Genomic DNA, 70,639 nt, shown 5'->3' on the forward strand with positions numbered 1-70,639 from the left:
TCTAACAGATTATTTATTTTTTGATCTTTCAAAAATGTCTCCATTATCTACCGTTTCCATTACACACGTCACAAATATTTTTTTTTAGATGTTGCTTTTGTCGAATAAACCTGGGTCAATGGAAACCTTCCTACTGTTACTCTTTAGAAAGTATTGATTGTGTGATTCACTTGTCTAATTTGAACCTCAGAAGTGTCACTGTGTTGTCTTTTCATGTCAATGTGTTAAGTAATCTACAGGTAACTGTCAAAATAATGTAAACACTTGAATAAATTAGGGATACAAAGTATATTGAAAGCAGGTGCTTCCACACAGGTGTGGTTCCTGAGTTAATTAAGCAATTAACATCCCATCATGCTTAGGGTTATCAAAGATGGTCTATTATATTGACAAGATAGTCGATTGACCGCTTTAACAATGTTAATGCATGTCCTCGAAGATGGAAGGAAGTCTGGTGAGAGGCGAGATCAGTTGGGAGACCATTCTAGCCAGTGTGAGGGCAGATTGCTTGTGAACACCAGCCCATAGAGCTCAATAGAGGACTAATCTTTATCTTTGCCATTAGAGCGTCTGTGACAGCATGGACAGCACCTTCATTTTAAAGTATTCAATTTTCTTCTTCATTGGCTCATTACTCCCAACTCCTAGGAATCCCCACCCAGTTGACTACTTTAAAATGGTGGAAGCCCTCAATGGGAAATGTCCATGTTAAAACTGGTAATATCTATGATTAGTCCTATATCTATCACAGCAGGCACCATTACGATATGAAGTAGTTTTTTTAAAAGTTGCCGAAATGCATTTGAAACAACCTAACCATTACAAAACATTTATCCGATCAAATAAGCCTTATGTAACAAATTAGCAATTACATTTTTTTGTGGATCAAATTCAACACTCTCATTGAGCTACATAAAAAAAATATATATATATATTTCGTGGACAGATTTTGGGTAGAGTAAAACCTCTTGCTTCGCCTCTTCTTCTCTGGGGTCACGTTTAAAAATACTGGGCAGGCCATTGTTTTGAATACCATGGCTATGCCCCGATCTACAGGGCACGAGTGGTCACTAAATAGTTTGATGGGAATGAAAACGATGTAAACAATATGCCATTGCCATCTCAGTCACCAGATCTCAACCCAATTTAACACTTATGGGAAATTCTGTAGCGGCGCCTGAGACAGCATTTTCCACCAACACCATAAATAAAAAAAACTAATGATGGAATTTCTTGTGGAAGAATGGTGTCACATCCCTCCAATAGAGGTAGACACTTGTAGTATCTATACCAAGGCGCATTGAAGCTGTTCTGGCTTGTGGTGGCCCAACGCCCTATTAACTTAAGACACTTTATGTTGGTGTTTCCTTTATTTTGGCAGTTACTTGTATTTATCATATTATTATACATATACTAAACAAAAATATAAATGCAACATGTAACAATTTCAAAGATTTTACTGAGTACAGTTCATATAAGGAAATCAGTCAATTGTAATAAATTCATTAGACCCTAATCTATGGATTTCACAGGACTGGGCAGGGGCACAGCCCTGGGAGGGCATAGGCCCACCCACTTGGGAGCCAGGCCCAGCCAATTCCCCACAAAAGGGCTTTATTACAGAATAAATACTCAGTGACATCAGCTGTTCAGGTGGCTGGTCTCAGACAATCGCGCAGGTGAAGAAGCCGGATGTGGAGGTACTGGGCTGGCGTGGTTAGGGTTGCAAAGGGTCGGAAACTTTCTGGTAAATTTCCAGCATTTCTCTGACATTTTTCCATGGGAAGTTAAGCCCAGGAATTTGGGGAATTATGCTTAAATTCATCAAAAAAGTTAGCTTTTAACAGTGAACCTTTTTTATGGGATACACATAAGGCAATTCTAGGTCTTGTGGCATATTTTGGTTAAACTATCTCCAATTCAATGGAATTGCAACCCTCTGCATGCACAGTGCATTATTCCATCACATGTGCAGTGCACTCTTCCATCACATGTACAGCTGATTCTCAAGATCTTGCACACTAATGAGATGCTATTGAGCCCACACTACTACACTGTCTGAGCCAAGGACTACATGCTTTCTGGTAAGTTTTGATTACAATACTGGGTGGGGTGAATATATTTTATATGACATACATGATTTTTTGTTAACTAGTAAATAGTAGCCTACAGCAAAGTGTGTAGGTGTGTACCTATTTTTTTCCTCATCTTTACAGGAAATGCCACGGGCACTATCTGATGTGTGGAGACACTTAACTAAAGCTAATGTAGAAGGAAAAGCTGTGTACATTTGCAAATACTGTGCCAAATCACATGTGAAAACTGCAACAAAGATGCAGAATCATCTGGCCAAGTGCATAATGTTCCCTCAGCGGTCACAACAAGCAACCTCTGACGAAAGTCCCTCTACTTCTATTCGAGGTGAAAATGATGAATCAGATACCTTATCGATAGCAACAGCTCATGGTCCTCCTGGAATCAGAAGTTTTTTTGACTCAATGGAGGAACGTAGTCAGAGAAATGCTGATAAAAGTCTTGCTCGAGCTGTGTATGTAACTGGTTCCCTCTGATGCTCACAGGCAATGTGTATTTGAAGAGATTTCTGAATGTTCTTTGCCCAGCATACACCCTTCCAACCAGACATGCTTTATCTACTCATTTGATGGATGCAGAGTTCAAGTGAAGGTCAAGCAAATCATAGAGAAAGCTGACTGTATTGCAATCATCTCTGATGGGTTGTTGAATGTTCGTGGGCAAGGAATAATTAACTACATCATCTCCACCCCTCAACCAGTATTCTACAAGAGCACAGACACAAGGGACAACAGACACACCGGTCTCTACATTACAGATGAGCTGAAGGCAGTGATCAATGACCTTGGACCACAGAAGGTATTTGCACTGGTGACAGACAATGCTGCGAACATGAAGGCTGCTTGGTCTAAAGTGGAGTCCTACCCTCACATCACACCCATTGGCTGTGCTGCTCATGCATTGAATCTGCTCCTCAAGGACATCATGGCACTGAAAACAATGGATACACTCTACAAGAGAGCCAAGGAAATGGTTAGGTATGTGAAGGGTCATCAAGTTACAGCAGCAATCTACCTCACCAAGCAAAGTGAGAAGAATAACCTGTCTAGGATCAGCGTGGCGCTAGCGGCACACCCCCCCCCCCCCACTGAAAAACCAGTGCCGCGAAATTCAAAAAAAATATTTTTTTTAAATATTTAACTTTCACACATTAAAGTCCAATACAGCTAATGAAAGACACAGATCTTGTGAATCCAGTCAACATGTCCGATTTTTAAAATGTTTTACAGGGAAGACACAATATGTAAAGATGTACATCTATTACCTAAAAACACATTAGCATAATCCACCATCTTTTATTTGTCCACCAACACCAGTAGCCATCACCAATTCGGCTAAACTAAGATATTTATAGCCCCTAACCAACAAAAAAACTCATTAGATGACAGTCTGATAACATATTTATGGTATGGGATAGGTTTTGTTAGAAAAAAGTGCATATTTCAGGTAGATGGCATAGGTTACAATTGCACCCACCGTCACAAATGGAATAGAAAAACTACTTAGAGCAACGTGTTTACCTACTTACTAATCATCAAACATTTCGTAAAAATACACAGCATACACGAATCGAAAGACACAGATCCTGTGAATACAGACAATATTTCAGATTTTCTAAGTGTCTTACAGCGAAAACACAATAAATCGTTATATTAGCATAGCACATACCACATAGCAGCCCAGCATTGATTCTAGCCAAAGTGAGCGATAAAAGTCAACATCGCCAAAAGATATTAATTTTTTCACTAACCTTCTCAGAATTCTTCCGATGACACTCCTGTAACATCACATTACAACATGCATATACAGTTTGATCGAAAATGTTTATATTTAGCCACCAAAATCATGGTTAGACAATGTGAAATGTAGCTCAGTTGGTCAGAAAATTTCCTTGCGCCACTTAGACAGTGATCTACTCTTATACATAAATACTCATAAACGTGACTAAAAAATATAGGGTGGACAGGGATTGATAGACAATTTAATTCTTAATACAATTGCGTTATTACATTTTTTAATTTATCCTTACTTTTCAATACAGTTTGCGCCAAGCGAAGCTACGTCAAAAAACATGGCGTCCTAAGCCACTAAAATGTTTCGACAGAAACACGATTTATCATAATAAAAATGTCCTACCTTGAGCTGTTCTTCCATCAGTATCTTGGGCAAAGGATCCTTTCTTGGGAGGAATCGTCTTTTGGTGGAAAGCTGTCCTCTTGCCATGTGGAAATGCCAACTGCGTTCGGGATGAACTGAAAGCGTGCCCACCTATTCACAGCGTTAAAGAAATAAATGTCCCAAAATCGCACTAAACGGATATAAATTGCTATAAAACGCTTTAAATTAACTACCTTATGATGTTTTTAACTCCTATAACGAGTGAAAAGATGACCGGAGAAATATAACAGGCTAAACTAACGCTTGGAACAGGAGAGGGTCGGTGTCCTCCACGCGCGTGACGCACCAACAAAAGACTTGCTAGCTACAGGGTTTTTTGATTTATAGGGCCTGTGAACGCGCAATCGACCCCATTGGAATCGTCATCACGTAAAGGCATCCAGGGGAAGACGTAAGAAGTGTCCGTACAGTCATAGCAATGACAGTGCCCTTTTAGCTGACTTCAGAACAGTGGCCAACATTTCTGAAATCTGAATCCATGTCAGGGAAATTGCTGTAGAATGGGCTCTGTTCCACTTAGAGACAAAATTTCAACTCCTATAGAAACTATAGACTGTTTTCTATCCAATAATAATAATAATATGCATATTGTACGATCAAGGATTTTGTGGGAAGCCGTTTCAAAAATTACCCAATTAGCATAAATAGTCTAAACAGCGCCCCCATCCCCAACAGGATAACAGCACCACATTGAAGCTGCCCAGCAACACCCATTGAAGGGATGTTGTCATCATGTTTGACAGTCTCCTGGAGGGGAAGGAGTCTGGAGTGTGGAGAAATGGTCATATCACAGTATGCCGATATGGACAGCCCCATCAAGAGGATCCTCCTGGATGATGTATTTTGGGAGAGAGTGGTAAGCAGCCTGAAAACAAAAGCTGTAGCCATTGCACGGATTGAGGGAGACAATGCCATCCTGTCTGGTGTTCAGACTCTGCTTGCAGATGTAAGAGAAGATATCTGTACTGCCCTGCCCATTTCACTGTTGCTCCAAGCCGAGGAAACTGCAGTTCTGAAATATTTCAAAAAGCGTTTAGACTTCTGCCTGAAGTCCATACACGCCGCAGCGTACATGTTGGACCCCAAGTCTATGGTGTCATCACTGCCGTGTCTTGCCACCTTGGCCTGGATGAGGGTAAGGTTATTGCCAGTCTGACGAAGTACACTTCCAATCAAGGGCTTTGGGATGGAGATGCAATATGGCAGTCGTGCCAACATATCTCATAAGCCACCTGGTGGAAGGGACTGTGGATCTGAGGCTCATTCTCCTGTTGCCTCCATCATCCTCCAAATCCCACCAACATCAGCTGCCTCAGAGTGCAACTGGCCCTTGTTTGGGAACACACACACCAAAGCACGCAACAGGCTGATCAATACAAGGGTTGAAAAATTGGTGGCCATCCGGGCAAATTTGAGGCTTTTTGAGCCTGACAAGGTTGGAAAGTGATAGTGAAGATGAGGCCTCAGAGTCTGAAGTTCAAGAGGTGGACATTGACGAGGTCCAGGGAGAAGACCTGGAAGCCTGAGATTAAGACAACCAACGCTTTAGTTTCTAGACTATCATTTTACAGATGTATGTTAAATGTTTTTGGGAGATGCGATGGATCATTGGGGATCATTTAATATTCCCTGTCTTTTGTTCAGTGAAATCGTCCCATGAAGTCAACTAATTTAAAGTTCAATTCGTAACTAAAATTATTTCCATTGGAAGGATTTAATAATTTGCAATTATGTCTACTTAAGGTAAAAGGTTTGTTTCTGTCTCCATCTGATATAGTAAATATATCCAATGCAAAAAACATTACATTTAAATGGTATTATTAATTTGCATATATTTCCATTAATTCCCACTGAAAGTTTCCACCTCTGAATATTTCCCAAAATGGGCCACCCTAGGCGTGGTTACACATGGTTTGCGGTTATGAGGTCGCTTGGACGTACTGTCAAATTCTCTAAAACAACATTGGCGGCAGCTTATGGTAGAGAAATTGACATGGATGCCATCAGCATGCTAATTGCACGTTCCCTGAAAAACTTGAGACATCTGTGGCATTGTGTTACGTGACAAAACTGCACATTTTAGAGTGGCCTTTTATTGTCCCTAGCACAATGTGCACCTGTGTAATGATCATGCTGTTTAATCAGCTTGTTTATAAGCCACACCTTTCAGGTGGGTGGATTATCTTGGCAAAGGAGAAATGCTCACTAAACAATGATATAAACAAATTTGAGCACAAGATGAGAGAATTAAGCTTTTTGTGAGTATGGAACATTTCTGGGATCTTATTTCAGCTCATGAAACCAATACTTTACATGTTCCATTTATATTTGGTTCAGTATATTTCTATTGTTTGGCTACACAACCAGCAGGTGCAGATATGTGGGCAAATCCAATTGTTGGTGCTTATGTAGGCTACTATTGGATCCAAATGTTTGCTCATTGTTTTCAAAATGTCAAGAATCCTCCTCTTACAGCTTCAATAAAGATGTTGTGGTATTTTTATACAGATGCCTCAGATTCATAGAGGACATCTATTACAATTGACCTCAGTTAACATTTATTTTTCTGGAAATGTGGATTTCTCAATCACCCAAGCACATAATTGCATACAACTTACCAAAGATCACTAGTGTTGAATGAATATGCTGGAACAAAGTGTTATGAAAATAAACTTAAGAAAATAATTGGCTATAATGCAATACACGTTTGCAGTTTTAGGCTTACGAAAGAAGGGAAATCACCTTCAACATAAATAATCCAACCACAGTCTGAGCTAGAGGCCCACTCGACCAGGAAGCATGCAAGATCTGACTCACTCATATTAGGTCCAGCAAACACATTCACTTCCCCTTTCTCACAACTGAAATAATACAGAGACCTTTACTAACAGAAACAGCTGATCTTAGCAGAGACTAGAGTCTCAACCAACACAGCTAGTGCCATAGAAATAGAAATAGATAAAGTGCATATCAAATGGTATGCACACTCAACCTCATGACTGAGGATGTGGACAAAAAGGAGAGAATTTATGGGACACACACAAGCACTATTACTCAAAAGTACAAACAAGCCGTCATGAGTTTTATTTGAATAGGTCATTCATTATTATAATTTCGTATCTTATGACAGCTTAATAAATCTGTGATGCGTCTTGTACTAAAATGTAAACATAGATCTTGTTTTTCCTCTCTCCATGATGAGCGTACTGAACAGGTTAATATTTTGTAACAAAAAGGAGAATGAAAAAAAATATTTAAAAAATGAACAAACGAGTACATAAAGGATGTATAAAAACAATACAGGCTGTTTCAGTTGCAACACATTCTCATTGTCCCCGTCATGAATATCAACCTGGTTAATACTTTTAAGGACCCGCCTTGGTTTTGAGATTTGCTCTAAGAGGCAGAAAATGAAACATTTAATTATATACAGTCATCAATATTTATGAGTACGGTACATACTTGGGAGACGCAGTTGGGTGCCACACCCACACTGGAATGGTCACTTTTCTATAGTCTTCGCCACGGATTGGTTGTTCACTCACAGTACGCGTCGCCACTCTCTTCCTGCTATCGGGCCCTTGAGCCTGCCCTTTCACAGATCCATGGTCATGGCCAAGTCATGTGATCAGTGAGAGGGATGCGATGACGCCGCCTCAGAACTGCAACAGAAGCCATTGACAAACATAATTGTTTCATTATTCCCATTGATTTGACCACGTTTCTATAAATGTATTATAATCTAGACTTTCTTCTAAAAACATAGCAGTCTTACATTCTTGAGGAACTCCTCCGCAACGATACGGGCACGGGCATTGACAGACAGCTTCATCTCGCTGATCTCCTTGTCAATCTCCTCCATGAAGGTGATGACGAAGTCCACTAGCTTGTGCTTGTACATCTGCTCTGTGTGGAAGTTGGTGATGAGGAAACTAATGTCATAGCCCTAGATGACAGGATGGAGGAAGAGAGAGGTCTTAGAACATCCGAAGCAATACTAACACCAACTGAATCGTATCCTGTTTTCTTGACTCCTCGCTCACCTCAACGGATTTCCTCCTGAGAATGAAGAAGTTCTCTGCTCTCATCATCATGAAGCGCATGAACTTGTGGCACAGGATCTTCTCAATCTCATCAGCCTGATGGAGCCAATAAGAGCACCAGTAAGCACTTCCCTTGAACACACTTTTTTTTTTTTTTTTTTATTGGCAGACGAAGGCATTTAAAATCGACACTTAGTGTACAAAACATTCCTAATATTGAGTCCCCCTCAGAACAGCCTCAATTTGTTGGGGCATGGACTCCACAAGGTGTCGAAAGTGTTCCACAGGGATGCTGGCCCATGTTGACTCCAATGTTTCCCACAGTTGTGTCAAGTCTTGATTAACACAGGAAACTGCTGAGTGTGAAAAACACAGCAGTGTTGCAGTTCTTTACAGAAACTGGTGCGCCTGGCACCTACTACCATACCCCGTTCAAGGGCATTTAAATCTTTCGTCTTGCCCCTTCATCCTCTGAATGGCACAGATACACAATCCATGTCTCAATTGTCTTAAAGCTACAATATATATATATATAACCCATCTCCTCCCCTTCATCTACACTGATTGAAGTGGATTTAACAAGTAACATCAATAAGGGATCACAGCTTTCACCTAGATTCACCTGGTCAGTCTGTCATAGAAAGAGCAGGTGCTCTTAAAGTTGTTTGTTTGTTTTTACACTCAGTGTATGAGAGACTTTACTTACAACAAACACACAACATCAAGATAATGGAAGGGTGACATTGAAAGGGTGACATTGAAAGGGTGACATTGAAAGGGTGACAACCCCTGACCTGCTTCACAGCAATGCTGACTCGCACAGAGTTGATGGAGCCCTCAATTAGGACCTTCTCCTTGTCATTGCGGCTGATTACCACAGGCTGTAGTAAGAGCTCTTTACTACTCCTGTAATGACAAAAGACAATGTGTCACAAATAACACTAATGATATCATTATGAGAAGAGAGCACGAGAGAGCTCACTCACCTGACCTCCACCTCTGGCTTGTTGTGGCGTTCCACCACCTGAGAGGAGAAGTTCTCCAGGCAGAGGGCGGCCTGCAGTGTGGCACGCACAGCATTCAGGTATGGGCGTAGTGTCGCTGTCTGAGGGAGGGGTTGACGACATTAACTTTGAAACACTACTATTACAGATCAATGATCACGACAATCTTCCAGAAACCTTTTTCCACCCCCATTCTCAGGACACACAACTGAGGCTTTACGTCTCAGACAGACTGCTGTCCAGACCTCCAGAGAGGAAGTACCATGTTACTACAAGCATATTTAGCCTCCTTGGTCATTTGCATAGTATTGAACAATCAATGAATGTTGTGGTGGTGTCAGCGCGTTCTAGATGTCTGATCCGATCCCTTGGATTATATTACAAGTATACAAATCCAACTGGCTTGATAACAAGCTTTGATACAGATTTTTTTTTTTAGAGCGCACCGTCCCGCCCACATTAATCTGTGCAACTATCAAGCCACCAGAATAAAGATGGTTTAACCTAGGAATTTGAAAACAGAGAATTGCATCGGTATTTATGATTAAAGTCACTCACCATTCTCTGTTGTTCTGGGTTTGAAGGCGGAAGTTATAGTGCCACGCCTGCATTCAACATCTCTTCCGCAAATGTTACACTCCTTATATCACAGCGAACAGGGCCAGAGAAGAAGAGGCAAAGCGAGAGGGTCGACTCCGCCCAAAATCTGTCTGCGCACATTAAGCAGACGAAGTGAGTATTTTTTTTTTTTTTTTGTAAGGTGAGACATATTTGATCGAATAGAACTTTCATAATGCTTAGGTTGTTACGAGTTTATTGATATGTTTTCTACAAAAGATCATTGGCTAGCTAGAATGTTCCAACCTGATCTGGCCTCTTCCCACCTTCCTAGCCAGCAGATCCGACCCGCATACTTACAGCTGCACTAGGATCAGACAGCATTTCCGTGTATATTAAGACAAAGGAGCAGGCACGAGATACGCAGTGGTGGAAAAAGTACCCAATTGTTATACTTGAGTAAAAGTAAAGATACCTTCATAGAAAATGACTCAAGTAAAAGTGAAAGTCCCCCAGAAAAATACTACTTGAGTAAAAGTCTAAAAGTAGAATATCAAAAGTATCAAAAGTAAAAGTATAAATAATTTCAAATTGCTTATAATAATAAGATCAGATGGCACAATTTTATATATTTGTATAACTTCCGCCTATTTTTTTAATTTAAAACTTTCCTGTCCTGCTAAGCATTGAAAATGTAACAAATACTTTTGGGTGTCAGGAAAAATGTATGGAGTAAAAAGTACATTATTTCTTTAGGAATGCAGTGAAGTAAAAGTAAAAGTAGTCAAAAATATAAATATTAAAGTACAGATACCTAAAAAAACTACTTAAGTAGTACTTAAGTATTTTTATTTAAATACTTTACACCACTGGAGATATGGCTCGGAAAACATACTTCAAATCAAATTGTATTTATCACATGCGCAGAATTCAACAAGTGTAGACTTTTCCGTGAAATGCTTACTTACGGGCCCTTTCGCAACAATTCAGAGTTAAAAAGTAAGAAAATAGTAACGCAATAGATAACAGTAAGGGATGGATTGAAATTTACAGAATGGTTACCTGGAGGAAAATGGGGCAATTTCAGTCAAGGGGGGGGGTTTAGTACTTTTAAATCTAGTCATGTAATTGATGACATTTCAACATTTCTTACTGTTTTATAATTAGTTGCTTATTAAGCTATAAAACGATGTGTACCCGATGCCACCCCTCATCTTTGATTCTCTGCTGGGCGTGCAATATCAAGTGCTGGGCAACATAGGCTCACTACTGCGTGTTTCCCCCAGACTCTACAGCAGTGGAGGGGGGATTGAAAATGACTGGTGTGGGCTCAGAGAATCAAAGATGAGGGGTGGCATCGGGCACACATAATTTTATAGCCTAATAAGCAACTAATTATAAAACAGGCTATTTAGAATGGTCTCAATCAAATGATCCATAGCCTATAGGCTAGAAAGCTCTTGACCTGCTCCACAACAGCCCAGTCGATGTGGATGGTGCGCTTAGCCCTCCGTTTCCTGTAGTCCACGATCAGCTCCTTTGTCTTGCTGACGTTGAGGGAAGGGTTGTTGTCCTCCCTGTAGGCTGTCTCATCTTCGTCGGTGATCAGGCCTACCAACGCGTGTCGTCAGCAAACTTAATGATGGGGTTGGAGTTGTGCGCTGCCACGCAGTCGAGTATAGGAGGGGAGTAAGCACACCCCCCTGAGGGGACCCATGTTGGGGGTCAGCATGGCAGATGTAGTGTTGCCTACACTCACCACCTGGGGGCGGCCCATCAGGAAATCCAGGACCAGTTGCAGGGGAGGTGTTAAATCCCAGGGTCCTTAGCTTAGTGATGAGCTTGGAGGGCACAATGGTGTTGAACGCTGAGCTGTAGTCAATGAAAAGCATTCTCATGTAGGTGTTCCTTTTGTCCAGGTGGGAAAGGGCAGTGTGGAGTGCAATAGAGATAGTGCCATCTGTGGATCTGTTAGGGCGGTATTTGAACTGGAGTGGGCCCAGGGTGTATGGGATGATGGTGTTGATGTGAGCCATGGACAGCCTTTCAAAGCATTTCATGACTACTGTCACGCCTGCGCCTGCTCCCTCCCTCCGGTGCTCGACATTGCTGGTTTACTACCCACCGATCCTGGCAACCCACATTGCGCACACCTGGCAACCATCATTGCACACACCTGGAATTGATCACCACCCTGATTACTCTCCCTTCATATAGCCCTCAGTAAGACTTAGTCTTCAGGAAGTATTGGTTTTGGTTACGGTCAGTACGCTTCTCCTGTTTTGTATTTTATTCATGTTTATTATTATTAAACTCACCTTCTGCACCTGCTTTCTAACTCCCTGCGTATAAGTTACAGCTGCAGATGGGTGTGCAACGGGGCGATAGTCATTTAGACAGGTTACCCTGGAGTTCTTGGGCACAGGGACTATGGCGGTTTGCTTGAAAAAAAGTAGGTATAATAGACTGAGTCACGGCGACGTTAAATAATGTGTACTGAACTTACCCAAAGGAGTGAAGACACTTGCCAGCTGGTCAGCGCATGCTTTGAGTACGCTTCCTGGCAATCCATCTGGCCTGCGACCTTGTGAATGTTAACCTGTTTTAAGGTCTTACTCCCATCGGCTACGGAGAGCGAGATCATACAGTCATCCGTAACAGCTGGTGCTCTCTTGCATGGTTCAGTGTTGCTTGCTTTGAAGCGAGCATAGAAGGTATTTAGCTCGTCTGGTAGGCTCACGTCACTGGGAAGCTCACGGCTAAGTTCCCCTTTGTAATTCATGATAGTTTGTAAGCCCTGCCACATCGGATGCGTGTCAGAGACGGCGTAGTAGGATTCGACCTTAACCCTGTATTGAAATTTTTCCTGTTTCATGGCTCATTGGAGGTCGTAGTGGGATTTACTATAAGCATCGCGATTAGTGTCCCGCTCCTAGAAAGCGGCAGCTCTAGTCTTTAGCTCAGTGTGGAAGTTGCCTGTAACCCATGGCTTCTGGTTGGATATGTATTGACCGTCACTGTGAGGATGATGTCGTCAATGTACTTATTCATTTAGCCGGTGACTGATGTGGTAAACTCCTCAATGCCCCAGCAGCGGTGAGCAGGCGCGGCAATGGATCCCCCACAGAGGAGGGCTGTACCCATGCAGAGGAGAGCAGGCACAACGGCAACGGTTACCCAACTGAGGCTGGCAAGTCCCCAGTGCAGGAACCAGAGGAGGGCCTAGGTGAAGCCCCGGAGCAGGCCCCGGCAGTAGATCCACAGTCAAGGCCAGATCAGGAGGCAGTGTTGGTGAGTCCAGGGCAGATGGTGGACCAGCTCTGACCCCAGGTGCAGAAATAGGTAGTGCCCCTGGGACAGGACACTGGTGGCAAGGTCTGGGTGGTCACCCCAGATTAAGTATGGTGTATCCCCCACAGTCACGTCGGGGGTTGAGTCCTGTGCATGCTAGTCAGGGTCATCCTGGATACCCCGAACAGGACCCAGGGCTGTTGCTGTGTCCCGTGATGGGCCCATGTCAAGGCTAAACCGATGAGGGGGGGATCGAAAATGACATCTGGTGTGGGCTCAGTCTCTATAGCAGGCAGCTCCAGATGACTAGTCGCGGCTGAGGGCATGACGTGTCCATGCCCGGTCTCAGTTGCAGCCATGCCGGGGCCAAAGAGGCAGAATACTCACACCCTGCAGTCGGTCGTAGTCGGTAACATTGCTGAGGCTGCTGAAGCGGCGTCCTTCTGCTGAACTCCATACGACTGTTTCATGTCCTCCACTGCAACCTGTCGGAGAGGGTTCCCCTGACGGGAGATCTGGTTTGCTGTTTCAAGATGCAAGGAAGACACTGTATATTCTGCTCCAAACGAACAATACGTGCTTCCTGTTCTTCCTGAGTAATATCCCACAGGTGGAGAAGAGGGGCCATAGGGTTCATGCTGCACGGTCAGCAGGCGTAGGGCTCCCAATGGCTCCAGAGAGGAGGTATAATCCACATGGTTGTAGTCCACTGGACCGCAGGTGGGCAGTGTGGAAAGTATCTTGTGTGGTCTCTGTGGGCCTCCATACTGTAGTGGTGTCAGCAAAGTCACAAATCCGGCGAGACAATGAAAAGAGAGAAAACAGGGTCTATGTATTCTACTGGTTTGTGACTCACTGACACCGCCCCCGGTTAGAGGGGAATAAGGCAGTCCAAGAGTTGACACACACACAGGGAACTTTATTTACACACACTGATGAAGATGTGCATGGGGATGTACATGACGATAGTTCTGTAAAGGTACAGAGACAGATAGATAATGAATATGCTATACAGGAGATACATATACTGCATAGGTATGTGCAGAGTGCAATAGAATGGGATAAACTATGCATTAAGGAATGCTAATGAATATAACTGGAGCAAAGGACTGTATCTAATAACCATGTATTACATAGTATCACAAGAAGCACTTATGCTAACAATAAACATGTTACCTAATAACATCCAATGATCATAGGGCTGTTGCAGTGACCGTATTACCGCCACACCAGCAGTCACAAATCATGACCGCATTCAGTTGTTCATGGTAATTCCATCCAAAACTGTGCAAATTAGTGGCGTGGATGTGTAGTCTACGGCCCTCACTAATGGCTTGGTACTCAGCGCTCTATTGTCCTTCTAATCACTCTCTAAACACTTCATGATTGAATTTGAATAATCTGAATGATGAGGACTAATGGTGCGGGGCAGGTCTGCTGGGTGCTGGCCGCCTTTGGCCTGTATTTCTATTGTTTGAGCGGTCAATCGACCATTTTGTCAATATAATAGATCATCTTTGACAGAGCGTTTTCATTGGATTCCGGTCTGGTCGTCACTAGTTACCACCGCCACATAGTCATAAACCCCGCCTTTTTCTAAAATGTCTCTTCTTAAAATCTGATTTTAAATCTAACCACACTGCTAACTTTATGACTAATCCTAACCTTAAATTATAACCAAACAGCAAATGTATGTTTTCATGAATTTTACTATAGACAATTTTGACTTTGTGGCTGCGGTAACTAGTGGACACCTTTTGGTCGCTGCGACCATCTTTCTGAGCTCTAAACGTCTTTGGGCGCATCCATTTGTTGGGCCTCACTGTGTTAAATAAAATAAGAATTTTGGCCAAGTGATATTTTTTTAATAATAATTGTATTAAGAACTATTGTATTATTACACATAGAACTTCATAAACATGAGTGACAAATACAAATATTTAGATCCTTAATATTCGTTTGATTCCCATTACCGTAAATACACATCCCCAAATATGTTTTTTTTTTTTTTTTTTTTTATATATATATATGTTTATACCGGAGATACCATTCTACAATTTAGTGTATCTGACATTCTTTATTCTTTACTTGGTTATTAGTGAAACAAAAATATTAGTAACAATTGAAGATCATTTAACACTCAGAAAAACGATTTACAAGTTTTCAAAATTGAACACAAATCTCTGTTCCTGAATATTTTTACCCCCCTTCTTCCGTAGATGGTTCAGTCAATGATGGATGCCAGTCTACGGGTCAGAGGTAAGTTAAATATTGTTGTGTTAATATTCAAAATTAAGCCAATTTACATTAGATTTACATGGTGCATTTGTAATCAAACCACTGTCTTGTCCAGCTGCATTGGGGGTTCTGATCGATATTGTGAATGGTCAGTTTAGTTTCCCGACGCACCGGTCATTCAGCGCATACTGTGCTAAAGCCAGCAAGCTAGCTAACGTTCACGTTATCTTCAATGGAAATCACCCACGTTGTTCCCCGTTCTTGAAAACAATATGAGGAGCCTTTCCAGAGCAGTGGTCCAAGGCTGCTTTATGGACAGATTAGTTTTCTTCTAATCCTGCCACTCCTGGTTCTGAGGGTACCCACAGGATGTGCAGACTTTAGTTCCAGCGCAGTGCCACCCACCTGATTCAACCAGCCCTGACTTTAACAGTTGAATCAAGTGTGTGTGTGTGTGTGTGTGTGTGTGTGTGTGTGTGTGTGTGTGTGTGTGTGTGTGTGTGTGTGTGTGTGTGTGTGTGTGTGTGTGTGTGTGTGTGTGTGTGTGTGTGTGTGTGTGTGTGAGAGAGTTAATTGACTTTGTCTCATGATGTCTGTTAATTTTTGTATGACCAATGGTGCACTTGATCTCTCCTCCACAGACATAGCCCACTCTAACCATCAAGATGAGTGAGTTGAAGGACTGCCCGCCTCTAAAGTACTATGACTTTAAGCCAGTAGAGCATGTCAAGGTGTGCCCCCGCTACACTGCCGTGCTTGGGCGCTCAGAGGACGATGGCATCGGTATTGAGGAGCTGGACACACTGCAGCTGGAGCTGGAGACTCTCCTGTCCTCTGCTAGCCGCCGTCTCAGAGCTCTAGAAGAACAGAGGCAGGTAAGGCAGGAGTCAGTGAGCACATCTCAAATGTTGTCATTAAACAATTGAGCAGCTTTTATGTCATTGGACAGCCTGAGTTGCCTCACTCTACCTGCTGCTGCTACACCTCCATCTGTAATGTTGGACAGGCAAGATATTTTGCTGCCATAGTGTTTCTGGCACTACAATTGATACTTGTGTCATCCTTATTTGATAATTACGTTTTGTTGGTGACTGGTACCTATTTTTCTCAGATCCTCACAGACTGGCAGGATAAGAAAGGGGACAAGCGCTTTTTGAAGCTGGGAAAGGACGCAGACCTCTCAGCCTCATCACGTCACAAACCGAAGAAGCAGAAACTCGATGGAAAGGGCAGTCACGGGCCTGGGCCTGGTCCTGGACGACCTAAATCCAAAAATCTGCAGCCCAAAGTCCAGGAGTACGAGTTAAGTGAGGATCAACAGGACATTCCCCGTAATCCTAAGAATGATGCCCCCAACAGGTCGGTGACAATCACATCTCACACAAACAGTGCTCTAAGGCAGTGTTTCACAACCCTGGTGCTCAAATATCCTCAACAGTAGACATTTTTGTTGTAGCCCTGGACAAACACAGCTCATTGAGGGCTGCTTCTTCTTCTTTAAAGTGTTATTGCAAACTACACCTATTGGTGTATTGCCGCCACCTACTGTTTTGGCTGTATGTCAGCCCAAATAATTAACAAAATAAAACTGAACAAAATAAACAAGACAATGTACACCTTTATTCAGATTCAACTGCCAAAGCCCAACCCTACAGGTTCTGGGGCCTGAAAAGGAAGAGCATAGTTGGACAGTATTCTTTGCAACGTTTCAGCAGTGAAATCCTGGCACCCCAAAACCTTTCAGCTGCAGTTTCTTGGACTTTTTGTTAATTTATGCAGTACAATTAATCAAATGCCCGATAAACACCATACATCTACCTTCTTCACAATCAGCATATCAGTTTCCCTCAACTGTTGAACAACACTGAATCTCCACAGTCTGCGGAGCATCCACCGCTATATCTTCAGCTCCCTTCGCTCCTTCAACGATTTCACATGCCTCCGTGTAGGAGACCTGCTGAATAGCCCTGACCCTTGTCACTTCATACTCCTTTACCCTAACCAGGCACTCCGGGGAATTTGGAAGATGGTTGCCATCACAATAACATCGTACACCCTCAGATTCTTCAACAACATTCCTTCGACACACACTTGATACATGTCCATACCTTTCGCAATTCCAGCAAAACAACAGCTTGGACACAAAAGCTCTCACCGCATATCTAACATATACCATCTTCACATTTGAAGGGAGATCCTCTTTGTCAAACATTAATAATGCTGAAAGGCTTTCTTCTTTAATCCCCATCCACTGCACGGTTCAGCCGGCGTGTTCCAACTACTCCTGGTATGCTCCTCGTAAGCCACAAGGCCTCCACATCCAATACGAAGCCAGAGATGACAACTTTTAAAGGTGCTTCATAAGTCGATAGTTTGTCGATCCTTAATGCCTTTTCCTTCTGCTCTTTCGACACAAAATAAATCAAAACAAAACCACTTCTGGTCCCTCTGACCGACTCCACCTTTCCCAATGCATCCCTTACCATCCTTGATACTTCAAACGGATCCCCGAAAAAAAGCATCATTGTTAGTGAACCCTACTCCAACCAAAAACCTACACTCATGAACAACTTTAGTCCTTTTTTGTTCCAGTTTCCTTTATCGCGGTCTTCCACTCTTCAGCCAAACTGCAAGGATCCACTCTCCACCAATCTCACTCCCACTGGACCAAAATCATCCTTTACATCCTTGGAACGAGGCCCGAACTCAGCAGTCTCCACCACGGGTACTTCAGGTTCAATCTCCGAGCTACTAGAGCATATATCCCTTTTTAAACTTGTCGCCAACCTTCCCTACCACCCCGCTTCCCTCTACTCAACTCATTCTCAGCTGTCATCACTACACCTGCCACCGCAATTGATTCACCCTCACTCTTGTCGTGTTCAATTCCTTCTGTAGCTCTTCTAGAGGTTCTGTCCGATCCTCCATTCCATATTCACTCAGGACATATTTCACTTTTCTTCTCTTTCTCTTGTCCACCATCTTCTCCTTCAATCCTTCAGATGGTTTGTACAATCCTTCAGATGGTTTGTACAATCCTTCAGATGGTTTGTACAATCCTTCAGATGGTTTGTACAATCCTTCAGATGGTTTGTACAATCCTTCAGATGGTTTGTACAATCCTTCAGATGGTTTGTACAATCCTTCAGATGGTTTGTACAATCCTTCAGATGGTTTGTACAATCCTTCAGATGGTTTGTACAATCCTTCAGATGGTTTGTACAATCCTTCAGATGGTTTGTACAATCCTTCAGATGGTTTGTACAATCCTTCAGATGGTTTGTACAATCCTTCAGATGGTTTGTACAATCCTTCAGATGGTTTGTACAATCCTCCAGATGGTTTGTACAATCCTCCAGATGGTTTGTACAATCCTCCAGATGGTTTGTACAATCCTCCAGATGGTTTGTACAATCCTCCAGATGGTTTGTACAATCCTCCAGATGGTTTGTACAATCTCCCACTCCATATTTATTCATAATGTTTCTTTCTTCCTTTTTCCATTGTCTGCCATCTTTTTGAACCGATCGCCTTAAGATGTTTTTGGGAAACCGGCTCATTCATGGCTTGATGATTAGTTGACAAGTTGAATTATGTGTGCTTGTCCAGGGTTACAATAAAAGTGTGTACTGTTGGTGGTACTTGAGGACCAGGGTTGGGAAACACTGCTCTAATGTCACTGACAGTGTTTGGCTGTGTTTGTTTTTCATTGTCCCACATGCAAGATTTTCCAGTGTATTTGTGTCTTGTGTTTTCCAGATTTTGGGCATCAGTAGAGCCATACTGTGCTGACATCACGAATGAAGAAATCCGGGTTCTGGAAGAACTCCTGAAGCCCCCGGATGATGAGGCTGAATACTACAAGGTACAATATTGAATCCTACCCCTTAATGCAATTAGCATAACATGACAAAACTTATAGTAGCTGGCCTCTCAGGTCCCAAGCACTACTAGCTTATCTGATAGAAGGTATTCTGTGACTCATCCTCTGTTACACATTGCCCCAAGGAGAGAACATAGATAAATAATATTGTATTGATTATATTGTGTAGATTCCGGCATTGGGGAAACACTACTCTCAGCGATGGGCTCAGGAGGATCTGCTGGAGGAACAGCGGGAAGGGGCTCGAGCCAACGACAAGAAGAAAAGCCTCATGGGACCACTGTCTGAACTAGATGCAAAAGGTGAGGGCACGCTAGGAGATGGGGATAACGACATACAGCATGTATTGAGTGGATGAGCCTTCACAAATGAGTAGTGTTTGTCTTCCTCTAGCATCAACACTGAAAAAAATCATATGTAATTATGTCTGACACAAGGGGGATTTTATTCTCTTAGATGTGGATGCTCTGCTAAAAAAGTCAGAGTCCCAGCACGACCCACCAGATGATGGTTGTCCCTTTGGTCCTCTTACACAGCGGCTCCTTCAGGCTCTTGTCGAGGTCGCATATTTCAGGCTTTGTTGTTTACGCATACAATTCTAAATGACTTAAACACATCCCTGCAAATGACTAGTTGATTTGAATACTTTATAATTAAGCTGTAGAGCTGAAATTCTTTAAGTATTGTTTCTTTCTTGCAGGAGAATATCATATCACCTATGGAGGATTCTCCAATCCCTGACATATCTGGGAAGGATGGAGGGAACGAGGGGGCTGGGACCTCACCTCGCAGCCAGGGCAAAGCTTTTAGGTAAAGGCATATCCTCCATAAACTAACATCACCCTGTTATAAACTTGTAGGATACACTCTACAGATACCCTGAAGGAAAATGCTAAATAGCAACAAAGGCTTTGTAGATTACACCAATATATTCCAATCACTGATTGCTTCTTCTGCGACTGTCACTTACCAATCAGTCAACTAGATCTTTCTTTCCACTGACTTTCCCACTCTCCCTCTTTCCTAGTGTTCCTCACACGCGCTCTCTCGAGGCACGGATTAAGGAGGAGCTGATGTCTCAGGGGCTGCTGGATTCTGAGGAGCGACCCGGAGCAGGCGGAGACTCCGAGGATGAGGTGCTCGCTGAGCTCCACAAGAGACAGGCTGAACTCAAAGCCCTGAGTGCCCACAACAGATCCCGTAAGCAGGAGTTACTCCGGTGAGAGCACGAGAGAAAAGTGCAGGGGAGAAATGTAAAATGTACATGAGCAATAAGGTTGATTAAAGGTCCTAAAGAACTGTCTGATGACTTTGTTTAAGACACATGTCCAACTCATTCCACGGAGGGCCGAGTGTCTGCAGGTTTTCACTCCTCCCTTGGACTTGATTGATAAATTAAGGTCACAAATTAGTAAAGAACTCACCTCACCTGGTTGTCTAGGTCTTAATTGAAAGGAAAATACCCAAAACCAGCAGGCACTTTTGACACCCCTGGTTTAAGACCTAAAAGGAGGGATGTTCTTACGTTGATGATAATGAGTTGCACTTATAGAAGGCCCAGTTGCTTCACCTCATCCACATCACATGTGCAGTACCTGAACACTCATCAAAAACTAGTACTGGATTTGGCTATTATTCACAACACGCCTCATAGTTGACTCTAACCGTCCCTTCACCGTCCTCCTTACAGCCTGGCAAAGGAGGAGATGCGGAAGCAGGAGTTGCGGCAGAGGGTCCGGGTGTCTGATAATGAGGTCATGGAGGGCTTCCGTCGCATTATGGCTGCCAGGCAGAAGAAACGCACACCGACAAAGAAGGAGAAGGATCAGGCATGGAAAGCACTGAAGGAAAGAGACAGCATCCTCAAGCTGCTGGATGGGTAGAGGGGCAATCATTTAGGGTGGGTGTGGGAAGGGGTAGTTTCAGTCTGCCAATGAGTATATACTGTTGTATATGTGTGTGTCTGATCATATGCTTCCATGCTCTAGTGGCCATAAGCATTTTATCACGTTTTCTTACTCTATATAACTATCCAATGGAAGTACAGTGAATACCTGCAATGATGTAGCATGATTGTCATAGTTATTGAAAATGGAGGCATGCATTTTTTTTTTTTGATAATTTGTGTATTCTTGTTTGAGTATGTTAACTAAACTTTCAGTGCACTGTATTCACTGTTTGAACATCCTCACCAGAGGAGCTTATGATGATTTCATGTGGTACTCTGTGTGCATTACTGGCATTTGTTTTCTGAGACTAACTAGTATTGTTTTCCACTGGCATTTTCCAAGTTCTGTTTTTGATTTTGTTTACATTTTATTTAACGTTTATAGTGTATCTCTAGTATGGAAAAAGTAAAACGTAATGTGTGAAAAAATAAATATCAGGAAAAGGGTTGTGAGGGAATATCAATGTGATGTGCAATTTACTTTCACACTACATAACGTTGCAAAACGTTTAACCAACTCAACTGGTTGGGATGAAATGGAGAGAAGGTTGGAGAAGCAACAGCTGTGCTGGAATGCAAACAATATGAGTGTTGGTTCTGATGGTATGGAGTGGGAAGATGAGGGTCAAGTACCGGAATGGTCGGTAGTGGAAAGACAGAAGAGAGATCATGATACAGAAAGCAGTAGAGTGTATAGTAAAGAAGGCATATAGAGGATCAAGGTAGGAAGCAAGAGTAATCTGTTGGAATGGAAAGTGGTGATCTTATTTGAGACCACAGGTCCTCATTTACACCCCATCTGACTAACCAATGCTGTAGAGAAAGAGGTGGGTGAAGTCAAATTAGCTCGGTTCATTGGAAATGGTAGATTGATCATATTTTGTGGTAGCCAGGGTCAGCAAGAGAAGATTCTGAAAATGCTTAATTATTCATTGGAAGAATATTAAAAGCCATGTCCCAGGTGCTTATTCTAGGTTGAGGGGAGTCATCATTGGGGTCCCAATATATATTTCCATAGATTATATTAAAGAAAATGTGAAGGGAGGAAGAGTCATTGGGGCCAAAAGATTGATCAGTAGGAAAGAGGGTCAAATAAGTGAAAGTTTATCAGTGCTGCTGACGTTAGAAGGTTTTGCCTGGAAAAGTAAAGATTCCTTAGTTAAATGTCAGACAATTTGTCCCATCCCCATTGCGGTGTTTTAAATGCCAAATAATGGGACATGTAGCTGTACAATGTAAAAGAAGGAAAATATATGGGCAGATCATGATTGATCGTACATTCCATCACAGTAGGTAGCGATATGCACAACGTTTGTTTGCGTACCGCCACGATATCAGAAGAAGAATAACCATCTGAACGCGCCCTCTGACTTATGCTGCAGTGACTGGCAAGTCGAGACGAAGTCCAGTCCTAAACAACAGAAATTTCACAACGGTAAATCACCACTATGTAAATACTAATATTTGGTTCTCCCATTTTTATCGAAAGATTTGTCAGCTATCTGAAGTTGAACAGTGGCTCCCTAGGCAGTTAGCCGAAAATAAAGTTGCACGGTTGACTTGGTAGCTAGCAAGCTAAGCTAACAGAGCTAGTTCACGTTACTGGTAGATCGATATAGCTAGCTATTAGCTAATGCTTCTTGAGTCACCTTGGAAAATGTTTAGTTTGTCAGTTCGCATACCCAATGCTTTCCAGAATATACAGAATGCTTGCCAGAAGATACCGAACCTACTGTTACACTTGTTTACACTGAGCTGCACTATCATTGGGGTCGGAACTAGCCAGCAGATCCAACCCACTTGCTTACAGCTGTACTAGGGTCTGACAGCCTTCCTGTGTAGATTAATGCCATATGTCCACCAGATACATGCATTTTGCCAAATGTCTAGTCCACATTTTCTGTACTTCATGACCTTTGCAAGGTTGCAGAACGGTTTGCAGCATAGAAAATACCATTTATTATTCGCCTATTGACCTAATTGTTTCATAAGATGGCAGAGCTACCAACAGACTGGTGCGCACAATGGCATGTTACAACAATGAATCTAGTTTGTTTCTATTCTTTCCACTCATCTCTAGCAACATCAACAAATTGAACTGGTTGTTCCCATATAGAGTACTGATTTCAAATCACTTGCTCTGCGTGATGGCATGCTAAATTACGCACTGAAAAGTGCTGTGTGTATTAATTCTGTACTGCGTTCTGTTGGCTACCCAAGTATAGTAATGATGAATATTCTTTGTCATTCTTACCAGAGATTACTTTCCAGTCATTCAGCTAGTATCTTCTCTCTAACTACACAATTGTCATCATAATTTGGCCTCCGTATGGTGCAACCCCCGCCATGGGACACTCATAATGAACTTCCATTTGTACCACTGCACGGAAATGCAACTCACGAGTTGAAAAAATTGAATGCATGCGGTACACAGAACTATGGCATCCCAAATGTAGCATTGCAGACTGCTCCATTAACAATGAATAACTTCCGCCGGAGCGTGAAGAGTTTGATGTATCTGGTGGACATGAAGCTAAATAGGAATAACCCCCTTCTTTCCCCAAAAATTTGCCTAAAATGACATAAATCTAACTGCCTGTAGCGCAGACCCTGAAGCAAGGATATGCATATTTTTGGTACTATTTGAAAGGAAATACTATTTGAAAGGAAAGGAAATGTAAATTAATATAGGAGAATATAACACAATAGATCTGGTAGAAGAAAATACAAATAATATATATATTTTTTCTTTCTACCACCATCTTTGAAATGCAACAGCAAGGTCTCAGATCTAGCCATCACTCTGGTTGTAATTCCGATGGTGTCCACAAGATGGCAGCAGTGCATGAGCAAAGTTTCAGACAGATAACTATGAGCAAACTACATGACATTAAGTCACCCAGGTACATTTGGGCAAATCGTGAAGGAGACATTTACATTCACATTACATTTTTCTGCAAGAATATCGTCAAATCTGTATACTTGGACTTTGATTTAGCTTTTCCAGTATTAGTAGCCATATTATAAGTTCAACATTTGCAAAACACCCAGTTTTCATAACTCTCCATATTCTTAGAATTTTTGTCCAAAAGAAAAAGGCTTGCTGTCGCACAAGGTTAGCAGCAACATTTTGCAACATATACTGGGTTTCATACTCCCGTAAAGCCCAGCTTATTGGCTATCTAGCTAGCTTTGTTTGACCCCGATTGGTGCTTATTTGACAAAGTGACAGTCAATCAAGTGAAGACCGCCCACGTCATCGGCGTGCCATGAACGCGTCGCTCTCTGACCAAATGTGGTGTCCTATAGTATATACTACACTCCTAATGATATAGTGAAGTCTGGTTACGTTCTAGGATCTCTGAGGAATAAATATGAATGTTATTTGACTGGTTGAAATATGTTTAGGGTTAGGTTTTCACAGATTCCTTTCTTTGCAAAGGGAACGAGTGGAAATACAAAATCGATCGTGCGTGCTATATGGACCTTTTTTAGGATATGGAAAATTATTTTTATCTAACTAAACGACACTTCATGTTATCTCTGGGACCCGTTGGATGATAAATCAGAGCAAGATTTCAGAATGTTAGTACACATTTCACCTTCAGAGGTGAATTTATCAAACCTGTCGTGGTGAAAGAGTGTTTTGTTGTTAAGAGCTCTCCTCAAACAATAGCATGGCATTTTTTCCCGCAGTAATAGCTACTGTAAATTGGACAGTGCAGTTATATTAACAAGAATTTAAGCTTTCAGAAGATATAAGACACTTATATGTACCGACATTTGTTGTTTCTCTAAAATCTGCGATCGTGACACACGGCGCTAAATGATTTACAGCTGTCCCGTTGACGGGACGCCTATCCCTAAGATTTAAGACACTGTGGAGCCTGCGCAAGATATGGCTTGGAAAACGTACCACAATCCAGGGGTAAGAAATGTGTTGTACTATGAATTGTTACATTAACCCAACTGTTAAACCGAGAAGATTGAACGACTGCTGTTTTTTTTAGCAGTCGTTCAATCTTACCTGTGTAACAGCTGTGTTAATAGTACAATTCGGAGTATAACACATTTATCATCCCTGGATTAAGGTACGTTTTCTGAGCCACATCTCGAGCCAGCTCTGCGGTGTCTTAACCTATACATGAAGCCTGTTCGACCCTAGTGCATCTGTAAGCAAGCAGGTCGGATCTGCTGGCTAGGTTCAGAAAGCAATCATGGATACATTAAGACAGAGCCAGCATAAGATATTGGTTGGAAAACGTACCTGGGATGTCACTGTACTGTAAATTGTACCTCTATCCACACTGCTCTATCGAGATTGATATACTGCTAGTTTTCCTGGGAAACTGCCCATTCCGTCCTCATACTAGCTAGCAATAGCCACAGCAGCCATTTTGGAATGTTGCGTTGAACAACAAAAGAACTGATTGGCTGACACTGCCATTCCATAATGGCTGCGGTGGCTACTGCTAGCTAGCAAAAATGAGCAGTTTTTAAATCTCCTCGATGTATCGTTGTGACTTGCCTAGTTAAATAAAATTGTGGAAATTGGTCAAATTTGGAGTATATCTCATCCCTGCATTGAGATACATTTTCTGACCCATATCTCGCACTGGCGAGATAATGTTACCATGATTGCGTTCCGACCCCAGTTCAGCTCAGTGTAAACAAGCGCAATGGTAGGGTCGGTATCTACTGGCAAACCCAATGCATGCATTTCATGACTGCATGTTGTTATTTCATCAGACTGTACTGGGACTACTGGGCTGAGGATGTGCGGGAGGACTGCATGCACCCTGGCGGCAGATGAAGTCAGCCGCGCCTCCCAGTACAGAGACCGAGGAGGGCAGCGTCGACAGCCAAGGTGGAAAGACGGAGATTCTGATAAGTACCAACCTTCCTACAACAAGAGCCCCCAGTCTTTGAGCCCAGTCTTGTTGTCCCAAAGACATTTTGTTAAGGTAAGTATAGTTGTGCAACTGAAGCAGATCAACTGATCCTGGCCAGGAGGGCTGGATGTTTCTTTTGGGGGGTGTCATTTGCGCCTTGCCTGGAGGAAAAGATTTGTGTATTAACCAGGTGGTCCCCATCCAACCCTTTTCTCTCAGAATGCCCCAGTGGATGAATGTGTGCTGGCAGTGATGCGTTGGGGCCTGGTGCCTGCCTGGTTCAGGGAGAATGACCCAAACAAGATGCAGTATAGCACCAACAACTGTCGCAGTGAGAGCCTGCTAGAGAAGAAGTCCTACAAGGTGTGGAATGAGTTTGATTAATGTCCACATGAAATGCACATAACTCATTGTCAACAGAGACAGCATGCATCCTCAAACGGTTTCCATGTGTATTAGTGAATGTTTGTGTACTACTTCATTTCAGGATCCGATGTTGAAAGGACAGCGCTGTGTCATCCTGGCTGATGGCTTTTATGAATGGAGGAGGCAGTTGAAAGACAAGCAGCCCTTCTTCATCTATTTCCCCCAGACTCAAGGACCTGTTCATGTGAAAACAGAGGACCAGGAGGATCCACAGACATGCAGTTCTGAGGAAGGCTCTGTAGACCAGAAAGAGGTGAGCTGCTGACACACATGGACCATGCATCACTGAGCAAACACAGAAAACTGACAACATTCAGAGTAAGATGCTTGAGTCTGATTACACTGATGATATCCCCCATCCTCTTCCCCTTTCCCCCCGCCTCAAAAACACCCTTTTTGACTCCATTCAGACCCATTTGTGATCTTTCTCTGTTTTTAGTCTGCAGTACTTAAATAATGTGAGCATTGCCTTTTGACCATATATACCTTGCCTGTTTGTGTGTCTGTCTTGTGTAGGAGGACAAAGGAGACCATGAGTGGAGAGGATGGCGGTTGCTGACCATTGCAGGACTGTTTGACTGCTGGACTCCCCCTAGTGGTGGAGATCCCCTCTACACCTACACTGTGATCACTGTGGATGCATCCCCTAATCTTCAAGGCATCCATGACCGGTAAGGGCCTCAGTCTCAAGCATTACTCTCTCTGAGTAAATTGAGTATGTTCTGTGTATATGAGAGTTTGTGTATGATATAGAATTACCAATGATTGTGATTGACATACAGGATGCCAGCGATTCTCGATGGAGAGGAGGAGGTCAGAAGATGGCTGGATTTTGGTGAGGTCAAGTCATTAGATGCCCTTAAATTGCTTCAGTCCAAAAATACACTTACCTTTCACCCTGTCTCCTCATTTGTCAACAACTCTCGAAACAACTCCCCTGAGTGCCTGCAGCCAGTGGATCCTCAAGCTAAGGTACAACAGCTTGACCTCACTATGTACCCATATTTGAGATGTCTGATGATGTTCCAATCATTGAATATCTCATGATCATTAGAAAGGTGGTCCCAGACTGAACACTTCACATATTTACTCAAAATCTAGATTTAAAACCTAAAGAGAAAATCTATAATTGGCTCCATACAATACTACTTGTTCCTCCCTGCCTCCACTTACCCCCTCGTCACCTTCCCCAGGAGCCCAAGCCTTCAGCCAGCAGTAAGATGATGATGGGCTGGCTGAAGAGCAGCACGCACCCCAAGAGGAAAGAGTCAGACACTGGGGAAGTCAAACAGGAGGGGCACACAAGAGAGACCAGGCCTGAGAAGCAGCTGAAGACTGCAGGGCCTCTCCAACAGTGGCTGCAGGGAGCCAATAAGGAACCCAGGACCAACTGAGTGGGACAGAAACATTGACTGACTGAAGAGAAAGGGAACAGATTGAAAAATGTAGACCTCATTGTCTTGATATTGCGGTGTGTTGATTGATGTGGAAGAGAGGAAATGGTTTCTGATTATTGTTATATCTGTCTGGTATTGGTTAAAGATAGTTATTAAACATTTTTCAGATTTTGATGGTTCTGTCATGTGTCCGCCTTTGAAAGTGACCAATTTTGACATTTCTGTACGAGCAGTAGACCGAAGAATAGAAATACAGTGCCCCCATGCAAAACTAAAACTGTCAAATGTATTCCCAAGATTATACTATTGATTATATACTGAACAAAACTAAACCCAACATGCAACAATTTCAAAGATTCTACTGAGTTACAGTTCATAGAAGGAAATCAGTCAATTTAAATAAATTCATTAGGGGCTAATCTATGGATTTCACATGACTGGGCAGGAGCACAGCCCTGCATGGGCCTGGGAAGGTGTAGGTCCACCCAATCAGAGGGAGTATTTCCCCACAAAAGGGGTTTATTACAGACAGAAATACTCTTCAGCACCCCCCCTCAGGCGATCGGGCTGGTGAAGAAGCTGGATGTGGCGGTCCTGGGCTGGCGTGGTTACACTTGGTCTGTGGTTGTGAGGCCAGTTGGATGTACTGCCAAGTTCTCTAAAATGAAGTTTAAGGTGGCTTATGGTAGAGAAACTAAAATGTCAATCTCTGACAATAGCTCTGTTGGACATTCCTGCAGTCAGCATGCCAATTGCACGCACACTCAACTTGAGACACCTGTGGCAATGTGTGACAAATCTGCATATTTTTGTGGCCTTTAATTGTCCCCAGCACAACGTGCACTTGTGTAATGATCATGCTGTTTAATCAGCTTCTTGATATGCCATGCCTGTCAGGTGGATGGATTAGCCAGGTTGTTTCACATCTGGCTGTGATGGGGAGTACCGTAGGGCGGTGCACAATTGGCCCAGCACCGTCCAGATTTGGTCATCATTTAAAACAATAATTTGTTAACTGACTTGCCTGGTTAAATGAAATAAAACAATCTTGGCAAAGGAGAAATGCTCACTAACAGGGATGTAAACAAATTTGTATACAACAATTGAGAAAATAAGCTTTTTCTGCATATGGAAAATTTCTGGGATCTTTTATTTCAGCTCATGAAACATTGGACCAACACTTTACATGTTACGTTTATATTTTTGTTCAGTGTAGTAGAACAACTGTGTGTATGAGCCTTGATAGTCACCTATGCTTTACATGTTCTCCTTGCAGAAACACACACATTCTTTATTCAATGACTTTTATCAGTTCCTTGAAACCCCAAAAACATTTTCAAACAATGTAGATGAAGTCACTTCATTAATATGATTCATGCTAACAGATTTCCCCCATATTTTTTGTATAATTTAAATAAAAAGTTGTGTTCTCGGTCCTCTGATGCAATTCAAATACTAAACATAGTAATAACAATATACAGACAGAAGATCTGATCAGTTAAAGGAAATATCAAGAACTTATCAAATCATTTGCCACCTGAGCTATCAGCAGATATGGAAACTGACAACATACGTGGTTTTTGCCTACGCAAAACAATTGACAGACTTAAAGATTTGCACATAGTCTTGCAACAGTTGCCAGTAAAAATAAGACAAGAGGCAATAACGAGTCATATTTATATGCTTGAAAAATCTCTGTTCCCTCCCCCAGCTGTATCAGATAGGACGTCCTCCCTTTGATTCTCTACCCCTTGTGTCAGGTCGCAGAATGATGACAACAATTTGCTGCTTGACTTTCCCCATTGAGAAACAAAGCATGTGTAGGGCAGTTAGGGGACATCACTGAAGTTGGGGAGCAGAGTTCAAATCCACACTGCCTCGACTTAAAATGTGGGTTTATATTGTGGCTCCAAAATGAGGTGTCAAACAGGATTTTAATAAGTCTACATGACAAAGTGCAAAGAAATGCCATGAACAACACACTCGTATGTTGGACTTGCTAGGTCACTTCCAAGACAATTAACACATGTATCTTTGGGCAGTACATTGGCATGACACACACACACACACATATATATATATATATATATAAATTAGTCATTCTGATCCTTCACAACCTCCTTTACCACTGGAACTAACCCCCCCTTTAAAATGTCATAGGATTTTATTTCTGTATGTATGCGTGTGTGTGAGGTCAGGTGGTGCCATGGAAACAATGGTGTCTTTAAAAAGGTATTTGTGTCATGAGACAGTTAAGGGGGAAATACTAAGCAGATATCAGGTTAATAAATGCTCTAATATCCATCTGGGTGTTCTTTGGGCTTGGAGACTTATCTTGAGAGTAAGTGTGTGATGTGTACACTGGGGTGTGAGTGCAGCATGTGTGTAAAGTATACTTTTCGAGCAGAACTCGCATCTACGAAGGCCAGTGATAATATTGGGCAAAGGGGAGCACACAGTGAGGCATAGAGTTTAGACAAGGCAAGACAGGGTAGAAGGGCTGACAGTTGCACCCCAGTAAGTCTGCTAGGACCTCAGCAGCTGCAGGCCTCCGCTGATGGCTTGGAACGTTCGTTCCTGTCCAGCTTTATCGGTTCAGGGAACTCATTGTACAACTCCACCTCTGTCTCCTAAAGGGAGAAAAAGACGAGATGGCGTTAAGCTTTTTTGTGTGACTTCTTGATGGAAATCAAGACGTCAATACAACAACTTGGGGAGTAACAAAAAACCTATTTCAGATCTACTTGGGTTTTCAATCTTCAAAGAAACATTCTACAAACTATATTAAAAAGAAATGGGAGGAACTTAACATTGAAATAACTGATGAAATGGTTGAACATATTAGAAACTCAACAAAGCTCCACCAACTCAAGGTCATGGAGAGAATTCTGTTGGAAGAATGACCTAAACTGAAATCAAAACAGACTGGCTCCCTACATCCTTGTTGGAGAGAATGTGGTCTATTGAGGGTGGATCACTCATATCTTTTGGACTTGCCCCGCAATCGAAACTTACTGGGGAGAAATAAGATCTAACATTGGAAAAATAATGGGATTTGACATAGAACAAACATTAGTTTCTTTGTACTTGGGTGAAATACCTGATAACTTACACAATAGAGAAAAGTACCTCTTGAAGGTCCTACTGGCAGCCAGTAAAAAGGCTATCACTAGGAAATGGCTACAAAAAGACCCTCCCACAGTGACACAATGGATAGACAATGTAGAAGAAATACACCACATGAAGTGTATGCCCTTTGCTTTAAGAACACAAGAGGAGAGAGGTCAGGAATACTGGGAAAAATGGGGTTTGTAGGTCTAATTCAAAGACGTCAATGTAACTAATATGATGAAGGTGTGATGTGCACTGTAACTGCCAGTTATTTTTTGTTGTTCTTTTATTTTACTTTATTGGTACTTTCTTTGTGTTCCTCAATAAAAACAAAGTATAAAATTACTGTCAATACACACACGGCATTCAGCTAAGCTCTCATAAGCTCCCTTCTGATCCCCTACCTGTTTAAGAGCATTGCGTGCAATAGTCTGGAAAGCCTGTTCAACGTTGATGGCCTCCTTTGCGCTGGTCTCGAAGTAGGGGATGTTGTTCTTGCTCTGACACCAGGCCTGTGCTCGTTTAGTCGTCACCTGCCAGATACAGACAAAAAGCAGCCGTCATTCTCTGAAGGGACTCACAAGCTACTTACTGTCAGATGCTTTGGTCTCAAACGCTACATCTGGATCCACCTGTCTGTTCTCCAGGTCAATCTTGTTGCCTAGCACCACGAAGGGGAAGTTCTCGGGGTCTCGGGGGCTGGCCTGTATGAGGAATTCGTCTCTCCAGCTGTCTAGGGTCTTGAAGGTGTTGGGGGCGGTCACGTCAAACACCAGCACGCAACAGTCTGCCCCGCGGTAGAACGCCACACCCAGAGACTGGAACCTCTCCTGCCCCGCTGTGTCCCAGATCTGTGAGAGAGCACAGGGCTTACATGTTTATGAAGAACAATATAATATAGGCCTACCCATTGATCTGTACTTCAGTACAGCACTTGTGATGTAACGTGATAGTATCCCTTCCCCAGTACCTGCATGGTGACAAGCCTGTCGTCCACCATCACTTCTTTCGTCAGAAAATCAGCTCCAATTGTGGCTTTGTACTGGTTACTGAACTTCTTATTCACATACTGGTTCATCAGGGAAGTCTTCCCAACTCTGACGAGATAGATTCAGGTCAGCAACAGATATGACAGAGTGATTGGTAAACAAATATATTTTGTAACCTTCTACGATAACAGAGAAGACGTGTAAGTGGCTGTGCAAGGTACAGGACACTCACCCAGAGTCTCCCAGAATGATTACTTTAAGTAGTACTTTCTTCCTAGACGTCATTGTGCCACAGCTGGGAAAATAGAAGGCGCACTCAATTAGAATGGTGGACTGATCATGTAGCATGGCTAACATTACCGTCATACGGTCATCCTCATTGTTATCATGATAAACACAGTATAAAAGCAGCCTATAAACAGGCACACAGTCTATAAAGCATGCTGCCTGTCACCCCTATCCCCAGGGTTAAAAAGCAATGCTGTTTATGCTCTATGATGCAGGCAATATTATAATAGGCAAGTACTGCAAATACTATAACACGTCTTTTTGCCATGGACTACTTTGACCAGCTGCCAGCTCACCCTCACCGTAGTCATGTGGTCCAAAGCTAGTTGTCCAGTCATGGGGATTACGACACACAGACACTGGCATGCCCGCACACAGAGACATTCAGGAACACATGTAGGCTATACACATCAACACACATAACAGCAGGCCAAAGGTCAAACGTTATACCACCTGTCTGTCAATCAAATGTGAAACCACAGCCCGTTAAAAGTTGCGATTGGCATCTGGCACAGTGTGTGTTGAAATGCTCTGAGTAGGAATAGTTCTGGGAATGTAACCAAGTACAGTTTGTCCCTCACTAAATAAGAAACAACAGACTCATTTTTTTTAATTTTAAACTCTGCCTTCCACTCCAACATGTTCCTCTATTTTCACTTGTATATGACTCAGGTTTGGGAGAGGAATGTAGGCTTAACGTAAACCAGAAACGTTTCAACATGTGAAGGCCAGTTTTGAGACTTGATCCACAGACAGCGAGAGTGGAATACACTATTCTTCTTTATAAAGCATCTCTTGCTCTCACTGACCAACATTCTCTTAACAGCATCACCAGATCTACCCCAAATAACAAATTCACAACATTTAGGCTAAGTAAGGCTGCCGTGCAGAGCCATCATTAGCACTGCTTCTCTCTGTCAAGGAGCCTCACCCTTAATGGTTACCCCAGCATTGAAACAAAGCAACCTTCATTTCAACTTAAATTTATTTCAAGCAACACAAAGTGACAATGAGAGTCCTCTTAAGAATTCCGCATTGACGGTAATATAATGTGCCGTTCAGAGGGTGGAACATCAACTAAAAGGAAAGTTAAGACTAGACAGAAGCAGCATACAGGAGCTCATAAAACGTGACTTTATTCTCAGAAAGCAAAAACCATCTTAAATCAGTTCACGTAACAGACACCAATTTATAGGAACTCGTCAGGCATTACTAATCAATCATTACTATTGCTAAACTTTATAAATACTGCACCCTCAACTTCAAAACTCCTTTGCTAGTTATACAACCATGTAATTAAGAAAATTGTTGGAAAGAAACAAATGATTGTTTTATTGAATAGGATATCATTGCTACTTAACGTGGATCCAAGTTCAGTTTTGAGATCCACTGGCGTCGGAACGGTGACAACGGGAAACCTCTCCCTGCTTTGCTCGATGGGATATGTAGTGATTTTGCCAACAAAGCCAGCTGAGTACAAGGTCTTGTACCCTTAACCTTCTTAAATCTGACTTTATTTATGAGTAATCAAGCAAAGTCACAAGTTAATTGACATGAGAAAACTCAAGAAAATAGCAACTCTACAGAGTGCAATGACCACAATGAATGGCTAAATTACTTCTGGACACGAAGGGTCCACGGAACTCCTCCTCAGTAACGACATACAGTATCAGTTCCATTATTGGTTTCACAGTAAAATGGTGTTGGTTCCAAAAAAATCTGCAGACAAGCATGGAAAACACCAGGATAGTATTGATTCCCTATGACTGACTGATTGATAAAGATCATGGAATAAGGCAACAAGCTGTCAGGAGGGGCCAGAAACACAATGACATAGGCAGCCTAAATTTCAAAACAAGCCAGGCTCTTAAATGCATTTTCATTGCTGCAGTTCTTGCACAAGCAGTTAGTTACTCAGTGTCTCATACTATCCTCAATAGTAACAAAAGGTTGCACCTTTAAAAGACAGTCAACATCCACTACCTCTGCTCTTTCATTTCAATCATGGGCTATTGAAAGCAAAGGGAGCCAACACTGGACCTAAACAGGACCATGCAGTTTGCATTAGGCTAAGCTTTGAGTACTGAATCTTACATCTAGAAAACAACACCAAGAATGATTTATTGCTTAGTGCTACCCAGATCCTTGGGACAGCCATACCCTTACCTAACCCTTACCTTAACCATTTTAAAATGTCAATTGGGGTGACGTCCCAAGGATCCCGTTTAGACTATTCATTAGTCGGATTGTATAGCAAAACATTTGGTCTGTTGCAAAACGGAAATCATTTACTTCAAATGGAAAACGTTTTGCAACAAAAACAATTTATATTGGACAAATTCCGTGTAGGTCCCTCCCCGTTTCATTCTGTTTGCTTCCTAGAATAAACGCGTAATGATTTCTGTTGCAAAAGTTTTGCAATTGCAACAGAAGAAACGTTTTGCAATGGAATTCGACTAATGAATACACCCCTAGTTGGCCAACTAGGTTAGCTAATAGTTAGCTAATGTTTATTAGTTGCTAGCATAGTCATAGTACTAGGCTAGCTAGCTAGCTACCTAATAATTACAGATGAGCACATCATACAACACTAACGTTAGTTATTTTACCAAACAGGTTAGCTAAATTGACTAGCATTACAGCTCTAGCTAAACTCTGGATAAACTGTCTGCTTGTTTACTAATGCTAACGTTCACTATTATATTACATAGCCGGTATCATATAATTAGAATACTCAAATTTAATAGGATCTCTATAGATGGGTTGGTAGTTTAAGAAACAAAACTGACACAGTCCCAACTATTGGACAAAACAGACAGGGTTGTTTTAGATTGTTGACAACATGTAAACTAGATTTACTCTCAAAATGTTTATTGAAAACAAATACATTTGCACAATGAGCGCTTGTCTCAAATGTACAGTTGTTTGTTAACTAGCTAGCAAAAATCAAATACCTCAAAACAAAACATGGTATCAATAAGAAGATACAATGAGACAGCTTCTTGTCATTGTTGACAGCTATCTGACAGTTATCAGAATCACAACACTTCAGCATCATAACACAATTTCCGGCCACATCGATGCGCACGCATACTTAGCGTGACGTTGTCAACCAACCCGAGTTGAGTAAGTTTAGTCAGCTAACTTCACCCCTGAAGGGCCTCGCTAGTAAGTTAGCTGGCTAATATTAGTTATTGCTACCTAGAACATAGCGTAACTATCTATACGTGTACAGAGCCATGAATTTAGAAACGTAATGCTAAACAGTTACATGGCTCTGGACGCATACTGTTAACGCAGACATTAGCTAGCAACGCCATTTGACATGTAACGTAACGTAACGTTAGCTAGCTAACTAACTAACTGCACAGTGAATTGGGACAGAACTATAGATTGAATGCCATACAGAGTAGAGAAACATTCGTTACCTAGCTGAATTTAAACAGTGCACAGTGAGTGGCTAACGTTAGTGCCCAACGCGGGGACAATCGACCCGTTTGCTAGCTCAGTACTTGGTCTCGTCTTACTAGCAGGCTAATTGGTAAACGTAAAAAAAAAATATATATATATATATATATATTACTGCACAAAAAGAGTATCGGCTACAGTTCTTACCTTGATCAACCAGAACCAAGGGATGGTATATTAAAGAATGTCAAAATGGGCCTTTCGTTTGCTGGATGAAAAACAGATGAATTCAATTTTGTCTGTCTGCCCCCCCAACCTAGGCTAGCTGGATAGCTAGGTTGTTGCCGAGATCGGACGGAAACTGGCTGGTGCCACCAGTGGTGGTTAGTTGCAGTCAGAACGCACGTCTCTTTCATTATAATGCAATACTACTTGGTGGCCACCTGTGTTTCCAAAGTAAGAGCAATTATTAAGCGAAAGGAATCCCTGCTTGTTTACTTGAAGAGGGCCTATTTCTTTCTTTTTCAGTCTCTTGTCACTTCCTCCAAAACAACTGTGTCAGCGATCTTTGACATCAGTTGTTCGCGAAGACACTCCCTAAACCCGGCCCTCTTTGTATTGTGGTTTATTTTCAGGTCCGTGCAATTAGGGATCATTGGGACGTCCCTACCCCCATTGAAGTTGACATTTAAAATGGTTATGGTAAGGGTAGAAGTTTGATTAGGGACGTCCCAAGGATCTCGGATAGCTCTGACCATTATTTTAATCAACAACAACATTTGTTCAGACAGCTAGTGTAACAGTTTAACTTTACGTCCGTCCCTCGCGCGAACCAGGGACCCTCTGCACACATCAACAACGGTTACCCATCGCTCCACAAAAGCCGCGGCCCTTGCAGAGCAAGGGGAACCACTACTTCAAGGTCTCAACGCGAGTGACGTCACCGATTGAAACGCTATTAGCGCGCACCACCGCTAACTAGCTAGCCATTTCACATCGGTTACACTAGCTATAGGCATTATGCAGGTTATTAAAATTAGAATTTGATCATGTTGTGTACTGAAAGCATCTGCCAAGAGGTCTGTATCTTAATGCCACTGCCTGCCTGGTTCTAGCAATGCACTGGCTCTGTCCCCTCAATCTTTGTCAGAAAGGGGATCATCCTGCAGTCTCTTGGGCTTTTGTTGGAGGTGGGCATCTGTTCATAGTGGGGTTTATGCATGGACCGCCTCTCAAGAGAGGGGGAATAATGTTTTCCCTGTCACTCACCTGTATTCATTGTTCTGGAACTTTATGGCACAAGAGATCTGCTTGGCTTCTACTCTGATAGATATCCCTTCGTGGTTCAAAGTCCACTCCAACACCATTCTCAATGGAAGCTTCACTGAAAGTGTTTTGTTCTAAGAGTCATAGGTAGGCTTAATTTGCATCCAGGAAATTGGCTGGCCCATGTGTCTAGACTAGAAAGTCAGCTAACTCATGGATTGACTTTCTTCAGTAGTATTTTTTGTTATTCACCTCTATGAAAACATAGCATAACGACTCACACTAAACTATTCTGCTGCTCTGTCATTGGCTACATACTTTACTTGTATACATACTTTAAATTGCAGAGAAGAAACTAAAGTCAATGGGTGTTGCGTTGTGTTTGGCAAGGAGTCTGGTTAGCCAGGCAAATGAAAATCCTCTGGCCGATTTAAACATGGGTCAATAAAGCTTGAGAGATAATCCATCTCTATTCTGGTCGTCTTCAACTAAAGTTAGTTGTAGCTAGCTACACACAGACCTAAAAGGTAAATCTGTCATAACTAAATGTGTCATGTGCTAGGTATTTTAACATAAAATGGTACACCATTTTTATTTATGTATTAATACTTAATCAGTCGTCTTCCTCAAATGAAGGGGATGATGCCACAATCTTTGTGAGAGGGAGGGTATCTGATTTCATTGGTACTTGTGGCACTTCATTCAGGATAAATGGAGTTAGCCTCAAGTTAGTCTGCTCCAGAGCGGGTTAGTTCGGAAGGATTCGTTACTATAGAAATGTACCTGGCTAAAAAGGTGACCCACTTTCATATGACCAGTTATCCTTACACTGTAAGGTATGACAGCAGTCGATGCTTTGGTTTTGGTTGAGTCATGCGTCCTCCGAAACATGACCTGCCAAACTGCGCTTCTTGACACCCGTCTGCTTTACCTGTAAGCCAGCTGCACCAATGTGTCAGAGGAAACACCGTTCAACTGACGAACCGAAGTCAGCCTGCAGGCACCCAGCCTGCCACAAGGAGTCGCTAGAGCGCAATGAGCCAATGGGACATCGCTTAGGACACAGCCTAGTATCGAACCAGGGTCTGTAGCAGGCAACACTGAACAGCAACCGTTGAAGCATGTATGAGAGTACCAATTGTTCCCGGACCACTGTGTGATCACACTCTCTGTAGCCAATGTGAGTAAGACCTTTAAACAGGTCAACATTCAAAAGGCCGCGGGGCCAGACGGATTACCAGGATGTGTACTCAGAGCATGCGAGGACAAACTGGCAAGTGTCTTCACTGACATTTTCAACCTCTCCCTGACCAAGTCTGTATTACCAACATGTTTCAAGCAGACCACCATAGTCCCTGTGCCCAAGAAAGCGAGGGTAACCTGCCTAAATGACTACCGTCCTGTAGTCCGTCTTGTAAGAAGCTGTTAATAAGCCTTTTGGACCGAGACTTGACACTCCGGAACCGCTTGCCATGCGGTAGAAGAGAGAACAGTCTATGACTAGGGTGACTGGAGTCTTTGACAATGTTTAGGGCCTTCCTCAGACACCGCCAGGTATAGAGGTCCTGGATGGCAGGAAGTTTGGCCCCAGTGATGTACTGGGCCGTACACACTACCCTCTGTAGTGCCTTGCGGTTGGAGGCCGAGCAGTTGCCATACCAGGCAGTGATGCAACCAGTCAGGGTGCTCTCGATGGTGCAGCTGTAGAACCTTTTGAGGATCTGAAGACCCATTCCTAATATTTTCAGTCTCCTGAGGGGGAATAGGCTTTGACGTGCCCTCTTCACGACTGTCTTAGTGTGTTTGGACCATGATAGTTTGTTGGTGATGTGGACACCAAGGAACTTGAAGCTCTCAACATGCTCCACTACAGCCCCGTCAATGAGAATGGGGGCATGCTCGGTCCTCTTTTTCCTGTAGTCCACAATCATGTCCTTTGTCTTAATCACGTTGAGCGAGAGGTTGTTGTCCTGGCACCACATGACCTGGTCACTGACCTCCTCCCTGTAGGCTGTCTCATCGTTGTAGGTGATCAGGCCTACCGCTGTTGTGTCATCGGCAAACTTGATGATGGTGCTGGAGTCGTGCCTGGCCATGCAGTCATAAGTGAACAGGGAGTACAGGAGGGACAGAGCACGCACCTCTGAGGGGCCCCTGTGTTGAGGATCAGCGTGGCAGATGTGTTGTTACCTACCCTTACTACCTGGGGGCAGCCCGTCAGGAAGTCCAGGATCCTGTTGCAGAGGGAGGTGTTTAATCCCAAGGTCCTTAGCTTAGTGATGAGCTTTGAGGGCACTATGGTGTTGAACGCTGAGCTGTAGTCAATGAACAGCATTCTCACATACGTAGGTGTTCCTTTTGTCCAGGTGGGAAAGGGCAGTGTTGAGTGCAATAGAGATTGCATCATTTGTGGATCTATTGGGGTGGTATGCAAATTGGAGTGGGTCTAGGGTTTCTGGGATAATAGTGTTGATGTGAGCCATGACCAGCCTTTCAAAGCACTTCATGGCAACAGATGTGAGTGCTATAGGTCAGTAGTCATTTAGGCAGGTTACCTTAGTGTTTTTGGGCACAGGAACTATTGAGTGCGGTCTTAGTGCCAGCATCGGTTTGTGGTGGTAAATAGACAGCTACGAAGATTATAGATGAAAACTCTCTTGGTAAACAGTGTGGTCTACAGCTTATCATGAGATACTCTACCTTAGGCGAGCAAAACCTTGAGACTTCCTTAGATTTTGTGGACCAGCTGTTGTTTACAAATATACATAGACCGCCACCCCTTGTCTTACCAGAGGCCGCTGTTCTATCCTGCCGAAAAAGCGTAAAACCCGCCAGCTGTGTGTTATTCATGTCGTCGTTCAGCCACGACTCGGTGAAACATAAGATATTACAGTCTTTAATATCCCGTTGGTAAGATATACGTGATCGTAGTTCGTCTATTTTATTATCCATTGATTGTACGTTGGCTAATAGGACTTACAAGGCACCCAGACCTTCATCCCCGATATCTCCGTCTCTTCCGACTCAACTTTAAAGAACTACTTGGTAGCATAGTGGTTAGAGCGTTGGGCCAGTTACCTAAAGGTTGCTGGATCGAATCCCTGAACTGACAAAGTAAAGATCTGTTGTCCTACCCCTGAGCAAGGCAGTTAACCCACTGTTCCCTGGGCTCCGAAGACGTGAATGTTGATTATGGCAGTCCCCGCACCTCTCTGATTCAGAGGGGTTGGGTTAAATGTTCAAGTCACATTTCAGTTGAATGCATTCAGTTGTACAACTGACTATGTATCCCCCTTACTTAAGTTGTTTTTTTGCGTATCTGTACTTTACTTTACTATATCATTTATTTTTTTTACAACTTTTACTTTTACTCCACTACATCCCTAAAGAAAATCATTTACTTTTTACTCCATACATTTTCCCTGACACCCGAAAGTACTCGTTACATTTTGAATGCTTAGCAGGACAGGAAAATTGTCAAATTCACACACTTATCAAGAGAACATCCCTGGTCATCCTCTGCCTCTGATCTGGTTGACTCACTAAACACAAATGTTTCATTTGTAAATGATGGCTGAGTGTTGGAGTGTGATCTGGCTAATCGTAAAAAAGAAAAGAAAATTGTGTGGTCTGGTTTGCTTAATATAAGGAATTTTACAGTAAATATAATTTTACTTTTGATTTTTAAGTATATTTTAGGAATTACATTTACTTTTGATACTTAAGTATATTTAAAAGCAAATACTTTCACTTAAGTGGTATTTTACTTGGTGACTCACTTTTACTTTTACTTTCACTTTTATTTTCTATTAAGGTATCTTTACTTTCACTCAAGTATGACAATTGAGTACTTTTTCCACCACTTCCACAACACAACACCTTCTGTCAGTGGCGAAATTACACGTATGTTCTGAGAGCGGCGCTACTTCTGATCTACACAGCTCCTTTTGTGTGCAAAATTTTGAATTGCCTCGGACCTTTATTAGTTTTGATAACAGGGTAGAGACGTCTCCCTCTGCCGTATTTGTTCGGAACAGCATGACGTCAGTACGTGAGGACTGAATGAAACGTCATCCTTACGGCTGCAGCTTTGGTCCTGAAGTGGTGCGTGGCCTTTCTTTCGCTCTAGCTTCAATTGAACAATTAAGCAAATTATCTTTAAGTTTAATTTTATAACCATGGCGCGAAACATCCCCTTCTTCGCCGCCCCCACTTATCTGCTCCTTATCACTGTACTGTGTTATCGAGTGGCTGCCGACGGGCTGGTGAACGAGGAGGTGAAACGAACGGTGGACCTGAGCACGCACCTTGCTAAGATAACAGCAGAGATTCTTCTGTCAAACCAGGGAGACTCGGCGGTACATAACTTTATCTTGGCGGTAGAGCCCGACCTGGCCCACCACCTCGCGTACGTCGGTGCATCGGTAAGTGATTTCAGAATGAATTTGCTGTAAACCACATTTTGCCAGGTAGCTAGTTGGCTAACTAACATTAGCTAGCCGGCTAACATTAGCTAGTTAGCTAACATGAACATATTTGTCCAGATTCGCCCAGTCAAGGCAAGGAAGTTACAGTGCTTGCTCGCTAGTAAATGTCTACTTTTGTTAAATGGTGGATCTACCAAACTGTGGAAGGGCTGTAGCAAAAACATTTTAATAAGTGCATTATATGATGGTGTGGAACTGTTTGAATGGGTTAGCGGGTGCACTTCCGCAACACAATTTGTTCTGTCAGTGGCTAAATGACACGTATGCGCTGAGAGGGTAGTTACTTCCGTGTCTGATCAGAACAGCCCCTTTTTGTGTGCAATATCTTTGAATTGCCTAGGACCTTAATTTATGTCAGAGTTTCTAGGTAGACAATTCTTTCCCCTACTATCAGTGATTGTTTACACACCACCAACACCCGTGGGGAATGAATACTCACTCTACATTCACACCGTTGCATACTCAAACTCATTCCTGCCTGTAAATGAATACACCTCATGTTCAGTTGTAGTTGAATTGCAGCAGAATGGACAGACATGTAAACGTGTGTCTTTGCTAGGTGAAGGGTGATGAAGAGGAGGATGCCATGCTTGAGCTCAAGCAAACAACAATCCAAGGTCAAAGGTGAGAACTTTATAATATATTGTGCATCCCTGTTCACTAAGGTTATATTGCATTATCCATTGTATGTCATTAGACTGTAAAGTTTGTAGATATGCACTTTTTCACCATGTTAAACTTCACCCCTTTTTCCAGTGGAGTTTCTCTCACTGTTTTAGTTTGTCCCCTTGTTTTTAGAACCAGATATGTTGGTGCTGGTGACCTGACCCCTCTCCTATCTGCTATCCTCTTACAGTGGGGAGTTTTACAAGGTGCAGTTACCCTCCAGTCTGGGCGTGGGCGCTAAGCTGCGGGTGAAGGTGGAGACTGTCCTGAGCCACATCCTGAGGCCCTTCCCCACACACATTACCCAGGCTGAGCGTCAGCTGGTGGTGTTCCAGGGTAACCACTACCTGTACTCCCCCTACCCCACCCGCAGCCAGACCACCCGCGTCCGCCTCGCCTCTAAGACTGTGGAGAGCTACACCAAGCTGGGCAACCCCAGCAAGAGCGATGAAGCTATTGAGTATGGCCCCTTCCGTGATGTCGCCCCTTTCAGCGAGGTAAAGTGTCTCTGAGGTCCCTGACTGGATTTGGGATGCATTTAATATTATTTTTATGTATATTGTCTGACTTTATTGAATAGATAGATAAAGAGGATGACAGTGGGGAAAGATGGACATTGTGTCAAAGGGCAGAAGACTGGATTCTAACCATACACATGTGTAGACATGTGTGCTGGAGGCTCCGGTTGAGACCGCTAGGCCATGTCCTTGAATGGTTTAAGCACTTTTGGGCCAGCTGAATAGCGTACATTGGCTTAGTGGAGTCATATTTGGATTAGAAGCAAAAGGAGAAATGTCTTTTTTTGTTCTTTTTAGGATGCCATGAAGGTCCATTATGAGAACAACACACCCTTCCTCACCATTAGCAGCATCACCCGCATCATCGAAGTCTCCCATTGGGGAAACATTGCTGTGGAAGAGACCATTGACATGAGGCACACAGGTGCATTCCTGAAAGGGCCTTTCTCCCGTTATGACTACCAGCGTCAGTCTGACAGTGGCATCTCATCAGTCAAATCCTTTAAGGTGTTTTGATTTTAAAGACTCCTTTATTGCCATGGATCTTGGTGCATTTTCAAATCATGCTTGCAGGAGGACTTCTTAAGATTGTATAATAACTGCATCTCCTCACTCTCCCGAAGACCATCCTTCCTGCCTCAGCCCAGGATGTGTACTACCGGGATGAGATCGGCAACATATCCACCTCCCACCTACAGATTCTGGAAGAATCTGTGGAGGTGGAGGTTCGGCCCCGCTTCCCTCTGTTTGGTGGCTGGAAGACCCACTACATTATCGGCTACAATCTGCCCAGCTATGAGTACCTCTACACTCTGGGTGAGTTGAGTTGGCTAAATTACCATAACTATAAATAACCAGAACTCTTTAAAGAGAAATGGCCCAAAAGCTAAAAAACGATGTGCTAATGCTTGAATTCATCCTGTTGATTCTCAGGGGATCAGTATGCTCTGAAGATGAGGCTGGTTGACCATGTATATGATGACCAAGTCATCGACTCCCTCACTGTTAAACTCATACTGCCAGAAGGCGCCAGGTGAGCATGCATGGTGTGTATGTGCACACACTCCTTTAGTGTCTGTGGAAATGGACAGATCTCCTGTTTCATTCTAATGATCCACATCTTTTCCTCTCAGGAACATCCATGTGGAAACCCCCTACCCCATTGACCGCATTCCAGACCAGCTGCACTACACCTACCTGGACACCTTTGGTCGTCCCGTGCTGGTGGCTTCTAAGAACAATCTGGTGGAGCAGCACATCCAGGATGTAGTGGTGAGCTGCTGGGCCCTAGTGGAAGAGGGAATTGGAGACTTTAGGGGGGAGAAAGGAAGGCAGTTTGTTTGTATGAATTAACCAGTGTGCCATTACTATGACAGGATTGTTATAAGTAGTCGCTCCAGAGATACACCACCACCAGGGCCCAGCAGCTGCATGCTTTACATCTGAAACCCTTGCAGAGAAACAATTTAGATGCAATGTAAGATTAGGTCCTTCATTGATGGTGGAAGTTCCTCAGTGTCTCTCTCTCACTCATCCCCCAGGTGCATTATACCTTCAATAAGATCCTGATGCTGCAGGAGCCTCTATTGGTGGTGGGGGCCTTCTACATCCTCTTCTTCACAGTCATCATCTATGTGCGCCTGGACTTCTCCATCACTAAGGTACTCCATCCTCAACATACTCTGCTGCTCTTATTATGGGGAGCACTTTAACTCTCCTACTCCCTACTAAGTTCATCTACTTTTTCCCCCTGTATGCACTTCCTGACTCTCCCCTTCTCTCTCCATCGTTTTATCCAGGACCCTGCTGCAGAGGTTCGTATGAAGGTGGCCTCCATCACAGAGCAGGTCCTGACTCTGGTCAACAAGCGTTTAGGGCTGTACCGCCACATGGACGAGGTGGTGAATCGCTATAAGCAATCCCGAGACACGGGGGCCCTGAACAGCGGCCGCAAGACCCTGGAGGCCGACCACCGCACCCTCACCAACGACATCAGCTCCCTGCAGGCCCGCCTCAAAACAGAGGGCTCCGACCTCGCAGATAAGGTGTGTGTATTCAATTGTGTGTACGGTATTTGTATCTACCCTTGTGTGTGTGTGTGTACACTGTGCTGAGCCTTACATTCCGCTGTGTGTGTTTCAGGTGGGTGAGGTGCAGAAGCTGGACGGCCAGGTGAAGGACCTGGTGGGTCGCTCCTGTCAGGAGGCTGAGCGCCTGGTGGCAGGCAAGGTGAAGAAGGAGGCCTACATCGACAACGAGAAGACCCTAGCTAGCAAGAGACTGGAGCTGGTGACGCGCATCGACAGTCTGCTGGACACCCTGTAAACGCCACAATACACACGTGATGGTGTGCAGTATACACAAATGCTATACACACACGCACACAAACACACGTGCTGCCCCAGCTACACATCTGTTGAACCGCTCTTGCACTCATTTATAATAAGGAACATCGCCATTTTCACACTTATACCCCGCAAGCTCAATGTCCATCCTCTGAGACCCAGACACGAAATAAACACACTCACGCAGAGTAACCTGTAGGTGCATACAAACACTTGTGCCTTTGTGCCTCGCTAAAAACATGACGGCATTATGCTTAACACCACAGTGAGTGCTTGCGTCACACCTTATGTGGGAGAGTCTAGTGTGAGTTAAATTGCGCGGAAGAGTGTTGTTGCTTAGAGTAAATGCAGCGTTTTCATGTTTAAATTTGGAATCCTCTTTTGTATTTAGTTCTCACCCTTTTGTATGATTTTTGGAGATGAACAATAATTGTTTTACTATGGATAGTCAAGTTACTCTGTAAGGGTTGTCTCATACATGTCTCATCTGTCCCATGTCTATACTCCCTTGAGCCCTTCCAACCTGTGTGCTCCTCTAAAGGGGAAGTAGCCATCATTGCCGATGTCCCTGAAATAAGGTGGTCCATGTGAGTCAAACAATCTCTAAATGTCTTTGTCATATTCTTTGCACTTACAAACCACAATTGCTCCTTCCCCCTGGCCATTACATTTTGTATATTTGAACAATGTTGAAGCTCTGAAACCGTGTGGACCCCAAATTCAAAGGGTTACCATCTTCATGTTAAGTTGCTAATTGTTCCTCTGTAATATTTCTAACATTTGTATGATTTCTTGTTTTGTAATGGTATGTTTTCTTTGATTAGTAAATGCATGACATTAGGCCATGTGTGTGGGGAAGAGTATGTGGCAATCGAAGACATTGGTTGATAACGTATGTAAACCTGTACCAGTAGTAAGTGAAATGGGGGGGAAATGAACCAAATTTGAAATAAATCTGGGAAAAAATGTGAAATTGTGTTATTTTTTTTATATAAAATGTGTTGAAACATTGCCTGACAGCAGTGTGAAATCCAAATGATTGATACACATTTGAAACTCTTCAGGGAAGTAACCTAGTTCCACCAACTGAGGGCAATCTTGCTCTCAATATATTTTCAAGTCTCTGGTGGTGACCTAGTCATTCAGCTTTTGACTTCGGAAAGTGAGAGTACAAAGTTTGATCCTGACTATTTTAATTCAATATGTATACAAATATGTGCACAATCCATGGTATCTATGGAGATGTGGTTTGCTGATTTATTTGTTAAGTTCATCACCAAGAATAATAATTGGTTATGTGATGAAGACATTAAATAATGGCTCACTGTCAATGAGTAAGCAAGAGGGCAATGGTGGGTTGAATTCTCCATTTAAAGATATTACATACTGAATGACATTGATTACATTTCCCTTCTCTCTCCACACTCTGGGAATTTGCATGAATTTCCAACACTGATGTATCAGTGCACACCAGGCCTCAGCAGGTTGATCCAAACCTCTGGAGGAGGGTGGAGACCTGCTTTAATCTTACCAATCAGAGAGTAGAACAAACAGGAGATGAGACACAGGTCATTCTAAGGTCGCTGCTTTCCCTTTAGGGTCATGAGGGGTTGCCTTAGTTCATTTCCTGTGCCATAATAACAAAACTCATTCTGGTTGCCATGATAACATTAACTTATTGTATGTGCCATACAATAATCATTGTGAAAATACACATTGGAGGAAGGCGAAGACAATGTCTGTTAGCACTGATGTTCTGTGGTGTTAAAAGGCTCCACAATGCTGTTTTTGTTAGTGTGTTTGTGCTTCAGTGGAGATTTGGAGCTGCAGGGCTGGTAGACCCTCTCATTCTCACACCAACAAACTACTGCAGACAGACTATAGTAGACAAAGTTTCCCTCGCTTGTTTGCTATGTCAAACAAAATGACTGAGGTGATGTAATGCTTCTTACAACCTAATGACACCATCACATCGCAACTTGGTTAGGAGATTGTCAGATATTGTATTCTATACCAGGTTGAGTATCATCTGTATACTTTTTCCTGAACAGCTTTATGTTTGGGAAATACACTGTAATTTTAATATCACAAGGGAGAGAAAGTAGTGTACAGTATGTTGCATTAGCACTTCATAATAACACCAATTCCTTACATCTGGCATCACCTCCAATAAGGGTAATAATTTGATTGTTTTACACAAATGCATGCCATAGTGTTTTCTTGTAATAGCTTAGTGTAATTTACTGTGTGTGGTTGGTTGGTACAGTTGAAGTCGGAAGTTTACATACACTTAGGTTGGAATCATTAAAACTTTTTTTTCAACCACTCTTGTTAACAAACTATAGTTTTGGCATGTCGGATAGGACTTCTACTTTGTGCATGACACAAGTCATTTTTCCAACAATTGTTTAAAGACAGATTATTTAACTTATAATTGATTCAATGTATCACAATTCCAGTGGGTCAGAAGTTTACGTACTCTAAGTGGACTGTCCCTTTAAACAGCTTGGAAAATTCCAGAAAACGATGTCATATCTTTAGAAGCTTCTGATAGGCTAAATGACATCTTTTGAGGCGATTGGAGGTTTACCTGTGGATGTATTTCAAGGACTACCGTCAAACTCAGTGCTTCTTTGCTTGGCATTAGAAAATCAAAAGAAATCAGCCAAGACCTCAGAAAAAAATGGTAGACCTCCACAAGGTACCACGTTCATCTGTACAAACAATAGTACGCAACTATTAACACCATGGGGCCACGCAACCATCATACAGCTCAGGAAGGAGACGCGTTCTGTCTCCTAGAGATGAACGTACTTTGGTGCGAAAAGTGCAAATCAATCCCAGAACAACAGCAAAGGACCTTGTGAAGATGCTGGAGGAAACAGGTACAAAAGTATCTATATCCACAGTAAAAACGAGTCCTATATAGACATAACCTGAAAGGCAGCTCAGCAAGGAAGAAGCCACTGCTCCAAAACCGCCATAAAAAAAGTCAGACTACGGTTTGCAACTGCACATGAGGACAAAGATCATACTTTTTGGAGAAATGTCCTCTGGTCTAATGAAACAAAAATATAACTGTTTGGCCATCATGACCATCGTTATGTTTGGAGGAAAAAGGGGGAGGCTTGCAAGCCAAAGAACACCATCCCAACCGTAAAGCACGGGGGTGGCAGCATCATGTTGTGGGGGTGCTTTGCTGCAGGAGGGACTGGTGCACTTCACAAAATAGATGGCATCATGAGGAGGGGAAATTATGTGGATATAAAGCTTGGTTGCAAGCTGGGTCTTTCAAATGGGCAATGACCCCAAGCATACTTCCAAAGTTGTGGCAAATGGCTTAAGGACAACAAAGTCAAGGTATTGGAGTGGCCATCACAAAGCCCTGACCTCAATCCCATAGAAAATTTGTGGGCACAACTGAAAAAGTGTGTGTGAGCAAGGAGGCCTATAAAACTGACTCAGTTAAACCAGCTCTGTCAGGAAGAATGGGCCAAAATTCACCCAACTTATTGTGGGAAGCTTGTGGAAGGCTCCACGAAACATTTGACCCAAGATAAACATTTTAAAGGCAATGCTACCAAATACTAATTGAGTGTTTGTAAACTTCTGACCCACTGGGAATGTGATGAAAATATTAAAAGCTGAATTAAATAATTCTCTCTACTATTATTCTGACATTTCACATTCTTAAAATAAAGTGGTGATCCTAACTGACCTATGACAGGGAATTTTTACTTGGATTAAATGTCAGGAATTGTGAAAAACTGAGTTAAAATGTATTTGGCTAAGGTGTATGTAAACTTCCGACTTCAACTGTATGTGGCTGGTAGAAGGAAAAGATTCGTTAGAGATGTTCTTTTGAGTTCTGTCTCTGCCTTGCTTTAGCTTCAGCCTACAGTGGATGTGATAACTGGTTGCACCAGGGCTGCGGTTGAGATGTTGGCCAAAGCCAAGCAAAATTCTGTTTAAACCGGAATCCACGAACAGAACTGTATCCTGATGTGGCGAACAGTGAAAGCTGAGAAACACTGGTGTGTGCATAGGTGTATGTGCGTGCATATGTGTGTGTGTGGGTAAGGGGCACTATGTGGTTGTTATGTAACTTAGGTTATTGCAAATAGGTTATTTCCCAGAACTGATTAATAGTTTTGGAAGAATCTGAAATAAAAAGCCAGGTAGCTGTGAAATTGGGAATTCAGAGGGCAAGAGCAACGTGACCTGCTGGTGATTGATTATGTCGAGCTCACCTGCAGCCCCCTTCTCCTAATCTCTTTCTCTCCCTCTCTCTCCCCTCTCTCTCTCTTTCACGCATGCACACACACACACCCTTCCGAAAGACCAGTCACTGTCAGAACAATATTATGAACTGAAGAAACTTCACAGTGCATGCTCATAAATCACTCCAACATAAATCACTCCAACTGTGTCCAAATGTTTGATGTGACGTTGATGGAATATTCTCCTAACCCTCAGAAAACTGGACACATGAATGTTCATGCAACGTCCCACGAAAGTGCCTAGAACAATGGGATATTCTGGGAACATGGTAACCACATTCTGGGTCAATTCTGTTTGACATTAAGGGAATGTTCTAACTCTAGTGCCAAAACATGCTAAATAGTTGCTAACATACATAGAATGTTCCCAGAAATTACGGAAAACTGGACAGTCAAACATCAGGAGAACATTACGGGTAACATTACAAAAACGTTCTTTCTCCCTAGAATTGTTAGCTGGGTCTGTAAAGAATTTACTTTGGGCTTCCAGGCAAAATAAATCAGGAAAATCCACATCATGCATCCTGGCAATAAACACACTCCCAGGTCTCTGCCTCCTGTTGTATTCAAAAGCATTTACAAATATAGCATCCATGCTAGAATCTGTAGCTTCGCTGTGGACAAATCCTGCATACTTTGGCTCCTCTTAACCTGGAAACAAACCGAGATGGAGAGGTGACAACAGCAGCCCGTTTTCTGTGGACCTCTGTCCTCTGGCCTATGTGTCAGCCATTCCACAGTGACAGGCCTGGGGCGGAGGGGCCTGCACTGGGGTGGGGGATGAAAGCAGCCTGGTCGGGGCCAATGTCCTGTGCAGGTGGCAGGGCGAGGAAGAGGAGCACAATGACAGCACCTGTGCCACTCGCACAGCTGTAGGGGGTGAGGATGAGGACGGCTGACAGACAGGCAGGCAGGCGGGCGGGCGGACGGACGGACGGACGGACGGACGGACGGACGGACGGACGGACGGACGGACAGACAGACAGACAGACAGACAGACAGACAGGGAGACAGGGAGACAGGGAGACAGGGAGACAGACAGACAGGGAGAGATTGGGAGATCGCTGGACGGGTTGTGTTCGTCTGACGTCAAACAGAGGATTGTGTCGCGGGTGTGGAGAGACACATTCTTGTCAGGGGCGGGTGTGGTGGACGGAGGGAGGGAGGGTTGAGGGGATGGAGGAAAAGGTGGAAGAGAGACAGAAAGAGGAAAAGATCATTGAGAATGTTGTCGTTGCGTCCATGTACTGCATATACAGTTGAAGTCGGAAGTTTACATACACTTTAGCCAAATACATTTAAACTCAATTTTTCACAATTCCTGACATTTAATCCTAATAAAAATTCCCTGTCTTAGGTTAGTTAGTATCACCACTTTACTTTAAGAATGTGAAATGTCAGAATAATAGTAGAGAGAATGATTTATTTCAGCTTTTATTCCTGTCATCACATTCCCAGTGGGTCATAAGTTTACATACACTCAATTAGTATTTGGTAGCATTGCCTTTAAATTGCTTAAAGATATACTTCTCCTTAATGCAACCGCTGTGTCAGATTTCAAAAAAGCTTTACAGCGAAAGCACATCATGGAATAATCTGAGTACAGCGCTCAGAGACCAAAACAAGCCATACAGATACCCGCCATGTTGTGGAGTCAACAGAAGTCAGAAATAGCATTATAAATATTCACTTACCTTTGATGATCTTCATCGGAATGCACTCCCAGGAATCCCAGTTCCACAATAAATGTTTGTTTTGTTCGATAAAGTCCATAATTTATGTCCAAATACCTCCTTTTTGTTCACGCGTTTAGTTCAGGTCCAGACGAAAAGTCTAAAAAGTTCTATTACAGTTCGTAGAAACATGTCAAACGATGTATAGAATCAATCTTTAGGATGTTTTTATCATAAATCTTCAATAATGTTACAACCGGAGAATTCCTTTGTCTTTAGAAATGAAAGGGAACGCAGCTTGCTCTCACGGCCGCGCGCGAGACTTAGCTCATGGCATTCTGCCAGACCCCTTAGTCAAACAGCTCTTATTCGCTCCCCCTTCACAGAAGAAGCCTGAAACAAGGTTCTAAAGACTGTTGACATCTAGTGGAAGCCTTAGGAAGTGCAATCTGACCAAATTTACAGTTCTTGGAAAGGCAAAGACTTGAAACCCTACAAACCTCAGATTTCCCACTTCCTGGTTGGATTTTTTCTCAGGTTTTTGCCTGCCATATGAGATCTGTTATACTCACAGACATCATTCAAACAGTTTTAGAAACTTCAGAGTGTTTTCTATCCAAATCTAATAATAACATGCATATCTTAGCTTCTGGGCCTGAGTAGCAGGCAGTTTACTCTGGGTACCTTATTCATCTAAGCTACTCAATACTGCCCCCCAGCCATAAGAAGTTTTAACTTGGGTCAAACGTTTTGGGTAGCCTTCAACAAGCTCCCCACAATAATTTTGGCCCATTCCTCCAGACAGAGCTGGTGTAACCGAGTCGGGTTTGTAGGCCTCCTTGCTGGCATACACTTTTTCAGTTGTGCCCACAAATTTTCTATGGGATTGAGGTCAGGGCTTTGTCATGGCCACTCCAATACCTTGACTTTGTTGTCCTTAAGCCATTTTGCCACAACTGTGGAAGTATGCTTGGTGTCATTGTCCATTTGGAAGACCCATTTACAACCATTTTTTTACTTCCTGACTGTCTTGAGATGTTGCTTCAACATATCCACATAATTTTCCCCTCCTCATGATGCCATCTATTTTGTGAAGTGCACCATTCCCTCCTGTGGCAAAGCACCCCCACAACATGATGCTGCTACCCCAGTGCTTCACGGTTGGGATGGTGTTCTTTGGCTTGCAAGCCTCCCCCTTTTTCCTCCAAACATAACGATGGTCATGATGGCCAAACAGTTCGATTTTTGTTTCATCAGACCAGAGGACATTTCTCCAAAAAGTATGCTCTTTGTAACCAAATGTGCAGTTGCAAACCGTAGTCTGGCTTTTTTTATGGCGGTTTTGGAGCAGTGGCTTCTTCCTTGCTGAGCTCCCTTTCAGGTTATGTCTATATAGGACTCGTTTTACTGTGGATATAGATACTTTTGTACCTGTTTCCTCCAGCATCTTCACAAGGTCCTTTGCTGTTGTTCTGGGATTGATTTGCACTTTTCGCACCAAAGTACGTTCATCTCTAGGAGACAGAATGCATCTTCTTCCTGAGCGGTATGATGGCTGTGTGGTCCTATGGTGTTAATACTTGCGTACTGTTGTTTGTACAGATGAAGGTGGTACCTTCGGGCGTTTGGAAATTGCTCCCAAGGATGAACCAAACGTGTGGGGGTCTATTAGCCTATCAGAAGCTTATATAGCCATGACATAATTTTCTGGAATTTTCCAAGCTGTTTCAAGGCACAGTCAACTTAGTGTATGTAAACTTCTGACCCACTGGAATTGTGATACAGTGGATTATAATTGCAATAATCTGTCTGTAAACAATTGTTGGAAAAATTACTTGTGTAAGGCACAAAGTAGATGTCCTAACCGATTTGCCAAATCTATAGTTTGTTAACAAGAAATTTGTGTAGTGGTTGAAAAACGATTTTTAATGACTCCAACCTAAGTGTATGTAAACTTCCAACTTTACAATTAAGTCATTTAGCAGACGCTCTTATCCAGAGCGACTTACAGTAGAGTGCATACATTTTATTACATTTTACATACTGAGACAAGGATATCCCTACCGGCCAAACCCTCCCTACGCTATGCCAATTGTGCATCGCCCCACGGACCTCCCGGTTGCGGCCGGCTGCGACAGAGCCTGGGCGCGAACGCAGCCCAACCTGGGCGCGAACGCAGAGACTCTGGTGGCGCAGCTAGCACTGCGATGCAGTGCCCTAGACCACTGCGCCACCCGGGATTCCAACTTCAACTGTATACAGTGCATAGTGGACTTGTCTTCACATTTTACTGCCTTAAAATGTAATCTAAAAAGGGATTACATTAGATTTTTTTCCTACAGATCTACACAACATACATCCTATTTTCAAAGTGAAAGAGAATTACAGAACATTTTCCAAATTAATAAAATAAGGTTTGAGACAAGGTTTGAATAGTGCTGCATTTTTTACAAAAATAATGGATATATGTTGCTGTTAGAGTCATGGGATAACTATAGTTCTAACTATGCTTTTTGGAAAGTAACTATTTTTCCGGGGGAACAAATAGTTACTTTCGAGGTGACTACAACTATTCGAGTATAGATCTCAGAAGGTAACTACTTTTGTAAACAATTTGAAAACAGATTTGAGAAAGCAACTACTTAAAAAAAAGATTTGATTACATTTCTCGGGAAGTGACTACTTTTCGGAAACTTTTGGATTGGCTGCCTTCATCAAATGGCAGGGCTGTATCTGGAACTGCATGTTGAAAATAGAAATAGAATGAATAGAGCACACACACAATCTCTTATACAATTCTAATCTATCTGACAGTCATATTTGAAGTTTCATTCCAGAATGCTACAGTGCCTTTAGAAAGTATTCAAACCTCTTGAGTTTTTTCCAAATTTGTTGTGTTAAAGCATGAATTTAAAATCGATTAAATCAATATTTTTTTGTCACTGGCATACACACAATACCCCACAATGTCAAAGTGGAATTATGTTTTTCAAAACATTTTTACAAGTGAATTATGAAAAGCTGAAAGGTCTTGAGTCAATAAGTATTCAACCCCTTTGTTATGGCAAGCCTCAATAAGTTTAACCAGTCACATAATAAGTTGCATGGACTCACTCTGTGTGCAATAATAGAGTGACTACCTCACCTCTGGATCCCACAAATACGTACGGTCCATCAGTCGAGCAGTGAATTTCAAACACAGTTTCAACCACAGAGACCAGGGAGGTTTTCTAATGCCTCGCAAAGAAGGACACCTATTGGTAGATGGGTAACAAAGCAGACATTGAATACCTTTTTAGCATGATTAATTAGACTTTGGATGGTGTATTAATACACCCAGTCACTACAAAGATACAAGCATCCTTCCTAACTCAGTTGCCGAAGAGGAAGAAAACCTCTCAGGGATTTCACCATGAGGCCAATGGGGACTTCACAATAGTTACAGAGTATAACAGCTGTGACATGAGAAAACTGAGGATGGATCAAATCCTTTAAGTTACTGTACAATTCCAATGTAATTGACAGAGTGAAAAGAAGCAAGCCTGTAAAGAAGATAAAATATTCCAAAACATGCATTCTGTTTGCAACAAGGCACTAAAGTAATACCGTAAAAAGCTCTTTATCCTGAGTACAAAGTGTTATGTTCGGGGCAAATCCAATACAACACATTACAGAGTACCATTCTTCATATTTTCAAGCATAGTGGTGTCTGCATCATGTTATGGCTATGCTTGTAATCGTTAAGGACTGGGGAGTTTTTCAGGATAAAAAAGAAATGTAATGGAACTATGCACAGGCAAAATCCTTGAGGAAAACCTTGTTCTGTTTGCTTTGTACCTGTCACTGGGAGATGAATTCACATTTCAGCAGGACAATAACCTAAAACACAAGGCCAAATTTAAACTGGAGTAGCTTACCAAGAAGACAGTGAATGTTCCTGAGTGGTCAAATTACAGTTTTGACTTAAATCTACTGAAAATCTATGGCAAGACCTGAAAATGTTTCTCTAGAATTGATCAACAACCAAATCTGAAAGAGCTTGAAGAATTTTGAGAAGAATAATGGGCAAATGTTGCACCATCCAAGTGTGGAAAGCTCTTAGAGACTTACCCAGAAAGACTCACAGATGTAATTGCTGCCAAAGGTGATTCTACAAAGTATTGACTCAAGGGTGTGAATACTTACTGTATGTAAATGAGATAAGATAAGCTAATTTATAAAAAAATCAGAAAATGGATATATAGCATTTTAGAATGAACACTTCATTTGATCTACAAAATACATGTCTATCTGAACATTTTGCAAATGTCCATTATCCTGATTGTCTATTGCCCCAGGTGTACATAATCAAGTCAAGCCAATTAACCAATTATATTTTGAACAGATAAGTACAAGTTGTAATGCTCAACTACTGAATGACTTTTTCAACAGGCCACTGAAAAGGTTGAAAGCTGCAATTCAATTTATGTGACCTGAAAATACTGCAGAGTAGTTCAAAGCCATTTGCAAACATTGCAAACAGCAAGTTGGATGCATAGCAAGAACAACTTCGAACCTCTTTGTCCATCTGAGAGTAAGTGTTATTGTTTTAAACACACACTATACACAGCCAGCAGCATACCACCCTGCATATCACTACTGGCTTGCTTCTGAAGCTAAGCAGGGTTGGTCCTGGTCAGTCCCTGGATGGGAGACCAGATGCTGCTGGAAGTGTTGTTGGAGGGCCAGTAGGAGGCACTCTTTCCTCTGGTCTAAAAAATATCCCAATGCCCCAGGGCAGTGATTGGGGACACTGCCCTGTGTAGGGTGCCGTCTTTCGGATGGGACGTGAAACGGGTGTCCTGACTCTCTGAGGTCATTAAAGATCCCATGGCACTTATCGTAAGAGTAGGGGTGTTAACCCCGGTGTCCTGGCTAAATTCCCAATCTGGTCACCTAATAATCCCCAGTTTACAATTGGCTCATTCATCCCCCTCCTCTCCCCTGTAACTATTCCCCAGGTTGTTGCTGCAAATGAGAACGTGTTCTCAGTCAACTTACCTGGTAAAATAAAAAATACCATCTTTAAAGGGATAGTTTACTCAAAATACAAACTAACATGATTTCCAACCTACTCTACCTTGGCTGTAGTTTATTCAAGAAGGCAGTTTTGCGATATTCTGGTTTCATTTTGACATGTAATAGCCATATTTTGTTACTGTAACATGAACCTGTTCTTGTGCCTGTTTAATCAAACTGTAATTACTTTTTGAACAATGTTTTATTAGCATGTTGTTACATAATACTTTGGTAATTGCATATTTATTGCATATTAATGAGCTGAGAGTTTTTGTAACTTCTGCACACAAGAGGAATAGTGACTGTTCCTTATTCCGCTTAGATATGTAATAACTCAATTGTAATATTTGTTATGTATTTTCTATGTAACAACAATGTAGCTATCGTAATGATCACAAAGTATTAGAATTTAATGTGAAGTGCTACTGTAGTACATTGTCTCACTCATTATGAAAATATATTTGTTAGTCATATTGAAGCTGCAAAAGGGGTCTACTCTAATGTTGAGGTGATTCCATGTCCTTCCTGTATCCAAACCATGTGCTCATGATCATACATTTGCACTCATTTGACTACCTGTTGTCGTTTTTGGTTCTTCATCAAATATTTGGCAGCCATCAAATAAATATTTATTTGTTTTCAAATACCCTTGCGGTAACACTTTACTTGACACCCAGTATCAGCACACAAACACACACACACACACACACACACACACACACACACACACACACACACACACACACACACACACACACACACACACACACACACACACACACACACACACACACAAACACACACACACACACACACACACACACACACACACACACACACACACACACACACACACACACACACACTTCCTCCCCTCTCTATCACTCCTGATTAAAGTGACAGGGGCACTTCCCATTGGCTGTGAGAGTGGCCCTCTCCTTTCCAGGGCAGCCAATTTCCCCCTACTCCAGAGCTGATAGGAAACTTTGATTATCCACTGAGCTTAGTAGAGACAAAGACATTTTTCCTCTCACACTTCACATACCACTCTATTTCATCTCTACAGTGAGACTCTCATTATTTCTGTGTTTTCTCACCCTCTTTTTGTCAATCTGACATTAACTCTTTGTTGTCCCTTTGGTACATGGCCTTACATTGTGAGCCAGATCTGACAGATCTGACAGGCAGGAAGTGTCACCGTGGTAACACCTGGTTCCTGCACCCCAGTTAACTTACACCTCAAGCAACCTGGTGGCCTGGCAGCTTGACCCATTGTCCTCTTCCCCACAACCCCCTTAAACAAACGTATCATATACGGTGGCTGTGTGAATTCACATGAGGAGTTTGAAGGGGAACATTTCAGAGAAATAGGATGGATTCAAAAGCGATAGGCCTACAAGCCCTAAAGTGGATGGGGAGTGAAGCATGGCAAAAGACAGAGGGATAGGTAGACAGAAAACTTAGAGAGAAATGTGTTGAGAGAGGGAGAGCAGCTAACAGGAAACAGCTCTCTCTCCCCACCCAGCACTAGCCCTCCCAGCAGACTCTTCCTGTCAGGACTCCACTCTCTTCCTGTCCAGCCATCGGGAATCCCAGCTGGAACATTCCAGCTGTGCAATGGCCTTTTGTAGTCGTTCTTTCTCTCTCTCTGTCACTCCGAGTCCATGCCCTGCATCTCTTCTCTATGAATTTATATCTGGCATTAATTTTTCTATATTTTCTCTGTCTCTCTCTCTCTCTCTCTCTATCTCTCTCTCACACACACACACACACACACACACACACACACACACACACACACACACACACACACACACACACACACACACACACACACACACACACACACACACACACACACACACACACACACACACACACACACACACACACACACACACACACACACACACACCTCTCTCTCTCTTTCTTTCACCCTCGTTCTCTCTCTCTCTCCCTCTTTCTCTCTCTCTGTGTCTCTCACACTGTCTCCATCTCCTGCATCTCTTCTCTATGACTCTATGAATTTCTATCTGGCATGAATTTCTCTCTAGGTTCTCTGTCTCTCTCTCACATACACACGCACAAAAAAAGCCTTTTAACAGACGACTTAAACTCATGCATGCGTTTTATGTACGGGTCATACCGGGAATCAAATCCACTATTCTGGTGTCTCCAAGGTACGCACGCACACTTCTTCACTTTCCTCATTTGAATGAGTCTACATTTTAATCATCATTTTATCACTAGGGGTCGCTACATAACAGTACAATAGGGCCCGATTGCTAAAACCGAGCGCTAGCGGGTTGGTAATAACACAAATAGCCTGAGTAACCCCTACAAGCCTTGTTCTGTCTTTACATGCATTCACCATAAATCACAGAAGATCCTTCTTATGATGTTGATATTTTGTGAGCAGGGAAATGCTGAAGGCCATTAAGTTAATGACTGTAGGCATACGAATGAAATGGCACACGAATGCATATATGTATGTGCATGCACTCTGGGCTATGGTGAAAATACCAGGTTTCATGACTTTGTGTCTGACCTTTTCGGAAAGAGAGCTAATCCCGGGATATAATAGACTCTGGTGCTGATATGGAAAACTGCTGCTACGTTATCTTGGTTGTCTTGGAGACCATCAGAGCACGGGGCCGGTGGATATGCCCCATCAATACAACGTCTATTCCAAGTTGTTTCATTGAAATGACGTGAAAACAACTTTGATTCAACCAGTGTGTGCAGTGGGTCTTTATTAAAAGGGGAGGTTGTGTATACTGGATTTTTTGTTGTTGTCGTAAGTATCACATAAATTGTAGGTCATGTTCCATGCTCGATTATGAATGGAAACCTGGTTTCTCCCTCTTACAAAACATTGTACTATCTGTGTGGTCAAATGATTAATGTAGACTCTATGGCTACAGCAAAGGGCAGTCATGAGATAACTGGGTGCAGTTTTTGCGGCTAATAGTGTTTGCGAAATATGCGCTCATAAGCCACCAATAATGAAATATCAGAGTAAAGTAATATTAGGCCCATACCACACCATGTCTATCGTAAGCCTATACCTGTTAAGATAGTTCTACTCATAAGACAGTGAAAATAATTGTGTTTGAATTTGAATATTTTATTCTAGTGGTAAGAAAGGCATTTGTTAGAGAATACACACATACAAAAACAGCAGGAACTGCTTGTCTACTTTCACTAATAAACTTTTGACATTTCGGAATCTTTAGTATATCTTTAGTAATACAAGCCTGTTGTATTTGTTATATTATATATTGTATGTTTAAGTCGATATTGAAGTTAACATTACTGCCATTGATAATACTGTGATTAATAGACATAATAATTTTATTTTATTCCTATTATTAGGCCTATTATTATTATTATTATTATAATCATCATTATTATTATTATTAGTAGTAGTAGTAGTAGAATAGTAGGCCTGTATTATTGTTGTTGTTCTTCGTTTTACTTAGCCTAAGCTAATAATATCACAGTATTATGTTGTTGTTTATTTGATTGTTATTTATGGACATTAATATTGTCATTGTTAATTGTTGTTATGTGTTAGTTGTTATGTTACATTGTGTTTCAAATTTCAACGGTGATAGTTAATATAAGTTATAGGAAGTAGGCTGCCATTCAGTATAGAAAGCATATCTGAAAACGCATGCATGGCTACATCCCAGGCAAAGGAGTAAAAAAACACATTTAGCCCTACCACTTTGCCAATGTAGAGACAACAACCGAGGAGACAGGATTAATCAGTCAGATAACCATCATATCACTTCACTATGATATATGTTTAATACAGCGTGTATTGATATGTAAAGTGTGTGTACCAAAGGCCTATACTCAATAAACTAATTTAAAAACCCCAATGGAGCTAATATTGGCTCCAACACCGGGCACGTAAAACCTGTAAATATTTGTTCATTCTCTGCATCTATCTGTCTCTATCAACCTGCGGGATCTTCTCCCCACAAATGATGCATTAGATGCATTGAATGTATTTCTTGTGCAAGTTTGAAAAGGCGGCGATAATCTGGGAATGAGAGATAAGGAACACCAATTTATTCAGCGGCACTTTGGTCCCTGCTTCCAGCTTCGTTCGGTGCTGACACCCCCAGCAGTTTGCTGATAACGATTAGGCCATTTATTATCTTCACAGAGAACAAAGATTGCCTAGTGCCGATGAAATATTACCCCATGGTAGGCTAATAATCGGAAGAAGAAGGGCCCTGGCATCTAATGCAGCATGCATATATAAATAATAACGTCTCTGCCAAGCGCGGTGCAGACACTTAGGACAAAAACCCTGCTGCAGAACATGTTGAAAATGATAAGAAAGAAACATAGTGCGAAATAAATGAATAAATACATAGAATACATGTTCATGTGCTTATGTGATTATGATGACCCCATGAAAATATTATTATTAAATTATTGTTAGGCCTATTATTATTATTAAGACCTCCACCTTAGAATTATTGTGGCTAATCTTGAACTATAACTTTGTAGGCTATATTGTCATTACGCTCGCCTCAAGATAATTTGCTTTAAAATGTCCATAATATAAGCTAGGTGTCAAACTATAGGCTAGATTCGGATGGACAATGTGACATGTCATATTGTCTATGAAATATATATGTTTTATTATTATCATTATATATATTTTTTTATAGAAGTTCCAAATAGGAATTGAAGCTCTGGGCTGATAAACTTTAAACTCGCGCTCAAACCAAGAGGCTGTTATTTTCGCTGGACAGAGATCACAAGGCTCACGCTGCTCATACCTTTATTGATCTGTAACTAATAGGCATTCTAATTGGCTTAATGGTATGGGTATGTTACAAAATTCTTAATTTACCCAACCATTTTTTTTGTCAAGTGATGATGGGCTACCGTCTTGTAAATAAACGATAATCTAAACGAAAAGAGCTATTCGTGATGAGTGTTTGATTATAATTATTAACATTAACAAGTATTATCATAAACTTTGGGGGTGAATACAGTGAAAATAATGGACATTCGAATTGATCTCTTATGTCTGCTCCAAGTTCCCAAATGTTGAGTGCATTTTCAACTTCTAATTTGAATAGTGGGATAACAACATCCGGACAGGGGTCGAGTTTACATTTCAAGGAAGGTAAAGGCAGGCTAGAGTCACCACTGTATGCAAGTAGGCCTAAGTCTATAATGCTCTATCCAGTTTCAACAAGATATGGTGTCTTCAATTGTGCGCGGTCATTGAATTTGATATTGTACAAAAACTTTTTGAAGAAAATGAAGGCCTATGCGCCATACAGGCTATTTAAAATATGGGCCTATAGGCACAAACTTTTGTATGGCGTCAAAATACAACAACCGTGTAGCCTACATTGGGGAGCTTTTTTTGCCTCCATGGAGGGTTGCCATAAAGCCATCTTAAGATAACATATAGGCGATCTCCTGTCTTTCTTTCTCGAGCTGTTCTTCTTCTTTATTTTGTGAAATTCTGATCTATGTAGACCAGACCGATTATTATCAGTTTATTTTTCTTTCGATTATTTAATCAACTAGGTCTTTGGGAATGACAAATAAACTAGTGACGGTGTGTATATTCTTTTCTGTTGTTTTTATTCAAGGTCTTATTCCTGGACGCAAAACAGAGGTATTTGCAGAAGCGATTTTAAGCATTGAAATGAATGCAAGTAATTCTGTCAAAGTTCAATTTGTCTTTATTTTCTTTATGCAAGCTTGGTTTTCTCCTCTTTTTGTGTGTGTGCACTCTAGGGGACACGGCCCGGGATGCAGCAGTCCTTGCACCTGCCTGGCTTTAGCTGCAGCGCACGAGCCTAGGTCGCGTGCAGGAGATTTTGAGGCTTTGCATGTTTTAAAGTTGGTGTTAATGTGTGGGACAAAGTAAAAAGAAGATCGTAGGAGGGAGGGTCGGTCATGGGGTATACCGTATTTCAATCAAAATGAGCGGGGAAGGAATTCATTACACCGGATTGCTGTAGGCCAATTATATTGTGCATGTAGTTTTAGTTTGCTTGAGAGCCCAGCAACCCAAGATAGCTCAATATGTAATGTAATCACAAAAATCGGAGTCAACTAAACTCAATAACCTGATTGGGAAGATGTTTGATCCAAGTGGATTGGATGACAATAATGAAGCAGTGTCTCTTTAGGAAGCTTTTTTTTCGTATTCACTCAGTTACTGGGTTACTCACCTTGCACGGGGTGGTTGAGTGATACTGACGTGCCACTCTCTCTAACATTCCATAAGGAACTGTTCTGCTTCGACTATGAAGTGGAATTGTTGGCCGGATAAACCTTATGCTTAAGAGGATTTTAAGAATGAACACTAGATACTGTGCGTCCCCTCTTTCACAATCCATATCAAAATGCTCAAAGAAGTCACGACCCGGAAGACAAGATTGAGACTGGTTGACGCACCATAACAACATACATTGCTCCTATGTCTATCAAGTTTTTTTCTCCTCGTTTTCAGCGGAGCTATTGAAAGAAAGGGGGGAAGAGCAAAGCGAAAGAGAGAAATAGAGATAACGGGAGAGATAGAGAGGGGGGGGGGGGGGGGGGGCGATGCTAAACTGCTTGCCAGCTGACATAACTCTTTTGGGACAGAGGGACATAGCTTCCACAGCAGCATCAAACGAACGCGGATTGATTTTTAGGCAGTCCACCACCCATAACTGCGCATAAAGGGAAACGTCAGCGAGATCTACGTAGTGCCAGGCAGGCGAAACGGAGACCCGGTTATAGGCTACGGGACTGAATTTCTCATTAGACAGAGCAAGACCGAGTCAGTCTGGTGGTAAGAGATATTCATTATTTACTATTTACTATTGTTGTAAGTGGAATTATTTAGACATGCTGTAAATTCCTTGCAATCGTGTTACTGGTTGAGGTACATATTTAAAGACTAGTTGTCCATCAACTGAAATTAAATATGTGAGAGTAGGCTATCCAAGCGTAAAGCTTTTTTTTATCCATCTGCCTATATATCATTTACAATATACTTGCCTCATAATGATGCATCGTTGACTGCACACATTATAGGCTACAGAGAGCCCTAGTTGGCACCGCACTTGGAGTGGCACCGTCACGGAGTAGCCGTGTTAGAATGTGGGAAGAACAAGAGAACATATAAGCTATCACAATAATAACAATAGACTACAATTTCACTGTATTTTATGCAAACAGTTTCTCATGGGTTTATATCATATAGTCTTCCAATTATAATAATTCGTTACGCAGCATGTAATCTAATTCTGCTATTATATTATTCTTATGTACTGCATGCACTTCCCTGTAAAATCTATAATTACTACTATCAAACACAGTTTTCTGGCTTGCAAAACAATAACATCGTTTTTTTATCAGACTAAATAGAATGCATAGAAACAGTATGCTATAGGTCCTTTCAGTATTCGTTATTACGTGTCTTTGTAACTATTAGGCTGTATAAACTAGGAATACAACACAATGTGATGCATTGAACATGAAGTCATCTGGTAGAGCTAGCATCCCAAAGACATACATTCCGCACCATCGATTAGGCTATCATTTGTCCAGATTCAATTCTTCACGGTTTAACAGTGTTATTACATGGTTATTACGAGTAGCCCAATCAGTTGAATGAACAGACTTCATGTGATCTGTTGTTTTACTAGATGTTCGTGAAGTATTAAAAAGTTAATCACAATTGAACTTTCATTAAACGTGACAATTGCTGTGGCCTTGGGTTATGGAATTGTGCAGATCTAGGCTAACCAATCATGGGTGTGAGATCAACATCAGCGTCATATTAAGATGACGATGTATGTATCCACTAATCACCTGTGCTTTCAAACGCATTAAGACTCCAGTAACCAACCCCCTTTCATCACAAGAAAGGGCAATAGCGTCATGGTCTCAGTGGTCGAATAGAAACAGGGGCGGGCGCGACTGTTGTCTCGAGCAGGCAGATTTATTGCCCTCGTGAGACTGTCATCAGCTAATAAAAATTACACTTACACTCGAAACTCAGCATGTGGCCCCTTACCTATCAGTCACCTCACATGCCATACCAGTTAAGCGTCCCTTTCCTGCGTGTGTGTCAGATAAGTGTGGTCAAGATGATCACTTAGACCTAATATAAATACCCTCTCAAATGATATCAAGGCTACCAGTGAGGTCCATGGAGCCAAAATGTACAGAAGTCCATCCAATAATGGACCATTATACTATGAACATGTCCTTTGAACATACAGTAGCCAGATTCACCAACTCAGAAAACAGTTATGGCATCTAGTTTAATATGAGGGTGAAAATCCATTGCTTTCACAACCCTGTTCTGGGTTCGCACTTCCACTAGGATGGGCTGTGTGCTGTCTGCTTCTGTCTACTCTATAGCCCCCAGTGCCCTGTGCTCGATGTAATTACCCATGAGTAAAGGACAATAATGCTTCAGCTGGTTTGTGTCATTCTCCTCTCCCCAGCTCTGCTTATCTTCACAAACCCCTCTGTGGCTTTCTCTACCCCCCCATCCCCCCTCTGAATAATGATGGATGTTGACCATAAGCAAGGGGAACAAACAGGTAGAGAAAGGCAAGCTCATTTCATAGCAGCACCTGTTAATTATTGGAATGGTTTCTGTTGCTCGTACACCGACTCTGGTTCAGTAATAACCATGTTGTGTTGCTACCATGTTGTTGTCATGTTGTGTGGCTACCATGCTGTGTTGTCATGTGTTGCTGCCTTGCTATGTTGTTGTCTTAGTTCTATCTTTATGTAGTGCTGTGTTGTCTTTCTTGTTGTGATGTGTGTTTTGTCCTATATTTATTTATTTAAAAAAAGTTTTTTTAAAATCCCAGCCCCGGTCCCCGCAGGAGGCCTTTTGCCTTTTGGTAGGCCGTCATTGTAAATAATAATTTGTTCTTAACTGGCTTGCCTAGTTAAATAAAGGTTAAATCATAAATAAATCAAAGATAACAACCGTCCGGTCATTCACCTTACCCTAACAATGGTCGTAGGGATATCTTCAACATGAAATGTGCCTTTTGTTAAGTAAATCAGGTGTTAAATGGGGTGAAAATTAGTCTGGAGTAGGACTTTAAAGCTGACCGCTGCACAGATAGGCCTACAAACCTACGGTAGAAGAGAAAAAGTATCCTGAATTGACATGGTTTTGCTACCATCGTATTGCCTCTTATTCATAACAATGCCTGTTATTGACATGTATAGCCAATGAACATTTCGTATGGGAATAAATGGTTTCCCTCAGTCATAGGCAGCAAGGAAGGGTTAATGTGCTTACCTCCAAGGGCTCTACCGCTCTAGTAGGATAGCATCCCCTGTGAGACAATGCTGCTATGTCCTTGAGCGAGGACCCCCCCCCCCCCCCCCCCCCCCCCCACACACACACACATCATCCCGTCCTTTGTTCCAGCACAGATACAAATGGGATTAATGAAGGTATAAATTACAGAGGGGTAAATCCCGCTGAGTAATCCATTTGGCAAACATGCGAAACAACAATGGAGAGGCTGCTTGCTGGGCCTGACCCACCCAGTCCCAGCCACACAGCACAGAGCATGCTGCGGTACAGAGGAGCACAGCACCGAGGACAGACAACCACACAGACAGACAAACAGCAGCGGTGATGTAAGGGGGGAAAAAGATGACCTGCCATGATCACTATTAGGGTTTGGTCAAACACAAGATTTGAATTCCTCTTGCTTTACGTTGAAAACATGTAGTCGTTGCATTGCTGTTAAATTGATGCATCATAGTTTAGAGAGATCGCTTGTGTTGATGCTTTTTATTATTTTTTCAATGCAGTCCTGTATCTTTAGGGAATATTTATGTTGTACTTTAGACCAAAGTGCCATAGAAAACATGGTTTGAAATCTCTGTAACTTGACCTGCCAATGAATGACAATTGACAGAGTGGCAAATTATTTCAAAGAAACCTATTTATTAAGACACCTACACCTGACATTTTCAGCTGCTATAGCTCTCATTTCAGGAGAATGTCTGTTATTTGGGTGATTACATAAGGAGACCCTTGGGTGTGTTATGACCCCACATACACTAATTTGTTGATTTTAGAAGTTGACAAGCACAGAGAGCTGAGCTCATCATGTCATGGCCCCTGACCAGATGCCAATGACTGAATGCCAAGCCACACACACTTTCGCTCGCGCGCAAGCACGCACGCACACAAACACCAACACACACACCCTGCAAACATCCCCATATCAAAGCCCAAACTGTCCAAATGCCCTCGTTCTAACATTGCGTTAAGCTATTCATGCATTCTTTTTTTCACGGGTTGAGTATAGTAGCCTAAGTATGTAATTATTTGATTTATCCTTGGCCAAAACATCACTGTATTTCTATCAGAATAAACAAAGCTTGGACGTAACTGATCTCGAGGCTTTTTTGGAACGATTGTGAAGTCCATGCGCTGAGATTTTTTTCTGTGACGTCTAGTCGGGGCGTCAGAGAGGCGGCCAGTCTGGGCCCGGAGCTCCCTCCAATTATTGTCTGTCAATCACGCACGCACGCACACACACACTTTCTTTATTAAAAAAGACATGCAAACATTTTCTTTTTATTATTCAATATCGTGATGTATGGCACGAAATGCCACATTTTTACTATAGAGGGTAAACCAGTACGTCTCGACTGGCGATTTTATCCTGGATGCTCTTTCCCCGTATTATTTTGATCAGGTACAGACAGGCCCATAGAATACCCGTGCAAAAGTGTGTAGGCTACAGTATTTCATCACATTATAATAAAACACCACTTGAAGGCTAAACCTAATAACCTCCTAACAAGCGCTGGATTATAGACTACATTTTAGGAGGTTCAGTTGGTAGCCTATTCAATAGGCTTTTGCTTATGAGGCCTTCCAATCTATTCCTGGCTTGAAACAAATCACAGGTATTTGGGTATGTAGAGCGGTTGTAGGACAAAACCTAGCTGGTTATACCGGCGCACTTGATAAAAGGTTATTTGCGACACTGTCTTTATGCCTGTGGTGGACAAGCCTTCTTGTTTCAGCCATGAGTTGAATGTAAACAAGAATGAACAAAGTGTCGCTAATGGTCACCAATTGGTTTTAGACAGGTGAGGCGGGCCTGGCGCCCTGTCTGTACCACCAAGTGAGAAAAAGGGCACCAATAACATGCAAAAAGTGTTGACTGCTCTAGATCTTAGGCAAAACCAATGTTTTCACAAGAGGAATATCGTGACTACTAATTAAAGACTTAGGCGCTCACAACAATGGCCCCACTAAGAGCGTCTGCTAAATGACTTAAATGACTTAAATGACTTCGAAGTCATAAAACGGCTTCTCTCCTATTAATCCTAGAGGTACTGACAATTGGGTTTATATGCATTGCAGGATCATGTGAACATTCACACTTGCAATTGGTGTTGTTCTACAAGACATTTACATAATTGGCATATAGAATCCTTGTAAAATGTGTCCAAACTGCCGATGCAGTTCTCCACAAGGGCCTATGCTGTAAAACAAGGCATATGTGGAAAAACAACCACTTTACTGTTGAATACAGAATAATAACCAAAAGACTGCTTAATTATTTTATGATGTTTGATAGCATTTCAATTAGCCCACTAAGCATGTTGAACATCTAATCTGGTTGGTTTCATTTATAGCCTATACAAAATAGCATTGGCATACACTTTGAATTCAAACTTAGCAATATAATGTTGTGTTATCTAAAGGCTAAACAATCTCAAGGTGGTATGCAAGGCTAAGTGACAACAGCCTATAGGCTACTGCGTTTGCCAGATAATGTAGGTCTAGTTGACTGTTACAGAAATTGTCAGGCTTACAATTTACAGTTTCAATTTGCCTCCATCTGGGCTGTCCGTCTCTGAGTGTTGGTAAAAGAAGACATTATCAGGGGCAAATTGCTCATTCTGCGAGCTTCACGAGAGAGAAAAGTCCCCCGAGAAATTACACCGCTGATTGATATGTCTTTTAGTTTTTTGGTCCGGGGCATTACTGTTTCGAATGGAAACTGAAAGAGCTGGGATACATGAGCCAATTGCAGCTATACTGATCTGTGATTGGCTTACAGGAGGTCACTGCTCGCCCTTGACTCCGCCCCGGCTCGCTTGATATGGAATTTACTGGCGCCAGTCGCGTCAGTGTACTGCCACAATTCAGTAGGAAAGTGCGCCCGGGTACCTCACGGATCAGGCGTTTCAGAGATTAAAGTCTGTTTGAACAGCTGATCGTAGTCATAGATCAAACTTTCAACAGGTAAATTCAGAAGAAATACTTTTTTCCAATGGAATAAGATTGGATGCATGTGTTATGAGTATAACATTGCAGCAATGGTGCAATACACTGTAAGTAGTTGAAAAAATATACAGTCTTGTGGTGAAAGCTGTTTGGAAAAGGTCGTCAGTAGGCTATACAATGTTCCTGGGATGATTGAACGAATAGGGAAAACAACAATCTCGTATATTTTGCGTACATCGCCAAAGGAGTTGTGCAAAAGAGTCTGGCACCAGGTTGTGTATTAAATTATAAAATGTTGTTGTGTTTCATTGCAGGTGTCAGTAAGAGCCAATAAAACGGATCAAGGATTCTATTTCTGAAGCAAAGAACCTGTAAGGAGAGTGTGCCGAAAACCCGTATGACATCACTACGTCCATCCTTTTCTCCACATTTCGGGACTGTAACAAGTGCTTAATCCAGGAGAAGGACCACATAAAGATAACTTATATTTTCAGAAAAAGTACGACGTTTTGGTGATATATTGGATAAAGTTATCGACGATTTAGGTATGGAAGTCGCAGCCGATCAATCTCGGTGGATGGCGCATCATCACGCCGTGTTGAATGGGCAGCACCCAGACTCGCATCACCACAGCTTGGCCCACAACTACATGGAGCCCATGGCGCCGCTTTTGCCCCCAGACGAAGTGGATGTGTTTTTAAACCACTTGGACTCTCAGGGGAACCCCTACTATGCCAACTCCCGGGCCAGGGTTACATACAGCCAGGCACATGGTAAGACGCGCTCAGCCTTGTGATTTAACTGTATTTAAGTCTGCTTTATAGCCTTTAGGTAATTATCAGAGGGTGCAATAAGACAACATGTATCCAACCACCCAGGCTGTTGCTTTAAAACTAATCGATGGTAGGCCTATATTATTGCCATAACTGGTTGTGTGATGTTTGATGCACAAAGACCTTTGGCACAGAACATTTTTCTATTACCAGTAAAAAGTCGTCCATCCAGAACCTTGTATTTAAAAACAAATCTAGATATGGTATCTTATTCAATATGTGAGAACATAAATGATGTCAATTGAAATACTGTAACACATAGATGTCCATGCGCGCGGCTGTCTCTGGCGTACGGCATGGAATCATAAAACGAGAATTTCTAGCAAGAGACAGCAAGAGGAAAGGGAAGTATGTCATTTAACCCCTCTGTTGGAGCAGGGGTTTCTAGAGAGAGAGAGAGAGAGACACTTCCCGGATATAACATCAAAACGCAAAATTACTAATAACATTATTTAGTCCGAGATCTGGAACTGAGCGACCAACAGGCAATGACCATAGGCAAATAGCAGTTCAGTCGAGGCCTTCACACTGATCCCATTTTCTCCCCGTGGATTTCTTTCTCCCATACATGCTTTTCGACAATAAGAGATTGTGTTGCAACAAGCGTACATCTGTAAATATTTTTGTCAAGTAGTCTATGGTACGGAGCTGTAGTAGCCTAACTATTGTTTTAGATTTCGCTGGGACTGTGAAATGGCGTGGTTTTAAAGTTGGTGCCCTGTAGGCTATTGTAATAACGTTTACACTAAGAAAAATATACCTCAATGTCGAGTTTAAATAGTTTGGAATTGACATCAACAGGTGAGGAGACAGCACTTTACGCAGTGTGATAGAACTGGACACATCGCTTTCGATTAGAAAAAAGTCATAATATTTCTTATTTACAGCTCGCCTTGGGAGTCAGGTTTGCCGGCCACACCTAATCCACAGCCCCGGCATTCCGTGGCTTGACAGCGGGAAGGCGGCCCTCTCTGCTGCCCACCACCATAACGCATGGGCGGTCAGCCACTTCAGCAAGCCAGGAATGCATCCTGCTAGCTCCGGCTACCCTTGCAGTAGCAGCTCCAGCACTGCTCCGGTATCTTCCCTCACCCCTGCGTCCCACTGCAGCCCGCACCATCTATACAGTTTTCCTCCTACGCCTCCCAAAGACGTGTCCCCGGACCTCGGCCCTGCTTCTCCAACCTCCACCTCGACAAGAATGGACGAGAAGGAGTCCATCAAATACCAAGTGTCACTGGCAGAGGGAATGAAAATGGAGGGTTGCAGTCCTCTCCGCAACAGCCTGGCTTCGATGAGTGCCCAAACTCCCGCAACACACCACCCCATCCCGACCTACCCATACTCTCTCCCAACACCACACGAATACGGCGGCAGTCTCTTCCACCCCGGTAGCCTGCTGGGTGGATCTTCATCCAGCTTTATGCCGAAGTGTAAAAGCAAAGCCCGGTCGTGCTCAGGTGAGTTTCATAAGTCTATTCCTAAAGT

General features: G+C 42.4%; 6 protein-coding genes across 10 annotated transcripts in view; 4 read left to right on the forward strand and 2 right to left on the reverse strand.

The window, feature by feature from the left end:
* Nucleotides 1–7,333: 7,333 nt before the first annotated feature.
* On the reverse strand, nt 7,334–10,002 carry LOC129815086 (actin-related protein 2/3 complex subunit 4-like). The gene is made up of 6 exons (XM_055868439.1): nt 9,878–10,002; nt 9,302–9,420; nt 9,110–9,221; nt 8,316–8,411; nt 8,048–8,218; nt 7,334–7,934 (listed from the first exon to the last, which is right to left on the reverse strand). Exons 1-6 carry the CDS (start codon nt 9,878–9,880, stop codon nt 7,929–7,931), a joined length of 507 nt encoding a protein of 168 aa, XP_055724414.1. The 5' UTR covers nt 9,881–10,002; the 3' UTR covers nt 7,334–7,928.
* A 7-nt stretch (nt 10,003–10,009) lies between these two features.
* LOC129815085 (transcriptional adapter 3) lies at nt 10,010–21,695 on the forward strand. Its single transcript, XM_055868438.1, has 10 exons — nt 10,010–10,051; nt 15,388–15,427; nt 16,048–16,281; nt 16,518–16,765; nt 19,166–19,271; nt 19,459–19,591; nt 19,746–19,849; nt 19,990–20,099; nt 20,317–20,508; nt 20,980–21,695. Exons 3-10 carry the CDS (start codon nt 16,072–16,074, stop codon nt 21,170–21,172), a joined length of 1,296 nt encoding a protein of 431 aa, XP_055724413.1. The 5' UTR covers nt 10,010–10,051; nt 15,388–15,427; nt 16,048–16,071; the 3' UTR covers nt 21,173–21,695.
* Nucleotides 21,696–22,563: 868 nt separating this feature from the next.
* hmces (5-hydroxymethylcytosine binding, ES cell specific) lies at nt 22,564–28,126 on the forward strand. The gene is made up of 7 exons (XM_055868441.1): nt 22,564–22,672; nt 25,987–26,201; nt 26,349–26,492; nt 26,617–26,808; nt 27,072–27,226; nt 27,338–27,527; nt 27,749–28,126. The coding sequence occupies exons 2-7, from the start codon at nt 26,013–26,015 to the stop codon at nt 27,947–27,949; spliced, it is 1,071 nt and encodes a 356-aa protein (XP_055724416.1). The 5' UTR covers nt 22,564–22,672; nt 25,987–26,012; the 3' UTR covers nt 27,950–28,126.
* Nucleotides 28,127–29,083: 957 nt separating this feature from the next.
* LOC129815089 (ras-related protein rab7-like) lies at nt 29,084–36,321 on the reverse strand. 2 transcript variants are annotated; one of them, XM_055868442.1, is made up of 6 exons: nt 35,956–36,321; nt 32,285–32,347; nt 32,034–32,160; nt 31,696–31,914; nt 31,468–31,596; nt 29,084–30,582 (listed from the first exon to the last, which is right to left on the reverse strand). In XM_055868442.1, exons 2-6 carry the CDS (start codon nt 32,335–32,337, stop codon nt 30,487–30,489), a joined length of 624 nt encoding a protein of 207 aa, XP_055724417.1. In that variant the 5' UTR covers nt 32,338–32,347; nt 35,956–36,321; the 3' UTR covers nt 29,084–30,486. The 2 variants fall into 2 exon arrangements, with proteins under 2 accessions (XP_055724417.1, XP_055724418.1); XM_055868443.1 differs by lacking the exon at nt 35,956–36,321 and adding an exon at nt 32,643–35,610.
* Nucleotides 36,322–41,071: 4,750 nt separating this feature from the next.
* Nucleotides 41,072–46,003, forward strand: LOC129815087 (dolichyl-diphosphooligosaccharide--protein glycosyltransferase subunit 1-like). The gene is made up of 10 exons (XM_055868440.1): nt 41,072–41,438; nt 42,061–42,125; nt 42,358–42,664; nt 42,983–43,192; nt 43,309–43,501; nt 43,619–43,718; nt 43,819–43,957; nt 44,227–44,346; nt 44,485–44,730; nt 44,828–46,003. Exons 1-10 carry the CDS (start codon nt 41,193–41,195, stop codon nt 45,008–45,010), a joined length of 1,809 nt encoding a protein of 602 aa, XP_055724415.1. The 5' UTR covers nt 41,072–41,192; the 3' UTR covers nt 45,011–46,003.
* Nucleotides 46,004–62,646: 16,643 nt separating this feature from the next.
* The window catches only part of LOC129815090 (GATA-binding factor 2-like), a 19,625-nt gene continuing 11,632 nt past the window's right edge, over nt 62,647–70,639 (forward strand). The window contains exons 1-4 of one of the 4 annotated variants that reach the window (XM_055868448.1): nt 62,647–62,867; nt 64,534–64,632; nt 68,633–69,091; nt 70,039–70,611. In XM_055868448.1, the coding sequence (XP_055724423.1) occupies nt 68,866–69,091; nt 70,039–70,611 (799 nt within the window). In that variant the 5' untranslated portion in view covers nt 62,647–62,867; nt 64,534–64,632; nt 68,633–68,865. Of the gene's footprint in view, nt 62,868–64,533; nt 64,633–68,164; nt 68,426–68,632; nt 69,092–70,038; nt 70,612–70,639 lie in introns of those variants that run through there. The other 3 variants (XM_055868447.1, XM_055868444.1, XM_055868446.1) reach the window with 3 other exon arrangements.

Source organism: Salvelinus fontinalis, chromosome 18 (assembly GCF_029448725.1).
Source record: "Salvelinus fontinalis isolate EN_2023a chromosome 18, ASM2944872v1, whole genome shotgun sequence".
NCBI classification, from domain to species: domain Eukaryota; kingdom Metazoa; phylum Chordata; class Actinopteri; order Salmoniformes; family Salmonidae; genus Salvelinus; species Salvelinus fontinalis.

What these genes read in the sequence shown, in the direction of transcription:
- LOC129815086 (XM_055868439.1), bottom strand. An exon ending in AAGCCAGAGGTGGAGGTCAG is followed by an intron (nt 9,222 to 9,301) that starts GTGAGTGAGCTC and finishes TTGTCATTACAG; the next exon opens with GAGTAGTAAAGAGCTCTTAC. An exon ending in TCAGCATTGCTGTGAAGCAG is followed by an intron (nt 8,412 to 9,109) that starts GTCAGGGGTTGT and finishes TGGCTCCATCAG; the next exon opens with GCTGATGAGATTGAGAAGAT.
- LOC129815085 (XM_055868438.1), top strand. Translation starts at nt 16,072, where the DNA reads ATGAGTGAGTTGAAGGACTGCCCGCCTCTAAAGTACTATGACTTTAAG. An exon ending in TCCTTCAGGCTCTTGTCGAG is followed by an intron (nt 19,850 to 19,989) that starts GTCGCATATTTC and finishes TCTTTCTTGCAG; the next exon opens with GAGAATATCATATCACCTAT. An exon ending in AGCCAGGGCAAAGCTTTTAG is followed by an intron (nt 20,100 to 20,316) that starts GTAAAGGCATAT and finishes CCTCTTTCCTAG; the next exon opens with TGTTCCTCACACGCGCTCTC.
- hmces (XM_055868441.1), top strand. Translation starts at nt 26,013, where the DNA reads ATGTGCGGGAGGACTGCATGCACCCTGGCGGCAGATGAAGTCAGCCGC. An exon ending in TAGAGAAGAAGTCCTACAAG is followed by an intron (nt 26,493 to 26,616) that starts GTGTGGAATGAG and finishes ACTTCATTTCAG; the next exon opens with GATCCGATGTTGAAAGGACA. An exon ending in CTTCAAGGCATCCATGACCG is followed by an intron (nt 27,227 to 27,337) that starts GTAAGGGCCTCA and finishes ATTGACATACAG; the next exon opens with GATGCCAGCGATTCTCGATG.
- LOC129815089 (XM_055868442.1), bottom strand. Translation starts at nt 32,337, where the DNA reads ATGACGTCTAGGAAGAAAGTACTACTTAAAGTAATCATTCTGGGAGAC. An exon ending in TTGACCTGGAGAACAGACAG is followed by an intron (nt 31,597 to 31,695) that starts GTGGATCCAGAT and finishes TGTATCTGGCAG; the next exon opens with GTGACGACTAAACGAGCACA. An exon ending in CACGCAATGCTCTTAAACAG is followed by an intron (nt 30,583 to 31,467) that starts GTAGGGGATCAG and finishes TTCTCCCTTTAG; the next exon opens with GAGACAGAGGTGGAGTTGTA.
- LOC129815087 (XM_055868440.1), top strand. Translation starts at nt 41,193, where the DNA reads ATGGCGCGAAACATCCCCTTCTTCGCCGCCCCCACTTATCTGCTCCTT. An exon ending in ATACTGCCAGAAGGCGCCAG is followed by an intron (nt 43,719 to 43,818) that starts GTGAGCATGCAT and finishes TTTTCCTCTCAG; the next exon opens with GAACATCCATGTGGAAACCC. An exon ending in TGGACTTCTCCATCACTAAG is followed by an intron (nt 44,347 to 44,484) that starts GTACTCCATCCT and finishes CGTTTTATCCAG; the next exon opens with GACCCTGCTGCAGAGGTTCG.